The sequence below is a fragment of the Coffea eugenioides genome, chromosome 1, assembly GCF_003713205.1.
Source record: "Coffea eugenioides isolate CCC68of chromosome 1, Ceug_1.0, whole genome shotgun sequence".
Lineage (NCBI taxonomy): Eukaryota > Viridiplantae > Streptophyta > Magnoliopsida > Gentianales > Rubiaceae > Coffea > Coffea eugenioides.
In genome coordinates this window covers 28,698,667-28,770,755 of record NC_040035.1, presented here as the reverse complement: position 1 = coordinate 28,770,755, position 72,089 = coordinate 28,698,667, and the positions used below count along the sequence as shown (strand labels likewise).

The window sequence follows — 72,089 nt, the reverse complement described above, 5'->3', positions numbered from 1 at the left end:
AGTTTCAAAATACGAGCTTTGTCAATTTTAGCGAAAAACTTGGGAGACTTGCTCGGCAAGAAACCCTATTCCAGGAGAAATAGTTTTTAATGATAATTTTTGCAAAAGCCGTAACTTTAGGGAAATATTCAAAGTAACCTCCTAACTATGATTTTGAGAAGTTTGCCGACTTATTTCTAGTAAGTAATACTAGTTACCTTCTCCAAGGATAAAAACAAGGAACATGCCTACTACCTTTGTCAAGCCTCAACCTAAATAGATTTTTGAAATCTCTTGAGAAAGTAAACTAGTATTATATTAAATAAATTCCTATACGAATAAGTTTAAAAACTGAATGGACAACTTATAGTTTCAAAATTTGGTATTCTAGGATTCTGCGAGGACGCGGAATTCGATTCTCAACTTGAAATCTGAACTCCACTCTTGGTGAGTATTCCTGCCTGTTCTTTTCCTATTTGAATTAAGTGCTTTCTAGACTTGATGAGTGATGATTACAAAACTGGTTTTTGATCCATCGAAATGTGCAGTGTGTACTTCATCGCACTGGCCGTTCGAGTGGTGACTTGTGTGAATCATTTTCTTCTGAATCCTTAAATCTAAATGTAGTTGCGTCGTTGGGTGAATCCCTCGACTTCTGTATCCAACTACCGGAAAACTAAATGTAGTTGCGTCGTTGGGTGAATCCCTCGACTTCTGTATCCAACTACCATGACGGGTATATCTCGAGCATACCACGTCCTTAGTCGGTGAGCGGGCCCGGGATCGGGGTATGATTGGTGACGGGGTAGGTATCAAAATAAGGTGGTCTACATGGATTTTAGGTAGTGAGAGTTGACGGAGGGTCAACTACGATAAATGGTGATCCAGCGAGGAAAATGGCTTCTGAGAGCCCCTGTATCCTACCTTGTGCTGTTAAACGCTTTCCTATTTGTTAAACTTGTTTATGTTATTACTCGTTGCTTGATTTGCGTGACTGCATGTTTTGGGGCACCACTGAGCTTTAGCTCACCCCACGTTTGTTTGTTTTCCTTACAGGAGGTGAAGATTGAAAATATTTGCGCAGTTGTATTTCCTATGATTGTATTTGAATGATTTGAATTTGATTCTCGGTTTGTAAAGACTTCTAAGCTAAGCATTGTATTTTCCATTTTGGATTGCCACTTGAAGCTGGAAAAGTGTAATCCCTAATTCTAATACTCGATTTGTATGTTTGTATTGGTGTGGTTTGCCTTAACCTTGCGATAGTCGCGTGAGGAGTTTAAGTGCCGTCGACTGGCTAATTTTTATGCTGTTATCTTTGAAGTTAATGTGTGTTATAAGTCGACTTACTTCGGAAGATCCATTATTGTAATAGCTTGGGTTAATCGTCGGAAGGTTTTAAGTTGGAATGCTTGCGTAAGTCCTGGCGAGAGCTGGGCAGACGGCCCGCCAACCCTTTGGTTCGCCTTAGGGGGAAGTGAGGTCGCCACAAGTTTTAGTAACACTTTTACAAGAAAAGTAATGTTAAGGAAACTTTACAAAGTATTTTACTAGTTTTAATACTACATGGTTTATTGACTTATTTCAAGAAAATAAACTAGCTATACTACGAATAATTTTTCCTACGTAACCCTAGAACTAGTAAAACCAACTTATAGTTTTAAAATTTGGTATTTTTTTAGGGTTTTACGAGGACGCGGAATTCGATTCCCAACTTGGCATTTGAACTTCACTCTTGGTGAGTGTCCCTGCTTGTTCTATTCCTACTTGGTTAAAGTGCTTTCTTGGCTTGAAATGTGATACTTGTAAAACTAGTTTTTGATCCATCGAAGTGAGCAGTGTGTACTTTATCGCACTAGCCGTTCGAGTGGTGACTTGCGTGAATCATTTTTTTTTCGTGAATCCTCGAATCTAAATGTAGTTGCGTCGTTGGGTGAATCTCTCGACTCCTGAATCCAACTGCAGTAACGTCGTTGGGTGAATCTCTCGACCAATTCCTGAGGGTATACTCACGTATACTGCTCCCAATTCTAAGGATATATCTCGAGTATACTGCTTCCTTCATTGGCATTCGGGCCCGGGACAGGGGTAAGAACGGTGACGGGTTAGGAGTAAAATGAGAGGATCTACATGGACTATAAGTAGTGAGAGTTGACGGAGGGTCAACTACGATGAATGGTGATCAAGCGAGGAAAATGGCTCCTGAGAGCCCCTGTATCCTACCTTGTGCTGTTATACGCTTTTCTAATTGCTGAACTTTGATACTTGTTATTTGCCTTATGTGATTGCATGTTTTGGGGCATCACTGAGTTTTAGCTCACCCCACGTTTATTTGTTCTCCTTGACAGGTTCTAGCAATTGAAAGCCTTGACACTTACTTATGTTTCCTTCTGGGGTGTAAATGAACACTGTGACTTCCTGTGTGGATTAAAATGTATTTCAATTTGAATAATGTACTTCTTATTTTGGATTGCCGCTTGAAGCTGGAAAATGTGTAAACCCTAATACGAGCTTTTGACTTGTAGGTTGGTATTTGAGTTGTAAGTAATGGCAAATTTGGGGTTTTACGTTTCCGTACCTTGGTATGTAGCACGTGGGATATTTAAGAGCCGTCGATTGGCTGTAATATATTGCTGCCATCTCTGAAGTTAATGTAGATTTAGTAACTGTCTATTTCGGGAGAACTGTTGTAATAATGGATGAGGTTATTCTTCGAAAGGATTTGGGTTAGTATGCTTGCGTGAGTCCTGGCGAGAGTTGGGCAGACGGCCCGCCAACCCTTTGGTTCGCCTTAGGGGGAAGTGGGGTCGCCACAGCATAAACATGTTTCCTTAAAAGTGAGTGGCACACATATAAGTGGCCTCCGTCTAACATGGCACTTAGTCTAACAGGTTCAGAGGTGGCCTTCATCGAATATGATATAGAAGCATATAACATGGCATGATATAAATCATAAACAAGTGACATGATATAAGTCATTGAAAATTCTTGTAAATCATAAACATATCCATCATGACATTTCAATTCATAAAACATAGCTCATAAACAAGTGCATATAATATCCAACTTCTAAGTACTCAATCTAGAGATTAAACTCCCTGTACGAGGGTGACCAAGAGGTTCCGCATAAATCCCTTGACTACATAACACAATATAAGTCAATTGGTCGTGCTTAATAACTACCATGATTGTTAGTCAGCCAAACATAACGGTTACCATGACAACATAATATGATAGGACTTTAGTCCCTACCGTCTATTTCATGACCATTTAGAGCCTTTCATAACATAAATTTATTTCACACATCACATGTGAGGACCCGAATATTACTTTAAATTTTCTCTTGTTTTTGAAAAACTAATTTATATTTCCTCTAATTTTATTTTACTTGCTTATTTGCTAGCCTTAATTTGATAGTGATTTTAAAGGTTACGTTAAGCTTTTTATCATTCCTCTTTTATATTTTGGTACATGTTAAGTTCCGTGGAGTATTATGGTAGTTCGACCGATTTGTGAAATGTGCGTATTATATTTGGTGGATGAGAATGGGCGTGGTACTAGACGAATTATGCGATTAGAAGTGTTAGGAGTGTATTAGAGGAATACAAGATAGATTAGCTATAAAAAACACAAGAGAGACAAAGAGATAGGAATAGAACCATTTGCCGCCACTTGTCGATAAGCTAACCAAACTTTGACTAAGACTTGGACCAAGAAAGTCTTGTGTTTATCTTCCAAAATTGAACCAAAAACCTCTCATAGGCTCAAGCTTTCTCGTGCCCATCCCTTTGCTCACTCAACTTGATGCAAGGTTGTTAGGATTTGAGTTAGTTAAAGAGTTATACACCAATGACCCAGATTTCTCAGGTATTTATGACTCTTGTGGTTTAGCAACTCAAGGTAAATTCTACATCCTTGATGGATTTCTTTTCTACCTCAATCGATTGTGTATACCTAACTGCTCTATTCGCTCTTTACTTGTTAGGGAAGCACACGGAGGTGGCTTGATGGGACACATTGGCGTGGCTAAAACCTTAGCTATCCTTCAAGAGCACTTCCATTGTCCAAGAACGAAGCTAGATATGGAACGAATGGTGGCTAAATGTATCACTTGCCACAAAGCTAAGTCTAAACTTCAACCCTATGGCCTTTATAGTCCTTTACCTGTACCTAAGGAACCTTGGACCGACATTTTCATGGATTTTGTTTTAGGGTTGCCTAGGTCAAAAAGGAGAAATGATAGCATCTTTGTTGTTGTTGACAGATTTTAAAAAATGGCACATTTTATACCATGTCACAAAACAGATGATGCATCGCACATTGCTGATTTGTTTTTCAAAGAAATCATTAGATTGCATGGCATGCCTAGGACAATTGTCTCTGATAGGGATGTCAAATTTTTGAGTTACTTTTGAAAAACTGTGGGAAAAATTGGGTACCAAATTGTTTTTTTCTACTACTAGTCACCCACAAACTGATGGCCAAAGTGAAGTTGTCAATCGCACACTATCTAAACTCTTGCGTGCCATCATTAGAAAAAACATTAGAACCTGAGAAGAGTGTTTACCCCATGTTGAGTTTGCGTACAATCGCACGGTGCATAGTTCTACTCATTTTTCACCATTTGAAATAGTCTATGGTTTTAACCTTTTAACACCACTAGACTTATCACCTTTACCTTCTTCTGAGCACATTAACATGGATGGTACTAAACGAGCAGATTTTATCAAGAAATTACACGAGCAGGTACTCCTAAACATTAAGCGAAGGATGGACCAAGTTGCTCAACGGGTTAACAAGGGACGCCAACGCGTCGTGTTTGAACCTGGTGATTGGGTGTGGTTACATCTACGCAACGAAAGGTTCCCAGTCCAAAGGCGCAATAAATTATTTCCCCGAGGAGATGGGCCATTTCAAGTCATCAAGCGCATCAATGACAATGCTTACAAACTGGACCTACCCGGTGAGTACAATGTGAGCGCTACATTCAATGTCTCTGATCTATCTCATTTTCTTGCAGACGATGAAGCTGATTTGAGGACAAATCTTTTTCAAGAGGAGGGGGATGATACGAACCAAGAGACACCATTGCGAACTATTTGAGTTCCCCTAGGACCCGTGACTCGAGCACGAGCTAAGAAGATGAGGGAGGAACTCCAAGGGCTTGTTCGTAAGATACAAGAAATTGTCCCCAAGGTCATTGAGGGACTTGAGCATGAAGGAATGAAGGTCATCCATGTGGTGCACGTCAAAGAGAACCATGTGTGACCCTTCTCTGTCACATTTGCTGTTTTAGTTAAGTCATTGTAATAAGGGTTTAATGGTCTATAACCTTGCTTTATTTACCTAAGGGATGACCTCATAAGGTTCGGTCAAGCCCACAATTCTTAGTTTTATGGAAATAGTCAAGCCTACAATTCTTAGTCTTAGTCAAGCCCACAATTCTAGACGAGTTTCACATTATTTAGTTTTTCATCTCTATGTAAGGCTATAAATAGCCCACACTTCCAACGGTTTTAGGCATTCATTCAATAAATCAGATTTTGAGAGTTTTCTTGGTTTCTCCGAGACTTCTTGAATACCTTAGAATTTCTCTAGGTGTTCGTGACTTATCAATCTAGAATCGCACTAGGCTGTGACGTCTTCTACCATTATACCAAGGTTCGTTAACCACGTGATTAAACGGGTTGAGGTCATCCGCTCCAAACTTGGTGTCCTCTTGTCGATCCTGAAGCTAATCTTTTACGGATTTCGTCACAAGGTTGGCGATGTTACGAACCTAGGGCGATGTTACGAACCTAGTGCGATGTTACGGGTTTTTCATCTCTATGTAAGGCTATAATGGTAGAAGACGCCACAACCTAGTGCGATTCTAGATTGATAAGTCACGAACACCTAGAGAAATTCTAAGGTATTCAAGAAGTCTCGGAGAAACCAATAAAACTCTCAAAATCTGATTTATTGAATGAATGCCTAAAATCGTTAGAAGTGTGGGCTATTTATAGCCTTACATAGAGATGAAAAACTAAATAATGTGAAACTCGTCTAGAATTGTGGGCTTGACTAAGACTAAGAATTGTAGGCTTGACTATTTCCATAAAACTAAGAATTGTGGGCTTGACCGAACCTTATGAGGTCATCCCTTAGGTAAATAAAGCAAGGTTATAGACCATTAAACCCTTATTACAATGACTTAACTAAAACAGCAAATGTGACAGAGAAGGGTCACACATGGTTCTCTTTGACGTGCACCACATGGATGACCTTCATTCCTTCATGCTCAAGTCCCTCAATGACCTTGGGGACAATTTCTTGTATCTTACGAACAAGCCCTTGGAGTTCCTCCCTCATCTTCTTAGCTCGTGCTCGAGTCACGGGTCCTAGGGGAACTCAAATAGTTCGCAATGGTGTTTCTTGGTTCGTATCATCCCCCTCCTCTTGAAAAAGATTTGTCCTCAAATCAGCTTCATCGTCTGCAAGAAAATGAGATAGATCAGAGACATTGAATGTAGCGCTCACATTGTACTCACCGGGTAGGTCCAGTTTGTAAGCATTGTCATTGATGCGCTTGATGACTTGAAATGGCCCATCTCCTCGGGGAAATAATTTATTGCGCCTTTGGACTGGGAACCTTTCGTTGCGTAGATGTAACCACACCCAATCACCAGGTTCAAACACGACGCGTTGGCGTCCCTTGTTAACCCGTTGAGCAACTTGGTCCATCCTTCGCTTAATGTTTAGGAGTACCTGCTCGTGTAATTTCTTGATAAAATCTGCTCGTTTAGCACCATCCATGTTAATGTGCTCAGAAGAAGGTAAAGGTGATAAGTCTAGTGGTGTTAAAGGGTTAAAACCATAGACTATTTCAAATGGTGAAAAATGAGTAGAACTATGCACCGTGCGATTGTACGCAAACTCAACATAGGGTAAACACTCTTCTCAGGTTTTAATGTTTTTTCTAATGATGGCAAGCAAGAGTGTAGATAGTGTGCGATTGACAACCTCACTTTGGCCATCAGTTTGTGGGTGACTAGTACTAGAAAATAGCAATTTGGTACCCAATTTTTCCCACAAAATTTTCCAAAAGTAACTCAAAAATTTGACATCCCTATCAGTGACAATTGTCTTAGGCATGCCATGCAATCTAATGATTTCTTTGAAAAACAAATCAGCAATATGCGATGCATCATCTGTTTTGTGACATGGTTTAAAATGTGCCATTTTTGAAAATTTGTCAACAACAACAAAGATGCTATCATTTCCCTTCTTTGACCTAGGCAACCCTAAAACAAAATCTATGGAAATATCGGTCCAAGGTTCCTTAGGTACAGATAAATGACTATAAAGGCCATAGGGTTGAAGTTTAGACTTAGCTTTGTAGCAGGTGATGCATTTAGCCACCATTCGTTCCACATCTCGCTTCATCCTTGGCCAATGGAAGTGCTTTTGAAGGATAGCTAAGGTTTTAGCCACGCCAAAGTGTCCCATCAAGCGACCTCCATGTGCTTCCCTAACAAGTAAAGAGCGAATAGAGCAGTTAGGTATACACAGTCGATTGAGGTAGAAAAGAAATCCATCAAGGATGTAGAATTTACCTTGAGTTGTCGAACCACAAGAGTCATAAATACCTGAGAAATTTGGGTCATTGGTGTACAACTCTTTAACTAACTCAAATCCTAACAACCTTGCATCAAGTTGAGTGAGCAAAGAGTACCAGCGTGATAATGCATCAGTAACAATATTAGTTTTCCCCACTTTGTACTTAATCACATAAGGGAAGGTTTCAATAAATGTAATCCACCTAACATGACGTCTATTCAACTTGTGTTGTGACTTAATGTGCATAAGCGACTCATGGTCAGTGTGTATGACAAATTCCCTTGATCTCAAGTAATATTGCCAAGTTTCTAAAGCACGGGTTAAGGAGTATAACTCCTTATCATAAGTGGAATGGTTCAAAGCTGCCCCATTGAGTTTTTCACTAAAGTATGTAATTGGTTTGCCTTCTTGCATTAGGACAGCTCCAATATCCACCTCAGATGCATCACACTCTATTTCAAACATCTTGTCAAAGCATGGCAATACAAGTAGTGGTGCATGTGTGAGTTGATGTTTAAGCATTTGGAAAGCACGTTCTTGAGTATCACCCCACACAAATGGCTCATTTTTCTTAATTATAGCAGTTAGAGGTACAGCAATGGTACTAAAATATTTAACAAATCGTTTATAAAAACTAGCAAGACCATGGAAGCTGCGTACCTCACCCACCGTACTTGGAGTAGGCCATTCTCGAATTGCTTTAACCTTCTTCTCATCCACTTTAATTTCCTGTTTACTCACAACAAAGCCTAGGAAGACAAGTTGATCAGTACAAAGAAGCACTTCTTAAGGTTAGCATAGAGTTTTTCCCTTCGAAGTACATCAAGAATAAGCTTCACATGTTCAACATGCTCATCTAGACTCCTACTATAAATCAGGATGTCGTCAAAATACACAACTACAAATTTTTCAAGGAATGGACGAAGTACATAATTCATCAATCTCATGAATGTACTAGGTGCATTAATTAGTCCAAATGGCATAACTAACCACTCGTACAAGCCATGTTTGATTTTAAAGGCCATTTTCCAATCATCCCCCTCTTTCATCCTAATTTGATGATAACCATTTTTTAGATCAATTTTAGTGAAAATCACAGCACCATATAGCTCATCTAACATGTCATCAAGTTTAGGAATAGGGTGACGATATTTTATCGTTATTGCATTGACGGCTCTACAGTCAGTGCACATTTGCCGACTTTCATCCTTTTTAGGCACCAAAATGACAGGAACCGCACATGGTCTCAAGCTTTCTTGTGCCCATTCCTTTGTTAGAAGCTCTTCAATTTGGCGTTAGAGCTCCTTTGTCTCATCTGGTCCCATTTTGTAGGCTGGTCTGTTAGGAAGTGGGGCACCTGGAACCAAGTCAATTTGATGCTCAATTTTCCTTATTGGTGGTAGTCCATTTGAAATCTCATGGGGGAAGACATCCTCATAATCCTGCAAGAGAGAGACAATACTAGATGGTAGAGTATTAGTAAGATCACTTATAACAATCAACGCCTCTTTGCACAAAAGTACAAAGATGGGTATATTAACACTCAAAGATTTTCTTACTACATTGACTTTTATCAATAGATTTTGCCTTTTCTCTATCTTTTCAATTTTGACCGACTCACCATATGTCTTTTTCCTCTCAATTTTCTCGGCCTTATCATTTTCTATTGAGCTCTCGACTTTTTCTATTTTTTTCTTCTCATTCTCGAGCTCACTCTCCTTGATCAAGCTTTCTTGATCTTCACGAACTTGGATAGGAATGAGTGGCACAAGCACAATCCTCTTCTCGCCTTGCTTGAAGGAGTATTTATTGGTAATGCCATCGAATGTAACTCTCTTGTCGAATTGCCATGATCTCCCCAATAGTATGTGACATGCTTGCATAGGAACCACGTCGCATAACACCACGTCCTCATACTTTCTAATTCGGAAAGGTACTTGGACTTGCTTGGTCACACGAACATTCCCACTATCGTTCAACCATTGCAAACAATAAGGTGTTGGACGTCGTAAAGTGGGTAGTGCTAGTTTCTCCACCATCAAGGCACTAGTGACGTTAGCACAACTACCTCCATCTATGATCAAACTACATACCTTACCTTTGATATAGCAACAGGTGTAGAAAATGTTCTCTCTTCGTGCATGGTCGGCGGCTTTCACTTGGGTTGCTAAGGGTCGTTTGACAACAAGTCCAACTCGTTCATCGACGGGCAATGCTTCCTCTTCTTCCTCAAGGGATGGCAACTCCTCCTTCTCATCTTCATCATCGGTGAAAAACTCACTATTGGGTAAGATGATCATAGTGCGTTGGTTCGGGCATTGACTAGCAATTTGCCCTTGGCCTTGGCATTTGAAGCATCTAGTATCTCGATTTCGCCCCATGCTCGACTCAATGGCCGTCTTTGGTATTGCCTTAGACTCCCACTTAGTCATATCCGACCTCGGTTTTGAAGGAGTGGAATTACTCGGCCCTTATCCTTCTTCTTTGGTGGTGTAGTTCGGGGATAAGATGGTGAAAAATTGGAATAACTCCGAGTCGAACCCCCCCTCTTAATCCTCCTTTCAATCTTGATGCCTTTCTCCACCAAGTTCCCAAGTTCCACATAGTGGTGTAACTCCACTTGGTCAGCGATTTCGGGCCTTAGTCCGTTCAAGAAGCGTGCCATTGTAGCTTCTCGATCCTCCATGATGTCTGCCCGTAGCATGAGTATTTCCATTTCCTTGTGATAGTGCGCGAAACTTCGTGCTCCTTGGATGAGGTTTTGAAGCGTTTGGTACAAGTCACGGTAGTAGTGACTTGGTACGAAACGCTTCCTCATTAGTCGTCTTAGCTCCATCCAAGTTTGTATGGTAGGTTCACGACTCCTCCTTCAACTAGTGGAGAGTTGATCCCACCACACAACAGCGTAGTAGGTGAATTCGACCACGGTCAACTTGACCTTTTGCTCATCCGAGTAAGTATTACAGTCGAAAACAAGTTCAATCCAGTTCTCCTACTCTAAGTAGGCATCGGGGTTTGATCGTCCTTGAAAGAGCGAAATTTTCATCTTTATGCCCGAAATGTGGTCACTTGAAGGTCTAGCATCTCGCTTGGACCTACCTTGATTATGCTCATTAGTTGCTTTCGGAGTTAGAATCGCTAGATTCATGTGCATAAGCCTTTCCACGGCTGCCTTTGGAGCTCCCATGAGACAACTCTAAGCTGTCAATGCGTTGGTGTATCAGTTCAAGTTTTTAGTCCATCATGCGTCCCAATTCGCCTTTAATTGCGTCTGTGAAAAGTTTACGATCAAAAGTTTGGGAGCTTGCTCCCCCCTCGTTAGCCATGGTGAAGTATAGGGTAAAAATAATAATGAAAAGAAGCAAAGTTTATCTCGCACAGTTCCTCACATGTTAATGGTCTAAAAATAAAGGTCTAAACCCCTCAATTAATCGCGCGCGCGAAAACGCGTACTTCCGATTTATGCACGATAAAGTGGAATTTCCAAGAAATTCTTATAACGATAGTATCACTAACTAATAATTAAACATTTAAACATAAAAATACCTATTTCAAGACTAACGTACAAGTCTCCAATTTTCCAAACTTATTGTATTCTCGAATCGATTATTGTCCCCAAACGCGCATCCACTATTCACTCTAAACGAGCTTTCAGAAATAAATTTTCGAATCAAGACACTTTTAAAATACTTGTAGGTCATAGTTCCATGTAATTGAGAATAAATAGGTTGGAATAAAATATTCAGAGAAAACGGGTGAGTAAATAATTAATTAAGCCAGTAAAATAAAATAAAATAAGAAAAATTCGGGTCCTCACACTTATGAGGTAAGATAAAGTAGAAATAAGGTCTATTTTTGTTTTATCCACCTCTATTCTCTTAATTGACACTACATGTCCTAAAACGATACCATACTCCACCATAAAATGACATTTTTTTCAGTTAAGAATCAAGTTTATCTTTATGCACATTTTTAAAATTAAAGCTAGATTGTCAAGGCAGTCATCAAAACTATCCCCATATACACTAAAATCATCCATAAATATCTCAATAATCTTTTCTACATATTCGGAGAAAATACTTACCATGCGTCTTTGAAAAGTCATTGGAGTATTACAGAGGTCGAAAGGCATCCTACAATAAGCGAAAGTACCAAATGAGCAGGTGAATGTGATTTTTTCCGGGTCTTCCGGTACTATTACGATTTGAAAGTACCCTGAAAAATCATTCAAGAAACAATAATAAACACGACCAACTAACCTCTCTATCATTTGGTCAAATAAAAGGGAGAGGTAAATTGTCCATTTTCATCACGGCATTTAATTTCCGGTAGTCGATACACTGGCGCCATCCTATGGGTTTTCTGACTGGAACCATCTCGCTTTCCTGGTTCTCTTCTACAGTTACTGCCGCATTTTTGGGGACTACTTGAACAGGGCTCACCCATGGACTGTCCGAGATAGCAAAAATAATTCCTATCTCTGAGAGTTTAAGTATCTCCTTTTTAACTACTTCCATCATCAGCGGGTTCAATCTTCATTGCGCCTGTCTTACCGACTTCGCATCATTTTCGAGTCGTATTCGGTGCATGCATAAGGATCGACTGATTCCTTTGATGTCTGCTACATTTCACCCAATTGCCTCTTTATGAGCCCGAAGAAGTCGCACCAGTTTGTCCTCTTGACTCGGCATAAGTGTGCAGAAATGATCACCGGTAGCGTTTCCTTGTCCCCGAGAAATGCATACTTCAAATGTTTCAGGAGAGGCTTGAGCGCCAATTCTGGTGCCTGCACAATAGAAGGCAACAACTTTTTATGAGTTTCTGGTACAAAAAGAGAAGTAAGCTCATACCTTAAAGAAATGGGTAGGAGTGAATGCAGCGCTTCAACCGCACCGCACGGTACAACTCATCACTTATTTCCACATTAAGAGTTGCTCCCAACTCAAGATGTTTGGCCAAAACCACTCCCAGTGCATTCTTCTCATCTAATTTGAAAGTTTCCTGTACAAGAGGTTTAATAACATTCAAAGCAAAAACTGGGTTAGATTTCTCCTGGTATTTCATCGTATCAAAAATATTAAAATTTATAGTTTTTTCATCAAACTCCATTGACAAAGTATCCTCATTCACATATATTTTTGTCCTAACAGTGCTTAAAAACAGTCTACCTAACAAAATAGGTGACGAATTTGATGACTTTTCATCTCCCATATCTAGGACATAAAAATCTGTTGGAAATATTAACTCATTTACTTGCACCAAAACATCTTCAACTAACCCCTCTGAATAAGCAGTGGTACGGTCCGCTAGTTGGATTATAATGTCTGTTCCTTTTAGTAACCCAAGATTTAGAGAAGTATAAATAGTTTTAGGTATTACGTTAATCGATGCCCCTAAATCTAACATTGCTTTTCTAATTGGCATATTTTCTATTTTACATGGGATTGTGAACATACTTGGATCTCCACACTTGGATGGGAGTTTCCTTTGAAGTATAGCCTATACATTTTCTCCCACCGCCACTCTTTTGTCACCCCTTAACTTCCTTTTATGGGTGCATATATCCTTCAGAAATTTTGCGTATTTTGGTACCTGTTTAATTGCATCCAACAAAGGGATGTTGATTTTCACTTTCGGGAACATGTTCAGGATTTCTTTTTTCTTCTCTGCCTTCTTTGTTTTTTTCAACCTGCAAGAAAAAGGAGATAAATTAGATTTAATAGGAGTTAAAGGAGTAAATGTTACCTTAGGGCCTTCGCGAATATGCCCTTTTTTTCAATCTCCTTTTCAATCTCCTCTTCGCTTCTACTTTTTGGATTCGTTAACTTAGACCCCTCCATTTCTTTGCCACTTCTCAGTGTCATAGCAATTACATTCTTGAGATTTGTCTCGAGTTGTGATGACAATTTCCCAAAAATTTGAGACTTCAGGCGATTAATTGCAGTTGTCATGTGACTTATTTGAGTCTCCAGATTTTTCAATGCCTGATCTAATTTCCTGTTGAAATTGAGTAGTACTCGTGGCCAGATTCTTAACAATGTCTTCCAAAGAGCCTCCTGAATCTGTAGATGAAGGCTGAGGCTTTGGTTGCCATGGTTGCTGAAATCCTGGAGGACAATTCACAAATGAATTCTGCGGCCTGTTCCCCTAGTTGAAGTTGGAATGGTCTCTCCAACCCGGATTATACGTGCTTGAGTACGGGTCATACTGCTTATGAGGTGCGGGCACGCCTCCATCCATGTTTACTTGTTCAACTCCATCTTCTTACAAAATAGGACATGCGTCTGTGGAGTGGTCCACGTTTGTACAAATTTCACAGACCTTCGCTCGATGCGCATTCCCCACGGTTAGTTGCCGAACAAAAGTCGTCAACTCCAACAGCTATTGCTGAATGGATGACGATTCTACCTCGTTGACCCTACGGGTAAGATTACTCTCACGGAAGCCAAATTGTTGAGAATTTTCTGTCATTGCTTCAATAAGCTCACATGCTTCTCTTGGTGTCTTATTTGCCAGTACTTCTCCACTCACAGCGTCAATAATACTTCTGTCAGATGACTGCAGCCTCTCACAGAAGTATTGGATCAATAGTTATTCACTAAATTGATGTTGCAGGTATCTAGTGCACAACTTATTGAATCTTTCCCAATAGTCATATAAAGACTCCCCGAGGTACTGTTTGATGCTACATATCTCTTTTCTCAGACTCGCAGCCCGGGATGCAGGGAAGAATTTTTCTAAAAATTTCTTTTTTAACTGTGCCCATGTTGTGATACTACCTGCGAGTAGATAGTATAGCCAATCTTTCGCTGCATCCTTGAGAGAGAAAGGGAATGCTCTAAGTTTGATCTGCTCTTTAGTAATACCAGGAGGCTTCATGGTAGAACATACCACATCAAACTCTTGGATGTATTTATGGGGTTTCTCACCGGAAAGACCATGGAACAAGGGTAAGAGGTGAATTAACCCTGATTTTAATAAGAAGGAAGTATTCTCAACTAGAGTTGGGAATGTAATGCACAAAGGCTGCTGGGTCAACTCCAGAATAGCCAACTCCCTTAGTGTTCGGTTGTTGGCCATGCTAATTTCTTCTTCTTCTTAATCGTTTGCAGTAGATGACTGTCCTTCTTTACGTTTCTTGGTCTCTTGTCTTCGCCTGCGTGCTGCCTTCTCAACCTCAGTGTCGTATACTAATTCACCTGTGCGGGAAGAACGAGGCATACACCATAAAAAATAAAAATAAAATAAAATAAACTCAAAAAGGAACGAAAAAAATAAGGCACCAGTCCTTGGCAACGGCGCCAAAAATTGACAAGTATCGAGCCTGTACAATAATATTAATAATCCTAATTGCCAACGGAAACAGTTTTGTGTCAATTCTAGTACTGGAGTAGGGATTCTAGACGTGCAATGGATTACTAGATTCACCCTGATTCCGAAAAATTTCTTAAATCCGATATACCAGAATTTATTCATAAAAAATCTTTAATTTGTATATAGAGCAAGTAGGATCGTATCCTCAGGGATTGGGGTACATTCGTTCCTTTTCAAATCAAGGTGAAACGGGGTTTTGAGAACTAAACGTTGATGAATTGTTAACTAAATTAATCAACTGCGAAAAATAATTAAGAGAGAGAAATAATGGGAAAACTCTAACCAATGATACACTTTAGAGATGGTTTAAGTAACTGATCATTGATGCAATTATAATTCTAACATTCATTAATAAGTAGGTTTTTAACTGCCGATACATCTGACAATCAGTCTCTCCTTACTGTTTCGATAGTCAAGGTACGACCATTGTCTATTTCCTTAATTTATGAAGAACCCTAGGTATGACCATAGTATTTAATTCTCCAATTGCATTAGAAACTAGAGAAACCCTACTCTGATCAATAAACACGCTACGAGGGTTTATTTAAATTAGATTGTATGTTTTCCTGCCTCAAACTCAATTATGTCAGTTGCTATCGGGATTAGGTAGTCAAACAATTATGAATCCAACTACTCCAATTAGGAAATAGATTACGTGAATAATTAAATATTGCGCACCTATCCAATCACACACAATAATCATAGCCACGAAAAGCAGAAAACATACAAATACCGATGAATGAAAGAAACAATTAAAATAATTTAGATCTCACAGTTATTGTTGAACCAAATCTTCAGTTGTCCCATTGACTAGAAGTATGAAATTAGTTCTCTATTAATGGAGAACAAACCATGCAAAAATCTGTTCGAAACTTTCAAATTGTTTCTTTCCCAAAATCAGCCAAAAGAGAAAAGTCAAAACAAAAATACTATCCTATTTCGTTTCATAGCAAAAAGATGATGAATGCCCTCTACCCAATTTTCACTACTTTCACCTCTAATTGATTGGTATCCTAATACCTATCAACTTCCTAAAAGAAAGTCCTATTACAAGTCAATTTCTTCAACTTTCCTTTTTCTTGAGAGTGTCCCCACTAGATTCCTAATTTGTAGCCAACTAATTGATTCCCAATTGAAGGAGTTAGTCCCAACATTTCAGGAAGTCAGCCTTGGTACATTTTTGAAAGCTTCTCTCGTGCACTAAATCCTAAAAATCAGGACTTGAAGGCTGGAATTAGGCGCGCCCACGTCTAACAGGTAAAAATCTTCAAAAATTATCCCTGTAAACCTTTTTTTGTCTTTAAACCCCAAGGTAGCCGCCAATTATCAAAATTCCTGCAAAAATAATGAATTATTGAAATATCTAATCCGGAGAAAGAGAAAATATTAATAAAATTAACATTTATTTTAAACCCAATCAAAAGGACAAAAGGACAAATGAAAACAATTTAGGCAAGATATAAAAGATTGACAATGGCTTGACTAAATTTGCTAGGTTCTAGAGATAAACCTAACAAAACTGATGGTACATACTATAAGTTTAATCAATAAATTTGAGTAAGATGAAATCTTTTGCTACAAATTCTGGCAGTTATACTCTTATGATCCCTTTGAAATTCACACAATAGTCCAAAAATAATTAGACAAACAACATGAAATAGTTGGAATGCCTATGAGGAAAACAAACCGTAGAGCCAAGAAAAATCCCCACTTCAAAGATGATCTTGACAAGCTTCCTATTTATGGTCCACATTGACTTCATTTTTCTCTATTTTATACCTTTTGATTGCACAAAAATAGTTTTTGCTTCACACTGCAAGAAGAAGAAACTGTCAAAAATAAATAAAAAAGTAAAAGTCACTATACTCTTACTCAAGGAAAAGTCTGGAACACATACATAAAGGGGATGGGAAAAAAATATGCAGATTGCCTCCATCAACAAGTAACTTTCTTTCCTAATTAAAGAAATATTTAGTTTTGGTGCCCTAATCAGAAATTTAAAATAAAAACTTACGAGATTTATTTGGGTCTCTACGTGGACCACACACAAGAAAGAAGCATTTTGCAATGAGCATCAAAGGTAAAAATAAAATATGCATGATACAAATATGCATTTGAGCAATTAATATGTTCTTCTTAACCAATAAACCAATTCTTCTCAAGCCTTAGAAGTTGCACTATTTCTTTAAAAAGATCTTCATTAAAAGCCAAAACAACTTCTAAGTTCTTTACAAGAATATCAATAGCTTTAGCACGGTACTTCTTGAATCCTAGATGAAGAGCTCATCAATCCAAAATTTCAACAGTCTCAATAGTCACTTAAGATAAAAATTACAACGTAAGCAAAAGAATGTAATATTAAAAATGTATTAAGAAGAAAATAAACTCATCCAATGCTTCAGAGCACTTTTGCTTTCGCCTCTCAAAAGAGATTTTATGGAGTATATGTTATCATAAACCTCAGTAAACCAAATAAATAATTATCCACCTTATTCCAATCACCATTTCTTCAAAATGTCTCATAGTAATGGAAAAGCCAAAGTCTTGCTCGAATCGTTGTCACATCAATCAACCAAAAATTAACAAAAGACCAACAAAATAGAAATACACCAAATTTTAATTGAGCCACCTCATTTACAAAACAATTGAACATCACAAGAATGTAGATCATTTCTAAGAAAAACAGGTAAACCAATTTATTCTCAAATTTGATGACAATAATTTCTTTCTAGGTCCAACTTTACAGGATATTTGAGCATTTGCTGATACTTAAAAATGACAAATTTCTGCAGACTCAAAGGAAAAGAAGCTGACAAACATTTAGGAGAAAATAAGAACAAGCAATACAAGAAGTGAAACAAAAAATTAACATGAACTCAGAACCATAAGCCAAAAGAAAAGAAGAAAACATCAGAATAAGCATCACAGTAGGAGAAGCACCGAAAGTTTTTCAAAAAGGCAAAATCAACCAAACTAAAATAGAGGGACAAGAGAGGAAAATAGGCGTTCAAGAAATAGACTCCGAGGAATACAAACTAAAAAACATGCAAGCGAAAAGTAAGTTCTCTCACATAAAAACATAGGAAAAATCAATAATTGACCAAGCTAAGAATAGGGAAAAAAACATAAGCCCAAGGAATGGACAAACCTAGAAAACAATAAAGAACAATTACAAAACAAATAGTGCAATCTTGCAAAGTAAAAACAACTTGCAAACTCAAACATTAGGGCACAAATTTTTGATCCAAAAAAAAGCAGTCATAATCAAGAACAAGTCATGAAAATCTAGCAAAAATGAATTTATCAAACAAATGGCAATAGTTACAAACCAGCGAAAACATACAGTGAATAGTGGCTACAAACAAAAAGGGGATAAAATCGAAGAGGGATAATATAATGGGTTTAGGGTTTCTCTATCATAATAGTTTCTCCAATTGGCACACCTAGTACAATTTCTTGATGATTTTGTTAAGATTCCAAGTGTGTGAAAGGGGAGGCCATGGAGAGTAGAAAAGCTTCATAATTTTGATAGAATGAAAGCAAGAAGGGCGAAGCGCAGAGAGAAGTGGTGGATGGCTTACCCTAGAGGAAAAAAGAAAGCAAGAAAGAGAAAAAGGATAGGTTTTTGACGAGGTTTACCATGCACTAAATTTTAACAAAACCTAAACACCCCATTTTCAGCAATTATACAAATCGTTTATCGAATACAGGAATATTAGGTGTCAATCTCATAGGAAAGATTATCATTTCTCAATGATTTTCAAACTCCTTTATTATTTAGATTATCAAAGTGTAAGAAATTAAATCTACACTATAAATATGAGATAAAAGAAATAAAAATAACAATAGAAAACTCTAAGAGTTATGGAATCCCTCATTACTCTTGTAAGTGAAATTACCGATTAATTGAATGTTGTTATCCTGGCTGGTTATTTCCTAATATATGTGAAACCTATTTTCGTAGTAGATCAATTATACTTGTAGTTAAACCATACCTACTCTCGCGGTTATGAAATTAACTACAATCTCATTTCCTCTATGAAATTACATGGAACAAGCCACTAAAGCCGTCAAGGTGCTCATCTACTCTCGTGAGTGTACTATCTAGATTTAACACTTTTTTGAACTAGTATCAAATCCCAATTCTCATTGTAAATTTAACACCTTAAAATTATCATAATTAATGGCCAGTTAATCATGATTAGATAAGCAAAAGTGCTAAATCACTTGCTCAAAATAATATTATCAAATAATCAAGTAAATATCACAAACAAAATATAGAAAGTCCATCCATAACTCTAGGTATAAACTTTAGCTAAACATCAAAATAAACACCAAACTTGTATTATAGCCAAACATAAGAATTAATACAAGAAACAAAGTGGTAAAAGAGAAGTCACCCTTGTCACACAAATTCCAAGCATCTCCATCTTCATTCTCCATTTCATCCAAGTTTAGCTAGTACAAGAATGGATGCGAACCATACTACTTTACACTAAACTAATGAACTAAGAAAAATTGGTGAAAACTACATTTTTTATAGTGTTTTTAGCCTTCCCAAGTTATCAAACAATCTCAACAAAGGCCCTATTTATAGATGAATTTAAATTCTAAATGAGTTGTTAAAGTTGATGTAAAATACTTCATGAGATTTCCAAAATATTCTTCTACAAGTCTCCATGCTCTTCTTTACAACTGCAGCCGATATTCTTGCTGGAAGTGAGCTGTAAAAAGTTGTAACAATAGAGCAAGTGACTATGCAAGTTGAACAACTTCCTTAAGAATGCATAGGGTCAATACACAGGTGTAAGGTTGCGTATTGCCTCCCCTATAGGTTTGCATTTTTCTAATCAGTCTTCAATTTTGCTCTGTTTTTGTATCAAATTCAACTGATATTTTCTCGATGATGGAGGTTGAACTATCTCTTGTACAAAACATGAAAATTGTAGCTATGAGTTGGCTTTTCAATGCATCAAGAATTATACAATTCTGTAGACTGAGAAATGACTAAAATACTCCTCACTGGTCAATCCCCTATTTTAGCTTTTGATAGCAAAAATAATGAACAATATTTTGACTTTTTGACCAGGAAAACTCATGAACTGGATTTCAAAGTTTCCATAAGAAATATAGAGTTATGTCTTAACTTCAAAATGGCTCAAGAATCACCTCAATCTAATACTATTCGCTCAAAATGTAGTCAAAATGCCAACTTTGCAATACTATTTCTTCTTTTATACTTGATTGCATTTTATCTTTTGAACATTTTGCACTTTATATTCTCTTTAAATCACTTCAAATCAATAACAATCATCCAAATATCTTCTCAATTCACTCCATTTGATGATTGAATCATTAAAACTGATAAAAACATGAAGTTTTCACCCCTTAAATCCATAAAAATGCAATGTTTCACACTTAAACCATAAAATGCAAACTTTCACTAGAAACCTAGTTAATTAGATACAAAATTGACAAAAACATACCAAAACTAAATAATAAAACACAAAAAATACACACTTATTAGTTTTGTTTAAGAACTACAAATTGAATTTTGTTTAGGAACTACAAGCCAAAACAACATCACATCAATTGTTCAAGGCACGTGAGCAGCACGAGAGCCGATGAAAAAGTGATTCAAAGCTGAAGAGCCCTTAGCTCTTATACTATTTATGTTGATTAGGGTTTCTCTGTCATAACAGTTCCTCTGATTGGGACACCTGGTACAATTTTTTGATGATTTTGATAAGATTCCAAGTCTATGAGATGGGAGGCCATGGAGAGCGGAAAAAGCTTCACAATTTTTGAGAGAACGAAAGAATGGAGGGGGAAGTGCAGAGAGAAGTAGTGGAGAGGCTTACCCTAGAGGAAAAAAGAAAGAAAGAAAGAGAAAATGATAGGTTTTGTTTAAGAACTATGAACTAAGTTTTGTTTATGAACTAAAAGCCAAAATGACATCGCATCAATTGTTCAAGGCACGTGAGCAGCACGTGGGACGATGAAAAAGTGGTTCAAAACTAAAGAGCTCCTCGGCTTTTAGACTGTTTATATTGATAACGATTAGTCAATAAACTTTAAAAATCCCTCTAAGATTAATATTTTTAATGTCACCAAACTAATTTTTCTTCTAATGATTCATAGTAAGTTGAATGGCGAATTGAAAGACTTTGACCTCAGTTGTTCTAGTTGATAACCTTGATCTTACACTATGATTGGGATTACCATTTCAGGACACCCAAAAGCAAGAGGATGTAAGTGCTATCATACTTTACATATGTTTTGATATTGAAAAATCCTCCATATCATTTTTTTCCATTTTTGTTTTTGGATTTTTTGATCTATGTACTTGAGAATTATTGAAAACCAAAAGAACTTTGACTAGATAATTATTTGTATGTTTTGTAGATATTTTTAGGCAAAAAATGACTAAACTCTTTTCATTTCCATAGATCATTATATTTTTTAGATTTCTAGGTAAACTTTCACAAAATTATAACACTTCTATACATGAAAAAAAAAGACTAGATGCCTGGACAAAACTGTTTAATTACCATTCACATTCATACACTAGTAATACTTCATGTGTTTTACATGTGATTTTATCATCATAAAATATAGTCTCATTAGATACTAATTTTTTTTATATAATTTGATTGTCCAATGCATACTATAGTATTATGATAATTTGCATTGTCGTTAATAATTTCTTTTGAATGTATTAAGTCATAAACTAACTTTTTTTTTTGAGGTTTTAGCGAATTTTTATCTTTTAACTCTAGCAAACAAATATCAATTCAATCATGTTTTATCAAAGTTACTGTACATTTTTAATATCATTACACTTAGATCATAAAGGTTAAAATGTAACATCAATTTTAAAAAGGAATAAGAGTAAATGAGTTACTTTATATTCATTATATAATTCTAACTTAACTGTCATAATTTGCATTTATGCTATCCCTCTGTTCCTCCTATTCATAGGGAACTCACTTTCTAGCCAAAGTGTGAATTGGAACGATCAAAGCGTAACACTTTAAAAAAGTAAGATTTGACTAAAATACTAAATGATTTAACATAAGCATTAATATTTCAAACATTATGGCAATATATATAAATTTGCTTATGTACCTTTTTTTGTTAAGATAAACATATTGTAATAGTAGATTTAGAATATAGTGATTAATTTGTAGACTTTGACATGCTTATGTACCTTTTTTTTGTTAAGATAAACATATTGTAATAGTAGAGTTAGAATATAGTGATTAATTTGTAGACTTTGACATAGTGTCAATATTTGAAACAATATGCACAATGTGAATACCTTTACTTACCTATTTTTTTGGGGATTAAATCAAACAGATTGTTGTAGGAGAGATTATAGAGTTAGAATAGGTTGATCAATTTATATGTGAAATATATGAATAGATTTATTTTTTCTTTTGACTTTGGTGCCTCAATTCTCATAGTAAAACTTAGGTCTTGCATAAATATTTCCATGTTCTACCATTGTTATTTTCAAGTAATATGAGTTGAATTTGTAAGTGATTTAATGAAATGGTTCAATTTGAAATTAGATGCATGTTTCTTAATTTGAATCGACGTAAATTCTGTGCATATGACTCTTTATATTTTTTGAGTGTTGTTATTGTTAATAATGGAATATAACTTACCCACCACATCCAATTGTTTCTCTGTTCATTTTTGTTAATTGAAATTTTATTGGGATAAATAGTTGCGCATACTTTTCTTTCACTTTTTTGTTGATTTTACTTCACTTGTATTTTATTTTATTTTTTGTAGACTCCATTAGAAAAGCACACATGAAGTATGAGCTAGGACTCCTATGTCTTAAGAGTAAATATTTATTAGTAAAGATAATGATATTTGTATTAAATAAAACATAAATACACAATAAAGTTTGAGGTGGACTACAATAGTAGTCAAAGAGTTTTATATTTAGATATTTTATCTTAATAACCATCATTATTTATCATCACTCAAATTTAATGTGATGCTTTTATAAATATTATCGCAATTTAAATACTATGAATGTGATTAATTGTTGACCTTGGTTCCTAACTTTTGATGATTACAAAACAAATGGATGTTGCTAACATCTCCTCAAAGGCTTTTTCAGAAATGAAACAAATCCGATTCAAAGATTTAGCACATTTGAAAAAGACAGAGTATGCTAAACCTGTCAGACGCTCAAGAAGACAGTACCGGACGTCCGATAATCATTGCACAACTTCGGACGAATGCTTCGGACGTCCAATAGGATCCTTCGAAGTCGACGAATCTATCGGACGTTGAATATGTCTCTACCGGACGTCCGATAGAAACAAGATAATTTCTCAAATCTCTTTGTTTGCTGTCGGACGCACAAAAAGCTTGCATCGGACGTCCGAAAGAATTGAAGAAAATCTCTTAAACTCATTGCCTGCTGTCGGACGCATAAAACAGGGCTATCGGACGTCCAACACTCCAACGGCTAGTTGACTCTTCAGCTACTTTCTATCCGTTTGAAGCACTAATGAGGCACTTTCTTGATCTTATATAAATAGTGGTTGGTCAGATACTTAAAACAACTTTTGCACACTGAAGATACAAAAGATCTAGAGTGATTTTAGTGAGAAAATACTCTTCAAGGAAGATTTGTAGTTTTAGTGGTGTGAGATTCATTGTAAACTTTTCATTTGTGAGTGAATCTTTCATGAGTGTAGCTCTGTGAGAGTTGTCCTGAGGGATAGTAAAACGTCCTGACTTGACCGAGTGGAGTTCGGCGCAAGGAGGAGGTGAACCTTCCTTTGTACACAAGAGTGATTGTAATTCATCAACTTGAAATAGTTTATTTGAATTAATCTACAAGCTCAAGAGGAGTTGGGTAGTTAATTAGTTTGCAAATTCTTTCCCTTTTATTTACTTATTGTTACGTTTGTGTTCTTTAAATTGATTATCTCTTATACTCCCAAACAGTTTTGCTTTCTTGTTAATTGTCTCATTGGTTGTCTTCGGGCCTTACAATTGGTATCAGAGCTTGGTCTCCTAGAGATTAAGCTCAATCGATTTTGGAGTAAAGATGACAACCAACAATGCTATATTTTTTGAAGGACATTCTGTCATTAGACCACCTATGTTTAATGGGTCAAATTATGTGAGTTGAAAAGAAAGAATGATTATTTTTTTGCAATCTATTGATATTGAATTGTGGTTTATTATTAGTGAAGGTCCATATGATGTCTCTCTTATAGATGAAAATACTCATAGATCTAGACCAAAAATAAGAAATGAACTGACTGCTATGGATAGAGCTCATTTCGCCTTAAATGCAAAAGTCATGAATGTGTTACATTGTGCTTTAAACTCAAATGAATCTATTAAAGTCAAAGGCTGCAAGTCAGTCAAGAAAATTTGGGATAAATTGAGAGAAATTCATGAAGGTAGTGAGAATGTTAGAGAACAAAAGAAATCCATTCTGGTTACCAAGTATGAATCGTTCAAGATAGAACCCCATGAAAACATTGATGAGATGTACTGTAGATTCAATGACCTCATTAAGGACTTAGAGGTGCTGGAAAAAGAATATTCTCTAGGTGAGAAAAATAGAAAAATCCTGAATGCCTTGTCCAATGATTGGGAAAATAAAGTGACTGCTATTGAGGAGGCTAAAGATTTGAATACTATGCCTATTGAATCTCTTATTAATTCTCTAACCTCTTATGAGCTGAAATTTAAATCCAAAGTGCAAGAGGAAGAGGATGCGAAAGCAAGAAGGAGCATTGCTCTAAAGGCATCACAAGATGAAGATGATTCTGCCTCCCTAGATGAAGAAGATGTGAAAGTTGATGACAGTGATCTTGCTCTCATCACAAGAAGTTTCAAGAGGATTCTCAACAAAAAAAGATTTAGAAGAGGAGGACCTAGCAATTCAGATTCTAATCAATTCAACAATGCAAGAAACAAAGGAAGATATGAAGCCAACAAAAAGCAAGGTGACAAGTGCTTTGAATGCGGCCAACCTGGACACTATGCAAGTGAGTGTCCAGTGAAGAAGAGAAAAAGTGAAAGAAAACCCAGATTCAATAACTTCCAATTCACATGCAATGAATGCAACTCCGATGGTGAAATTGAAGAGGAAGAAGAATCTGCTCAATTGGCTTTCATGGCCATTGGAGATGATGAGGTAACAACTTGTAACTCTCAATTTGAAAGTGATGATGAAACTGATGATGATCTTGAATCTTTCATTATAAAATTGCATGATAGTTTGAAAGAATCTTATGCTAGAAACAAGGAGTTAAAATAGAAAATTAGTTTTTTGCTTCGAGATAATGCAAATCTTTTTCAACAAAATAAAAAGTTGAATGTTGAAAATGATTTCTTCAAAAAGAGTGAGACTGCTTTACACTTTGAGCTTGATAGAAAAATAAAGTTTTGTGAATTGTTCAAAAAGGAACAAGGTGATTTGAAAAAAAGAATGGATGGTTTAAATGAGTTGCTCTAATATAAAAAACAAGACTGTTTTCAAAGTAATAAATCAAAACCTCATTTTGGCACTCATCAGATAAGACTGAATCAATATGCAAATGAGTTTACTATTCATAGGAAAAGGCAAGTCAGATTTATTAAACCCGTTCATGTGAATAACTCTTTGGTTATGTGTAATTTTTGTTGTCAAAAAGGTCACATGAAAAGTGATTGTTATGTGAGAAAAAATGTGAGAAGAGGCATGAAATGCATGTGGATAGTTAAATATGATACTAACTCTAACAAGTAGGGGATATTGGTAAAATTGATGAGATTCTTGTTCATAATGCTTTTCTGTAATTCTTTTTTGAAGTTTCTGATGCTTAGAACTGTTTTTTTTCTTGATGTTTTTGAATATTACTGAATTTATATGATGTCAAAAAGAGAGAAAAAAGAATAATGCTGATCTCATGATGATTTGCTGTGATTGCTGTCATTTCTCTGTTTTTTATTTGGATTATTGGATTCTCTGTTATTGTTACTGATTTTTGGTAGCTGATTTTTACTCTCATCTTATGATGATAAAAAGGGGGAGAAATGGATGCTATGTGTAAGGGGGAGTTATTCTGAATTCATAAGTTTAGATGCATTGTGTGAAGGGGAGTTTATGCTTATATGCTCAATTTTTTTTTCTTCCATCCATTGTTTTGTCATCATCAAAAAGGGGGAGAATGTTGACCTTGGTTCCTAACTTTTGATGATTACAAAACAAATGGATGTTGCTAACATCTCCTCAAAGGCTTTTTCAGAAATGAAACAAATCAGATTCAAAGATTTAGCACATTTGAAAAAGACAGAGTATGCTAAACCGGTCGGACGCTCAAGAAGACAGTACCGGATGTCCGATAATCATTGCACAACTTCGGACGAATGCTTCGGACGTCCAATAGGATCCTTCGAAGTCGACGAATCTATCGGACGTTGAATATGTCTCTACCGGACGTCCGATAGAAACAAGATAATTTCTCAAATCTCTTTGTTTGCTGTCGGACGCACAAAAAGTTTGCATCGGACGTCCGAAAGAATTGAAGAAAATCTCTTAAACTCACTGCCTGCTGTCGGACGCATAAAATAGGGCTATCGGACGTCCGACACTCCAACGGCTAGTTGACTCTTCAGCTACTTTCTATCCGTTTAAAGCACTAATGAGGCACTTTCTTGATCTTATATAAATAGTGGTTGGTCAGATACTTAAAACAACTTTTGCACACTGAAGATACAAATGATCTAGAGTGATTTTAGTGAGAAAATACTCTTCAAGGAAGATTTGTAGTTTTAGTGGTGTGAGGTTCATTGTAAGCTTTTCATTTGTGAGTGAATCTTTCATGAGTGTAGCTTTGTGAGGGTTGTCCTGAGGGATAGTAAAACGTCCTGGCTTGACCGAGTGGAATTCGGGGCAAGGAGGAGGTGAACCTTCCTTTGTACACAAGAATGATTGTAATTCATCAACTTTCAATAGCTTATTTGAATTAATCTACAAGCTCAAGAGGAGTTGAGTAGTTAATTGGTTTGCAAATTCTTCCCCTTTTATTTACTTATTGTTACGTTTGTATTCTTTAAATTGATTATCTCTTCTATTCCCAAACAGTTTTGCTTTCTTGTTAATTGTCTCATTGGTTGTCTTCGGGCCTTACATTAATGGATGAAAGGTAGTTTGGATATAATGAAAACTAAGACAACCTTTTGCTTACACTCCAAAATACCATGACTCATGGTATTTTTTTATAGAGTACTAGTAATACTACAAGTGCCTTCGACGTTAGTATATTTTCTAATTTTTTATATTTTTCTACTAAATTGATTTATTAAATGTTGATTATTAACACTATAATATTTTTCTTTCTACTAATCATAGAGTATATGTCATCTCTGTATACAAAGAAAGTATGGTAACTTGTGATATAGTATTCTTGTCAACATATGCGAAAGTTTGGATTCGGGGAACGGTTTATTGACATGGTGTGGCGCCTGGTGTCCAATGTTTGGTTTTCAGTCCTTATCAATGGCTCGTCCTATGGCTTCTTTAAATCCAGTAGGGGTTTGCGTCAAGGAGACACCCTATCTCCTGTGCTGTTTGTAATTGGGGCTGAGGTGCTGTCACGGGGCCTTAATAGCCTAGTTACACAGCCTAGATTTCGGGGTTTCACAGTTCCAAGGAGGTGTGTGCAGGTTACTCATCTAGCGTTCGCAGATGATGTGATAATCTTTGCCAATGGATCCTCGGAAGCTTTAAAGCTAATTATGCGTATTTTAGCCGGATATCAAGGAGCTTCCGGGCAGCTAATTAATGCCCAGAAGTGTGGATATCTCATGCATCCATCCACGTCACCAGCTCGCCGAAGGGTGGTTAAGCGTTTGACTGGCTTTTCGAGACAGTACTTCCCCATTCTATATCTAGGGTTCCCTTTGTATTTTGGCAGAGGCAAGGCCACGCATTATGGGGAAGTGTGTCAGGCCATACTGGGACGAGTCCTATCCTGGAAGTCAAAGTTCATCCCCCCCAGGGGGGAGGATAGTCCTCATCAAGCACGTGTTGTCATCGATCCCAATCCATCTCTTGTCTGCCGCTGTGATGCCAAAATCAATATCCAAAGTCATCGAGAAGGCCTGTTCGGATTTTTTATGGGGAGCGAATGGCGGGGAATCCAAACGGCATTGGATCCGTTGGTCTCAATTGTGCTATCCTGTCGAAGAATGAGGAGTTGGCTTCCGAAGGCTTAGGGACGTATATATGGCATTTTCATGCAAGCTGTGGTGGGCTTTCCGTACGGGATCGTCCCTACAGGCTAAGTTTATGCATGCAAAATATTGCAATGGGATTCATCCATGTCAAGCGGAAATTAGGGCTTTTGCGTCGGCGGTTTGGTGACGAATGGTCAATGTTTGTGGACAGGTGGAGCTGTCTATGTAATGGTTGACTCACAGGGGGCCATGCAACTTTTAGTATGATAATTGGTTGGGAAATAGGCGTTGTATTTAAAGGCGAATGTACGGCCGACCTTGTCCTTTGAGGATTTCACCGTGCATGGACAATGGGATACCCAAAGGTTGGGGGAGGTATTGTCCCCGAAATCATCTCCTCCATCTCGAAGCTGGTGGTCCCAAGCGGGGAAAGGCGGGCAGAGCCAGTCTGGATGCCGACAACAACTGGGAAGTTCACCTTATCCTCAGCATATCAAGAGGTCCAACAAGCTCAGAATAGGTCATTTATTTTCTCTCACCTTTGGCTACCGAATCTTCCTGTTAAAGTCTCTTTTCTGATGTTGCGCTTGATGAGGGGAAGGTTACCTCTGGATAAGGTGTTATGTAACATAGGGTTTCATCTGCCATCCAAGTGTTTCTGTTGTGCAGCAGCTGCAGTGGAGACTATTGAGCATGTCTTCTTCACTGAAGGTCTAGCGTTGGAGGTCTAGGGTTTTTTCAATGGCACTTGTGGTATATCTCCCCAACCCCACAATTTAAGAGCATGTTTGTTGGGTTGGTGGCAGCTTGCAGCTACATCAGCACAGCGGCGGTTTCTGTATGCCACATTGCCCAGCTGGGTATGTTGGCACATTTGGAAGGTGAGAAATAAAGCAGTGTTCGAGGGAGTTCTGTTACAGGGCTACGAGGTTTGCCAGGCGATCTTCAGGGATGTAAAGGCAGTATTTGAGATTCAGTTCCACCAGCTGATGGATGTGCGCACGTTTCCTGAGCTGTATGACACCATTGCCGTAGCTGCTCCGCTAAGGTATGGCATCCTCATTGTGGGATGGAAGCCTAGTGAAGCTGGCCAGTTGACGTTGAATACAGATGGGTGCTCCAAAGGGAATCTGGGGATGAGTGGTGGAGGCGGAGTGCTTAGAAATTCCAACGGTGAACTAGTGGTCGCATTTTCAGCTTTCCTAGGCAAACAGTCGAGCTTACGGGCAAAGGTTTTGGCTTTGTTGGCAGGTCTCCGGCTGTGCGAAGCAAGGAGAATGGCCACACCCTTTGTTCAGTCGGATTTTGGGATCTTAGTGGGCATCCTTCAACGCCGTTTTCATTGTCCTTGGTATGTGCGGATGGAGGTCGAATAGATATGGCAAAGGGTGGCGGGGGAGAACGAGATCTCACATTGTGTTCGAGAGGCGAACAAAGTGGCGGTTACCTTTGCCAACGTGGGGGTCACGCACATCCAGGACTCGCTTTGAATCTATGACAGTCTTCAGGCGATTCCTGTGTTGGCAAGAGGGAACTTCGACTTGATCAATGGGGAGTACCAGCTATTAGGAGGGTGAAAAGAAACATGAGAGGACAAAATTTGTCAGGTGCTTAGAAGATTGTGTTTCCTTTTTTTTTTCTTGTACTTGGGTTTTTTTCCTTATGAATAAAATTGAAACTTAATAAAAAAAAAACATATACGAAGCAAAATTTGTTAAGTTACAATTTCTCGATTTAGCTTTCAAGAACAATAATCAAAGGTGCAACTCTTGGGTAGAGATTGCATATCTTGTGTGCCAAATATAAAGCACAATTTGTTGAATTATAATTTATAAATCTAGCCTTCAGGAGTGGTACCAAGATGATTAACTTTTGGCTAGAGATGTTATCTTGCACTTCTCTTTAGCAAATTTATACACTAATAAAGGGTCTGCCACTTTTTTTGCCATTTTTTTTTGTTAATTGCACTCTTTACATCGTAAATATTCACAACTAATGATTGTACTCAGTTGGTTCATTCTTGATTTGGCTATATAAGGGCATATGTGGGATAGTAATATTGCATACATGATGATGAAACCAGAGAAAAAGATAACATTGGGACAATGAAACCACTATTATATCAGGACAATAGTCATATGGGTAAGTGTATAGTTTACTGCTACATTAGAACAATAGAGATAGTAATACGGGATATTTTAAAGTGAGGAAAAGTCTGATAAATTTCGAGAGAACCACAGTCAGCAAATTTTGTATCATAAGCATATGGGGTTATTGTCATATAGTTTACACCACTCTTCATATGCTTACATTTAACAAACTTTCTAGTTATGATTTTGGCCCATTATTTTTGAATGCATTTTGATCTAGCAATTCTACATCTAAATGACTTCTTAAAAATTTCTTAGTTTAACAAGAATCACATTGTGGATAATTCTTAGATGCTAAATTAACCACAAATTGACACCACTAAAATTTACACACAAGAGAGTTTAGATAGTTAAATGTTGGAGTATATTTTATTCTAACCCATTTTTTATTCCTTTTTCTTTTCCTACTCCATTGGAGATGGCTTCTATATTGCCTATAGGATGGACTTGATCTAATCTCACCAACCAAATTAAACACAAGCAACTGAGCCTCTTTTATATTAAGGGCACTCTAATGTTCTTTTTGGTGTCATTTAAGTCGTCCTTTTCATTTTTTTTGATTCATTTGTTTTTCACTTTATGTCATTTGATTATTGGTTATCAGTTTAGGGAGTTTTTTTTTCCTGAGTTTGTTTGCTTGCTCTTAATGATGGATTTTAATTGTTTTATTGTGCAATGTTTGTTATAGATAAATTTTCTAACGATCAATTGATAGGATTGGTATTCATTCGTTGATCATTATTAAAATGCATTACAATTATTCTGTGGAGCATAGTTATTAAACTCGACCCGGCTCGGTGGTCAAACCGGTTGAGCCGGGCTGGGTTGTAAATCAGATCGTTTGAGCAAGCAAACCGTTGACTAGTGAACGACCCGACGGTTCGATCGGATGAAACCGGAAACCTGACCGATTTTGTCCACGAACCGGGTTTTGTGGAAAAAGTTTGTTGCCTTTGCTGGAATTCAAACCTTGGACCTTTGGCAAATGAAAAAACACGCTCACCACTAAACTACTTCGCCATATGTTGAAAGAATAGCTTTCTTATAATATATAAATGTTTTGCCAATTCTATCCTTTTTTTTATTTCTCTAAAACAAATTTATGACCCCCAAACTCTATAAGTTATAAAATGGATTTCAAAAATAACATTGTGAGAACCTTGAAATATATATAAATATCGATGCACATTTCATTTGCATTTTTAATTCTTTAATAAACTCTAGCATTATAACTACTTGTTTTTAAATAAGAGTGTAAAGATAATTTTTATGTAATAAATAATATAATTGTGCCAAATATTAAATTATTCGGTTTTGTTATACTAAATTAATATTTCTCGAGTTAGATTAATTCTATTGCTTTAAAATAAATTCTTTGAATTCCGATAGCTAATTTAATTGTTAAATGTTAGATAAACATAACACAAGTATACTAAGTATAAACTTTGGATGTAGAAATTTCGATAATTGAACCCTTGCGAGATTGGTATATTGGTAGGCGTTTAAATCTCATTTGGAATAATTTTTGGAATTAAGTTAGAATTGAGGACTCGAGTAGAAATTAGGAGAAAATGTGAAAAGACCGAAATACCCTTCACTACTTCGAAAATATCCATGCAACCACCAAACACTTTCTCGGACAAACTCTATATAACATAGCCATTTCCTTCAGCCGGATGCAATCTTCACCATTTCCACACTCAACCTTCTCCCTACCTCGCACCATTTCACTCTCCACCCTCTCACCTCGCACCATCATCCACCTCACCTCGTGATCATCGAAGGAAAGGAGAGAGAGAGCCGTAGCCTTAGTATCATCGACGAGAGAGCGAGCTGCAACCCGCGAGCTGCAACATTCCAGTTCTGACCGAGGGAGTGAGCTGCACCATTACCCCCATCCCAACCACGAGCTGACCATTTTCTTCTGTTTCTTCAACCCCACCAGCGGCAACCAGTTCACCAGTTCCAACCACCAACTCCACCGCCTGCAACAGCCGCAACTACTGCAACCAGAACCAGCACTTCAGGCCTTGCGCGTGAGCCGAGAGGAAAGAAAGAAAATTCAGCGTACTGTCGAGGGAGCTGGGAGTCTAGCTGAGGTAATTTCTGAGCTAGACTAAGTTAATTAGAGGTAGATGATAGTGTTTAAGAGCTTGCATGTGGGATTTGTGCGTTTGGATGAGAGATTTAGGAACAGAAAATTCTGATGCGCGAGGGAATGGGTTTTGCCGAGAGCTGAAATGATAATGTAGCATTAACCTTGTTTATTTCTTGACAATCTGAGCTTGCATTGGTGATTAACCAACTAACCACTAGATGATTAAACTGGTTACAGACTTGCATGTTGGATTTGTGCATTCGGACGAGTAGTTTAGGAAAAAGAAAATCTGATGTGCGCAAGAATAGGTTTGCCGAGAACTGATTAGGAATAATGCAGCTTTATTTGGCTTAATCGCGATGTTCTGAGATTATAGCTGTGATTGGCTAGTTAATAACAAGATAATTAAGTCCTGCATGAGGCTAATTAGCTCGGCTAAACAACCAAAATAAAAATGAAATGAAATCAGCTTGCATGCAAGATCATCCGAGGCTAGCTGGAAAAATTTCTGAAAAATTTGATGATTATGGCTGTTATTCGAATCTAATTTTGAACTAGAAATGTTAATTAGCTAGCTAAGTGTTTGCATGTCGAATTTGAGTACCTAATACCATGTTTTAAACGAGAAAAGTTTGGATTTAGGACCATTTGGCTGCTGGAAAATTTGTTAGTAGCCGAGAGGTTGAGCTGGAAATTTTGCAGTTTGTTTCTGGAAATTTTCTTGGAGTATAATGGATGGAAATGCCTGGAAAATGTTGTTTTAAGTCTTGTATGACATTCAGTAGTGAACCATTTGAACTGTTGGCAAATTTGGCCAAAATTGTTGACACATAGCTGCTGGAAAACTTGCTAGTAGCCGAGAGACTTGAGTTGGAAATTTTAACTTGTTTCTGGAATTTTTCCTTGGAAGAAAATGGTTTAGAAATGCATGAAAAATGTGTATTTAAGCCGTGTAAGTGGTTTAGCTATGAAACATTTGATATGTTGGAAGATTGGACCAAAAATGTTGAAGTGTAGATGCTGTAAAATTTCCAGTTTGGCTATTTGAGTAATTTTTACAAACATTAAAGTTTTGATGAAATTAACTGTTGGAATTGCTTGTTATTATTTATACTTGGTTGACAAAATCCTTGCGGTTTAGTCGATGGAACTGCTTGAAAGCCTTGCATTTATTTTGTTTAATTGTGATCTGATATGAGTCTGTTGGATACCAAGAGCTAATGATTGACGAAACCTTGGTCATTTGTTTAAATTTTGATCAGAAATGAATCCGTTGAAACCTAGGGCTAATGATTGACGAAGCCCTAGTGAGATTTCTATTTGAAATGTGAGTTTGCTATATTGACAAATCTGAAATATCATGTGCTTGTGAATCGGAATCGTAAGAAATCCGTTTTGGTCCTGTGAACTTGAGAAAGTTTTAAGCAAGCTATTTAAATATATCTTCGCCCTAGTATCGAACGATAAAACTTGGTATTGTACATTAACGTTAGAAAATCTTGTGTAGAAATTTTCTAAACTTCGCCGACTCGATATTTCTTCCTTTAGCTTAAACTAACCTTATTACTTTTAGAAAACGACGTCACTAGTCTCTAAAACCCTAAGTCTTGTTTTACTTCCTTTTCTTTCCTTAAAATTTGTCCCTGGCTAGATGTCTAGAGGAAAATTGACAAAATACGAGATTTTAATAATTTTAACTAAAAAGCGTAGAAAACCTGTTCGGCAAGAAAACTTACTTTAAATAAAAAAAAAAGTACTAGTGGCACTTTGAGAAAGAAAAGTATTATAAAGAAAGCCATATGAAACAATTTACTACTTTTACTAAGTTTAATCCTAAGTGGATTGTCGAATTATTTCGAGGAAATAAACTAGTAATATACCAGATAACCTTTTATATTTATATACCTAGAATTTGAATAGAAAACTTATAGTTCTTAAAACTTGGTTTTCTAGGATTTAGCGAAGACGCGGATTTCGATTCCCAACTTGACATCTGAGCTTCACTCTTGGTGAGTATCCCTGCTTGTTTTATGACTATTTGGTTACAGTGCTTTCTTGACTCAATATATGATAATTGCAAAGTGGTTTTTGATCCATCGAAGTGAGCAGTGTGTACTTTATCACACTAGTCGTTCGAGTGGTGACTTGTGTGAAATGTTTTCGTGAATATCTCAAGTGTTGTGACGTCGTTGGGTAAATCCCTCGACTAGTCTGTGACGTCGTTAGGTGAATCCCTCGACTAGTTTATAAAAGGGTGTACTCGAGTATTACCACTACCATTTTTGGTGTGCGGGCCCGGGACAGAGGTATGAATGGAGGTAGGAACTGGTGTGAAGTGGCGTTTTACATGGACTGTAGGTAGTGAAAGTTGACGGAGGGTCAACTACGAAAAATTTTGATCAAGTTCGTGGAGAATGGCTCCTGAGAGCCCCTGTATCCTACCTTGTGTTGTTATACACTTTCCTAATCGTTTACTTTAGTTGAAATCAATATTTGCTACTTGCCTTATGTAATTGCATGTTTTGGGGCACCACTGAGATTTAGCTCACCCCACGATATTTTGTTTTCCTTGACAGGTTCTGGCATATGAGAAAGGCCTGAAATCTACTTTACTTGTTATTAATGTATTTCGGATTAAACAATGTAGTTTTGTTTCGGGTTGCCACTTGAAGCTGGAAAAGTGTAAACCCTAGATTGGTTATGTGGCTTGTGTAAATTTGTTACTTAGCTTGTAAGAATGTATTTGGCTTGTATGAATTTGTTAAATGGGATTGTTTGACTTTATTCCGTGGTTTGTAACGCTTAAGGTATTTAAGAATCGACGAGTCGCTATCTTAAAGTGCTGTTATCTCTGAAGTTAATGTGGTCTTAGTTATTGGTCTATTTTGGAGGATCAATACTGTAATAATTTAGGCTATACTTCGGAAGGATTTGGGCTAGATTTCTTGCGTGAGTCCTGGCGAAAACTAGGCAGACGGCCCGCCAACCCTCTGGTTCGCCTTAAGGGGAAGTGGGGTCGCCACAAACATATTACATAATTCATTTTAAAGACAAATATTATTTTGGGTTAAACACAAAAAATCCCCCTATGGTATACCTAATACACAGAAAAGCTCCTCGTGGTTTCAAAACATACAAAACGACACATCATGTTTTGAATTAAATTATAAACTAACAGAATTCATTAAACTTAACGGAATCCGGTAAATTTAACAGAAAACTTAACGAAATCCGTTAAATTTAACGGTAAATTTAACGGAATCTGGTAAGTTTAACAGCCGAAATTGTCATTTTCATTAAATTTAACGAATTCTGTTAGTTTACAATTTAGTTCAAAATATGAGGTGTCGTTTTGTATGTTTTGAAACCATAAGGGACTTTTCTGTATATTAAGTATACCACATGAGGCTCTTTTGTTTTTAACCCATTATTTTACTATCAAAACTAACATTACATCTTCATCCCACAACTACCCTTGAATGATGCTTTAAATGTGGAGACCTGGAAATTTAGTAATGGTCTGCTTTTGAATCATGGTAAATGCACCAAAAATTTGGCCATAAATAGCAACTCAAATTCATTTGCTTTTGGAAAAAAAAGTTACAAACTTTAGTCACCACAAAATTACGAAACTCCAGCTGCAAGGGTGAAGCCATAATGCAATGAGACTGGGCACCTCCTCCCCTCCCAAACTTTACAAAAGTTAAGAATAGGCTTGAAACTTTCACATAATGTCTAGTTGGTGCTCAAAATTGCCCCCCATCCCCCTGAATTTTGGAAAATATTCTTCTGCTTTGACATTGTGCTCTACAAATTTAAAGTCCTGTCTTCTTCTCACATTGCCCCCCTAAATAATTTATTCCTCTCCTATACATGTTAAGCTACGAAATTTGATACTATATTGAATAAGAAATGCATATTAAGCCCTTGAGCTGACCGAAATGGTAGACTTGGTTTCGTGTCTTCATACCAATCCGAGTTAGAATCTCCTCTGGGACATCTGTCCATCGCATAGGGCTTGCATAGTGTGTCTTACATTTCCGTGTGGTTGGCGAACTATTGCAAGGGGCGGGATTTATCCAGTGCGCATTCTCGGATAGTGGTTGTGGGTTCTCTTGTCAAAAAAAAAAAAAAAAGAAATGCATATTAATCATACCAATTTAGGGGAAAAATAAAATAATTAAGAAATTCATAATAGTAATATCAATTTAAGGTACATTACTAGTTCAATTGACAATTAGTCTCAACTCCACTACTGTTATTAGTAAAAAAGAAACTTCAAAAGCTTGAAAACTAGAAGAAACTTCAGCAACCAAATAAAAATGCACATAGGCTCGTGAACATCTCATCGCTTGCTTGTTACAGTGCTCAATTAAGAAGAATGAAAATTATTCGACAATTTGCAAATATGGTCAAAGGCACTAATTCTTACGCTGGAATTTGGGATCTTGTACAAAAAAAAAAAAAAAAACTCAATTTCTTCCTCTAAAACTTTTTTCATTAGCAAATCTTGCAGGATCCACCCTAGATTCCACAAGTTTCACTGTATATTAGAGCCGAATTGAAAACAAGAGGAGCTGTGCAAGAATTGAGTTGTGGTTGTGGGAGTTTCTTTTTGGGTTGCCTTACAATTATAACTTGATTCTGCTTTTTATGTAGTTATTATTAATTTTTATAATTTATATAACATGAGTTGATTGTGCCATTTTCTCACCTGATAGGCACCCAATATTCTAGCTGATTATTCACATAGTTATTGTACCTGTGCATTAATGTCATTTTGTTGAATTTTCGAACCAACACCTTTTGTCTAACAATCACAGCAGGTCGTGAAGAGTGTCTGTGTCTTAACTTCAAGCGGACAGTGTTACTTACTCTCAAGCTCAGGGGAAGCAAAATGTAGTTTATCCTATTATTAATAACAGGAGGGAAAATTACATATAATTCTCTTGTGACTTTGCATAATATCATATGATCCTTCTAAAGTTTTAAAATAGCTATATAATCCTCCTGTGATTTTATATAAATCAAAAAATGAACAGAATGCATAATTAGTTACGGCGATCAAACCACAAGTGCTCTAAAAATACGTGTGATGAAATCATAATATCCATTAAACCTCCTATAGTTTGCATAAATATCCACTTTATCCCCCTGTAATTTTTGCATTTATGCACATGATCCCTACAATTATGTGCAAGGTAGTTAAGTTCTCATTTGATTTAACATTTAAATAAGGGCACCTTGGTATTCCAACAAATGATGTTACATAGCCTATTTACCATTAAATTTCACATTTCATGAAACTATGGGGGTGGTGAAGTAGATATTTTGAAATGTTAGAAGAATTATGTGACAATAGAACACACTTTAGAATGGCTTCAATTGTTAATTTAGTCTCAATTTTTTGGAAAAATTGCAGAAACCTCCCCTGAGGTTTCTGACACTTGCGCTCACCTCCCCTGTGGTTTGAGAAATAGCACTGACCTCCCTTGAACTTACTGATTCTAGGTATATTTAGTTCAGGCGATTAAAATATTGTTTTAGGGAGTCAAATGAAAATTTTGTGCTAGATTTGCCCCTTGTGCTACATGCCAAGTAGTATTAGCAAAGGAATGACAAAGTACTACAAATTAATTAATAATTAATAAACTTTAAGGGGTGTAATTTATAGGCAAATAGGCATTTCCTATTCAAAGTACTAGCTCTTTATGGGCATTTTACTCTCAAATATTTAATTTATGATAAATACATCAATATTTGTAAGTAAAATTCAAAAAGTGTTACAATAATATTCTTACAAAAAGGAAACCAGTAGGTTATCTATTTAATATAAATTAAATATTTTAAAAAAAGAAATGGCCCATAAAGTATTAATTCTTTATGGCTTTCCTCCATTACATGAACAAAGTATCGGCTCTTTATGAACATTTTATTTTGAATCATTTAACTTATGTTAAATGCATAAATGTTTGTAACTAAAATTAAAAAAGTGTTACACTAATATTTTTACGAAATGGAAACTAGTAGGTTTTGTATTTAACAAAAATTAAATATGTGAAAGTAAATACAAATTTAAATTTGATACCTCTATCAGACAATTTAAATTTAAAAAAAAGATTTGTATTTTACCTCTATTCACGTGATATGGCCTCAAAATCTCTATTAGGCAATTTAACTTTAAAAAAAGATTTGTATTTTACCTCTATTCACGTGATAAGGCCTCAAAATCTAAAACCTCTATTTAAATTTGTATTTACTTTCACATATTTAATTTTTGTTAAATACAAAACCTATCAATTTCCCTTTCGTAAAAATACTAGTGTAACATTTTTTCAATTTTAATTACAAATATTTATGTACTTAACATAAATTAAATGATTCAAAATAAAATGCCCATAAAGAACAGATACTTTGTTCATATAATAGAGGAAAGCCATAAAGAATTAATACTTTATGGGCCATTTCTTTTTTTAAAATATTTAATTTATATTAAATATATAATCTACCGGTTTCCTTTTTATAATGGAATTTTACTTACAAACATTGATGTATTTTTCATAAATTAAATGTTTGAGAGTAAAATACCCATAAATAGTTGGTATTTTGAATAGGTAATGCCTATTTATCCATAAACTATACCCCTTAAAGTTTATCAATTGTTAATTGATTTGTAGTACTTTGTCATTCCTTTGCTAGTACTACTTGGCATGTAGTACAAAGGGCAAATCTAGTACAAATTTCTCATTTCACTCCCTAAAACAATATTTTAATTGCCTGGACTGAATATGCAAAGAATCAGTAAGTTCAAGGAAGGTCAGTGCTATTTCTCAAAGGGTTAACTGCACTTTATCCCCTTTACGTATGGGCCATTTCTCAATTTGCCCCCTAATGTTTGTTTTTTCACAGTTTATCCCAAAGACTAACGGTCAACCCTAATGGTGATAAAATAGAATAATGAAAAGACAGTAATATCCTTAAGAAAATAATGAACAACCCAAAATATCCATATCTCTAAATTTATGAAAGGGATAAAGAAAAGTTTTCAAAATTATCCTAGAATAATGGAGGAGGGAAATTTCCCTCCATTTGGCACATGGGACAAAAAAAAAAATTCGGAAGACAAAAGATAGGGAACCTTTTGTCATTGTCGGTCATCTTTTCTCTCTCATCTATCTACCCATGAAAAGTGCCCACATGCATGCTGTTTCTGAATAAAAAGAAAATATAGTTGTCTAAAACTCTTTTTAACTTATTCATGTATAGAGCAAAATTAAAGACAGTAATAACAGATTATTAATGACAAATTCACATTGTAATTTGAGCAACGGTAAAATTTTCTTCCCGGATTTTCAAGTGTCCAAGAGGTGCACAATGGTACCTCTTTACCACATTCACACATTTTTTGGGGCGATCTTTCAACGTTATTTGAAGCACTTTGTGACATTTTTATGATACTTTTGGTTGACAAAAAAAATTTTAGGAACTGTTAGATCTGTTGAAATGAAAGAGAAAAAATAGGTTATAACTGGATGAAAGCATGAAAGAGAAAAAATAGGTTAAAAAGTATTAGACACCCCTTTTTATAACTCATTGAGGGACATTTTAGTCAGTCAAAACAAACGGCTCTCTTCCAATGGCAATTTCGGCATCTTGAAGTTTTTAACGATGCAATTGCTTAGATGGATTGACAGAAGGGGTAAACTGTGGAAAAACAAATATTGGGGGGTAAATTGAGAAATGACCAATACTTAAAGGGGATAAAGTGTGATTAACCCTTTCTCAAACTGCAGGGGAGGTGAGTGTAAGTGTCAGAAACCTTAGGGAGGTTTCTGCAATTTTCCCCAATTTTTTTTGGCAAGAATGGAACTCATTTGTGAAGATATCCGGATGCAGGGCAGTATCTGCATTCACATGCTAAATTAGGTAAATTTTAAATATCTTAATGACGGACTCCAAAACACCCATTAGAATGTATCTTATTTAGTTATTTAGTAACCCACCCATTAAAAGTTAAACGCCCACTAAATTAGTCACCCACTACAACTAACAAACTAATTGGTTACCCATTAAATCAATAATACTTAAATTACCCACTCCATAAAAATTAATAAATAAAAGAATGTATACAGCCACCCTACCATTGTAAATGTATCACACAAGATATAGTACCTCCCATCTTCTTTTTTTTTTTAATTTATTTATCTAAAAGAATTCTTGATTCACGTTAATGGATTTTCTTAACAAGTGTACTAATACACCTAAATTCCACCTAACTTAATATGTATACATTCATTAACAATTATTATCTCCCTCTTATATTTATACACTTTTCCTAATTAATTTAGCTTTGTAAAACTCTAACACTTTAATACATCTTAACAAAGTGCCCAATAAGCACAATCCATTAGACCAACCGTTACATTTATACACTTTTCTTAATTAATTTACCTTTGTAAAACTCAAACACTTGAATACATTTTAACAAACTGTGTTGGACCAATCATGCATTAATAACTATCACATAACTTTACATTAGTAACTACCAGATAATTATCCATCTTTGGAAGAGGATGGATCAGGTGATTTGACGAAGGGATTGTAAATTTGAGCAATCCCACTTATACTTAAAACAAAAGTAATAATTATCCATCTACAAATTCTTAGTAAAATCCCTACACATTTGTGCCTTCATAACTAGTGGAAAGAATCAAAGAATTCCCATAGCAGAGAACCTCCTGAGTTGTCTCCAAATAAAACCTAAATCAAAGCAAAAACCTTATTTTATTTTAGTAACAGAACCATCAAAGCCATATTCTCTGCAAGAAATTTGCCAAGGATCAAGAAATGTTAAGAGCATCTTCTTCGCTACTACCACCAGTTTCCTCTGCTCCATCTCTCTTAACTCTCATCCCTTCTCTCAACTTCTCTTCATCACCATTATCGGAACCATTTTTTACTTCTTCCCCTGTTAAATTTTCTCTGCTGCATCATCAGACAATGCTCTCCAAGAAAGCCCTTTTAGGTACACCCGATTTGCCTCGTCGTTTTTACTCTTCCAGTTTCAAAGGGATACCTCCTATGGCGGGCATTCATCAGTTTTGTCCTAGAGGCCTCACAGGTTTGTCATTCTATCAAACTCCATCTTCCCTCTACTATTTTGTGTTTCCCCTTTTTTCCAAAATTTTTAGGGGAAAGTGGCAATTTTTTTTTTGGAGTAGTTCGTAAATTAGTTACTTTCTTGATATTTGTGAATGTGGTTTACCATGAGGTGAATGGGTCCAATATACAGTTTAAGCTACTTGTGAGAGCTTAATTGATTGGTAAATGTTCTTTTGTCTGTTAATGTGAAAGGTCTGTTGTGTACCTTATTTGGGGAATGTAAGATATTAATTTATATCACTGAAGCTTGATTGAGCTTGACCTCAAACTCACAGAATTGAGCTCAACTCAGATGAGTTGAACTTGATCTTATCATACCATGTGAGCTGAGTTTGAGCTTGTCTCGAGGGATTAGCTTGAAATCAAGTTCGAGCTTTTTACATTTTTCTGGAGCTGGAACTGGAATATAGCAGTTTGAGTACACCCCTGGTCTAGATGTGACAAAATTGGGAAAAAAAATTAAAATCGGTTCAATGGTTAGAGACGTTGGTTGGTCGTATATTTACAATGTACTCGTTCATTGTCATATTTGTGTGCTCATGTTTTGTGTTGTTGCGTACATTTCACCAGACTAAGACTAATGGCACTGGCAATTTGAGTTGATCATAGTATAACATTCTTTTTAAGTTTTACTGCTTCATTTGCAGCAGAAAGCAACTATAAGTAGCTTCTTCCATAAACTTAGCTTGCAACTTATCACTGTGTTCGTTCTTTTTTTTCCCTTTTTATTTTCATTTTCTACTTAAAACTGTAATTACCTTGAAAGAAAACAAATCAAGCATCGAGGCATTTTCATCTAAAATCAGGTGCAACTAGATGCAGTACTGCCAACTAGATCATGATATATAATGAATTGAACAATTGGAACTTAAGAACCAACTGCCAAGTGAAAACTTTACTGTTCAATTTTGACTTTACGTTTGTTGTTTAGCTTCAGTTACTGAATAGAAGGCTGAGGACAAATTTTAGCTGGAAAGCACAAAGGAACTAACCAGTATATGTAGGACACTTGAAGCACATGCTTGATGTACTATTAGTGGTTTAAAATTGAAAAGAACTAAATAGTAATCCATTATTTTAATTATTTTTTTCTCATACAGACACCCATGACATCAATGATTTTTACATCCCTAATATTACATATTTCTTTTCTCATTCAGCTTCATGATTACTTCTTGTTGTTATTATTTTAATAATTGGAGTGTTCAGCCTCGTTTAGTGCTGGGAGTGGTGGCTCTGAGAGCTCGAGTGGTTCCACTGCTGGCAGGGAAATATTAGTTCAGCATCTGCTTGTGAGAGAAGATGATCTTAAGCTTCTGCTGGAGCTACAGAAAAGAATCACGCAAGGTCTTTTTTTAGTTCTTGTGTACTTTTTGTTTGACGATCATCATCTATTAGCCCTTTTATCTGGCATTTTCAAGAAAGCAACAGCAAGTTGGTTTTGATCATGGCTTTTGTATTCAATATCTTCCATTGAATATCAGTTATTTCTAAAAGCAAGATTTTTATGTTTGTCTGATTAAGTTGTTCCGATAATGAAATCTACGTTGTATTCAGGAGAGGATATAAGCGACTTGGCTGTTGAATATTCAATTTGTCCATCAAAAGAGGAAGGGGGAATGCTTGGTTGGGTGAGGAAGGGACAAATGGTATTCCTTTGTGCTTATTTCTGTTCCAGACAGATATGTGCAATATAATACCCATATTAGTCTATATTATTTTCATTTGCTTCATTATTTTGCTTCCAGTGAATGATATAAATGCATTACTTGCTCAATGAGCATAACTTATAAGATATCATGAGCTTGGGGAGGCAATAATGTCAGGATCTAACTCAAGGCGGTCAAGATAATAAACCTATGAGGCTCTGTGTGTATGCTAAAGTGATGATTAAAGACATACACAGGGGGCTTCATTTGGAAGCTTAAGCTTTTGTACCAAGTATAGAGTTAATAGTAAACAGCTCATAAACATTTATTTGCACGTGCTGGAGCAGTTAATGTAAAGGTTCTCGGAATACCTATCTTTATTCTACATTTATGGTTTAGGTATTTCCTGCAGTGACATTTTGTTACCAATGTGCTACATGAATGAGTTCTGTCCAGGGATTGTTTTAGGAACTCTAAACAGAACTCAAAACTCTTTTGAATATGGAAAACTTGTTCATATTACAATGGACAGATATACATCGAATGGCTATTTTGGTTAGTAATTAGTGCTCATGCAGTTTCTTTGTGCTTCACAATCTGTGAAATAACTAGTCAAACTTCAAGGAAAAGCAATATGGAGACTTCAGAAATTCGAAATGTTTGTTCAAAGAACACGGCATATCATGCTAGAGTGATCATGCAGAATGGCCGGGCAACATTATATTGTCTATTGGACCTTAGTACTTAATCATAGACCAAGCACATATACTACAATTTGGTATTAGTTACAAGCTCTTCTGGGGGCAATAGATTCATCAAACGATTTCACTTGGCATTGTGATGCAATGAAAACTAATATACAAAAGAAGAATAGGAACAGATTTGCTGCCCCACATGCACACTTGCCCTATGATTTCAAAATTAGAATCTGACATTGAAGATCTTAATTTTCATGGTTATTAACAAGGCATGCTTTTACTCCAGAGACAAATTGAACAGTTACATTGAAGCTCTTGCATTTTGTTGTGAATACATGGCTGTTTGTTCAGCCTTTTGGTCAATATAGCAAGATGATCTTGTCCGTCCCTAGATTTAGACTTTTGATTTGAGTTTTGACTTGAAGCAAAGAATTTTTAGGAGCTTTTTAAGTGTTTCAAATGTCCTACAGATATGGACTGGGGCCGAAAAGAGAATAGAAAAAGCAAAATAGACATCTGTTCAGAATGCTAACAATAGCTCATATTGCTAGATCGATAAACAATTCTATATGCTGAAAAAATTCTTGATGACCTGTTAATTTGTTGACTTGTTTCAATGCGGATCCTGGTACTAGAGTTTGAAAAATTTCTCTCAAGTTCATCAGTTAGCAACAAAAAGAATTTGAGTGTAAGAAAAGATTTGCTAAGCATAATTGTTACTCGAAGCAATTAACCAACAATTACATATCGTGTACGCTTTTCAGTCTGGAAGCTCAATTTTCTTTGGTCAACTATCCTTTTCATTTCAGGTGGGATTGGTAAAATGCTGTTCTGTGCCTGTTAAAGAGAATTTCGGGACCTTAGTTCGATTTTTTTTTAATAACTTAACTCGGTTACATCCTTTTTTTCCCTTTTCAATCTTCTAGAAATTTTACAATTATTTGAGTGCATTGAAGTACACAGTGGTGGTGGTAATGATAAGACATTTTTCATTCAGCAACAAGCTGCAAAGACAGCAGATTTTGTGCACATGATTTGGTTTTCTATTTAGCATCAAATAAAGCTCCTTGGCTTCCGTTGGTTGTTTTGCTTTCACTTCTTGAATGTAGTATCTGAATCTCATGTCAATGCTTTATCAGGTATTTCACATTCTGGTGCATTATTTCCTTTTCCACAAGGAAAGAAAAAACAATCCGAAGTATTGAATATCTGTACTTATTTCTGTGTTTTGGCTGCCAGATAAACAAATTAGTTGAATCAACTGGGTAGAATCTTATCTGATATTATCTGGATAAAGCTAATAATTTATTTCAGTACTAATGGCTGTTTCACTAATACAGTAGTTCCCCGTGTTAGAATGTCTACTGAGGAACAGTTACCTGTTAAGGGGCATATGGTGGTATTAGAATTTTGATTGCCAGTGCTACATGTTACACATCAATGGGAGTGGCTGCAGTTTATTATGCTCAGTTTTTTCCTAACAGAATCAAGATAGTAAATTTAACTCAATTGAAGACCTATGTCCGCGTCCTCATAATGCAGTTATCATCTCTGCCATTTGAGTTATTTTTCTGCATCTTGGAACTTATTAGGTGCCAGAATTTGAGGAGGCTGCATTTTCTGCTCCATTGAACAACGTTGTAAAGTGTAAAACTAAATTCGGTTGGCATCTATTGCAAGTTCTTTCTGAAAGGTAAGCTCACAAAATTTGGTATTATGATGCAAACAATGCTGGTCTTTTACCGTGTCCATGCTTTCATTTGAAGGGAAGAATCAATACTTGAAGAAATTGCACCTACAGAGCTTCATGAAAAGATGCAAGATCCCTCTTTCTTAGAAGAGGCTCAACTGATTGATGTTCGAGAACCAGAAGAAGTGTATGATCTTATCCCATGTGACTGCATGTTTTAACTTGCACTTGAAACATTTTATCCATCTTGTTCTTCTTGAATATTTCAAAGTATTCTACCTAAAAGGTATTGTAGTCTTAAGGTGGAATAAAAGGATGGCATACACTCTGTTGATATGTTGTTGAGTGCCATATTTGTTTTTCGTCTGTGTATATTGCTTTCTGAACAAGAATGTTGAGTATTCAAGATTGTTACGGGAACTGAAGAACCAACCCTGTAAATTCTTGCAAACAGAAAATGTTTGTCACATGTCAGATAGGATGCATTCTATATATGATGCTTTTCATTATGGGCTTCATATTGCTAATGCTATGTGTTTAAAACATAGTCATATTCAATGACAACTTGAGGACTTATGGCATCAGGAAGTTGGGGGAACCTTTTCATTTTATTCATACATCTTATTGCTAATGTCTCAATTGTTGATGGAACTTTGGCAAGAAGGTTCTAGTAATTTATAAGAACTTGATTTCCTGACAAATATGTCCAGCTTTTCATGAATAAGTTGCAGGTAATCATAATTTTTTTTTGCAAGACTAATGATAAATAAGAGGAATGATTGAAGTTACCCGTGGCAGCTGCAGCTGCAGTAATACCCACCAACCCGGCCCCTACATACTCATAACAATGACAAAGCAAAACACCAATAGAGAGAACTTTCTTTTTTAGGATTTGGAATCGAACACATTCCTCATACTGTTTATTCTCTGAAACAGGGCCAAAGCTTCTTTACCCAGTTTTCAGGTTCTTCCACTTCGCCAGTTTGGAAACTGGGGTCCTGAAATTGCAACGAGATTTGATCCTCAAAAAGACACATATGTCATGGTGTGTACATATTTTCTCCTCTTTACTTTAAGTAGTATATTCTGATATGCAGAAACTAGCAAGTCATGTCTTGTTACTTTTGGTCTTCACATGCAAGGTGCTATAGCCTAAACTTTGTTAGTTGTTGCTATTTTATTTAAGTTTTTAAATCCTTAAATGGTTACCTATTTAAGCTGCTTCTTGTGTTTACTTTGCAAGTCTATTCTACTCTGACGATGTTCCATTCATTTGCCTGCCAAAATGTTTTTATGTAATCAACTTCAGTTAATCATAATTTTTCTTGCATGTGCATGTCTAGCCATATGACTTTTATGCTTTTTCATGCAACGGATTGATAAAAAAGTCTGTTCTTGGATGGGCATTTTGTCAGATTATAAGATTTTCTTGCGCAGGTGCCAAAGGCTTGCTAGTGTGCAATATTTATTGTTAGAACCTCTCAGCAGTTTGGGTATTATTTGTCATCCTCTCATTGCCTGTTTGCTGTTCTACCATGGTTAGAATATGTTATGTTAATACATACCTTATTTGTTGAACCATATTTGGCAGGAATTTATATTATGATGTCAAATGTAATCATTGATTTCTATTCTTTTTCTTTTTTAAGGGATTTACTTTTATCTTAAGCCAGTACTCATATATGCTGATATATACTTAGTGTTATCTGCATTATGTTTAATGAGCTTGACTTCTTTTTCATGTTTTCTACCTTTAACTTTTACCATCTTGGATTCTCCACTTAGTGATATCTGCTCTGACTGGTTGCTTTTGGGCCATGATGCAGTGTCACCATGGCGTGAGGTCTTTACAAGTTGCCAAGTGGTTGCAAACACAGGTAAAGTCTTCCCATTACTCGCGTGAATTTATGAGTGGAGTGAGTTTTTAATGTCGTCTAAAACTAACGTGTGCTTGACTCAAGTGATTTCCTAGTTTCCAGTTAAGTTATATGTTTCAGATTTATATTATGATCAAGTCTGTCTATATGGACATCTTGTTAAACCTGCATAGTGTGTGGCAGATATCAGAAAAAAGTCAATTAGCTTGAAGCATTTAGGGACATATTCACAACTGGGGTCTCCTAAACCTAGTGAATCTAATATTTCGAGGTGAAATCGTGAGTTTGAAATGATAATATGTTTTCCCCCATATTCAAAGTAATGTAAACTTTGCATTTTGGATGAATTAGATATGATAGCAAATTTGGATCATTAGCGAACAACTCCAAGAGATCGATAATTGGGAATGGGAATGTGAAGGTATTGGAGACAATGTGATTAGCAAATTTTATTTTTTGGATTAATCTAAGGCCTATTTGACAGTTTAGATTCTTCAAAAATTCTTTCGAAGTTTTAGAATCTTATTATTGTATGTGATTCCAAAATATTTAGGCTTTGCCTTTTGTTACAAACCCCATTTCTTGATAATTGAAATTTGAAAATGTTGAAATGGCCTGTTTTTCTGAATCTTACAGTGTAGATTTTTGGTTGGATTATCCTTTGTGATATTCCTGTGTTATCTATGTATCATCGAATTGATTTGTCTTGCGAAGTAGAAGGCTTTCAATCTCCATATTTTGGCAGATAATGATTGAGTTTTTATTATCTTAGTGCTTAATGTTCATTTGTTTGGACCAATTCTTGTTTTTCCTTGGAATTGGCTTCAGCCTCATTTTTCTTCAGTTAATAGTCCTGCCCAGCTTTCTTTGATAGACTATTAAATTTAAAAAAGAGAAACATAAGAAGCTTGCAGTCTGAATAAGTTCCTCGATGAGTGTCACTTCAGTATGGCATCTCTTCTCAATCTTAGAAGGCACTGCTTGGGTAATGATCATGTATGTGGAATTTTGAAAACTTTTACTTTTCTTTTTTGAGTATATAACATTTTATCTTTCTTGTTTTTCTTATTTTCAAAACCATAGTTTTGAAAGGCAAGAATCCCTACAAAATTGTGTGCAAGAGTTCCTTCAAGGCAAAATGGTGGGAGATAGAATAAAGTTCTTGGTTGCAATAACTTCTTATTTGTGTTTTGGAACTTTTCTTCATTTTGCTGCCTTGGTCCTCCCATGAGTTACCACCAACTCTTGCTACAAGACTAAGACTCCTTTCAAGTCTTTAAATAAATCTATTCTTAGAAAGAGCTTGATAAAACTTTTGGATCCAGAAGGAGACTGTTAAGATAAATTGTTCTATGGTCAATAAAACCAGGCTTCGGATCAGTATGTCTTGATGCTAGATAGAAGTGCAGTGTAGAAAAGAACCTGATACTCCCTTTGTCCTATTAAGATAGTCACGTTTGGGAGAGTTTATTTTATCAGCAGCGTAGATCTGTAGACTTAAATGCACAAATTTCACCTTTAACCCAATTAATTTTGGTATGCCCCTTGCACCTTCAAGTTTGGGCTGCATCTTAGACACTCAGCAAAGTGAAGCTAATCTGATCTTCCATAGTACATAGTGGGCCACTATAAGCAAATCAGCTGTCTCTTCGCTGGACAAGTCGGTAGATTTAAAAACTAAATAAACTTCCTTAGCTATTTTGACAAATATTTGGGGATGACTAAAAGGTGTGCAGGATATAATTGAGGGAACAGAGGGAGTGTATTTTATAGTTATTTTTTAAGACATGGCTTCCAAGATTTCAAGGCAATCAAGAAATGCCGCTTGGCTATATTGCAGTGGAATCGAAAGAATTTGACTCACTCTGTAGAAGAAACTGTATAGATTATAGGGGAGATGAGTATGCTGAAGTGTAGTTGTTTTGCCAGAGACTGACAAAAGATTTAAAGCAAACACTCACCAGAGAATGTAACAAAAATGATCTGTGTTGGTCTAGGAAGGCTAGACAAGCATATCTTAAAGGAAGAAGATTCCAGCGCAACTTATTTTCTTGGCATTGCAGTGCTGAAAGGGCGAAGACTTGTGCACATTGAATTTTTTTTTTATTTTTTTGCATGCTCTCTGTCAGAATTTGATCAATTAGGGAAAGACTTCATAGATTCCTGCTTGCAATGAATTTGAAGCTATAAAACTTGTCAGCAAAGTTACAATAAAGTGTTTGGAACGTATCACTAATTTTTAATGAGGCCTATTCCAGAGTTTACTTTGCGTCCTGAAAGCGTGTGTGTCTGATCCACATAAGAGCTTTCTGATATACACTGTAGTAGCCCCTGTAGTTAGTGGCAAAGTCATCAACAAAACACACGTGAATAGCATTCAGCTTTTGATGGGAGAGACTTTAAAGTAGAATACTTGTTTGTTTCTGTTCCTAAAGGTGCAGTTAAACCTCCATAAATTATTGCTTGCATGCTCCATGTGCTTCGTAGCAGTAAAACCCTCTGAAACACTATCATTATAAATTAAATAAAAGCTGCAGTAGCACATATAACAAAACTCTGGATTTCTCTTGAGGTAATGCAAGTTTAGACATATATAAGGAAAAGTTCAACAGGCTTCATTAGAAGCTTCCCTAATATCTTCGTGCAAAGCACATTAATACTTTGTGATTTTCCTTATTTAGCTATGTCTCTGATTGAGCTCTGACAAAGGGATTGTGCTATCAGATGATGGATCTGCCTTTTACAAAACATATTCTTAAGGGGACACGGGGTCAAATTCACTATTTAGTAGATTGATCTGAACAAAAGAAGTCTACTTACACAGTTTGCAACAAGCTATTGGTCTTAAATATTTCATAAAACCAGGATGAAGAATTTGAGGAACTAAAGAAATTGGTTGGTTTGGAGATGTCTTCCTAACTTGAGTTAAAAAACTAGGTAGCTGGTATGACATCTTGCGCCAATGTCAGTAACTTGTATTCCATTGTGTATTCACCTGGTCTTAGAACCTTTGACACTAATGACTGGAATGATGGCTTCTTTAATCTCCCGATCATCAATGCCCTATTAACTGTTTAGTCTGGTCACTAGTCACAGAGACCTTGAATTCAGCTCGTTATCATTATGATGTGCTTGATTCACTTAAAACAGGTCTGCATGAAGGTTCAGCGGATATCCTTCATCTAATCATAATTCTGCTGTACTGATCTGCACTGGAACTGTGTAAATTTGAGTCCTGAAGTGGTGAGGCTTCAATTGCCTCAAAAAAACTCAGCAACATTTCCATCACCAAGGGGTGATCATCTTCATCTATACTTCACTTTATCTTGAGTATCTTCTGCTGTGATAAAGTCAGCATACTTGAGGAATATTTCTTTCCTGTTGTTTCAACGAGGAACTGATAGGCTGCAACTGAATCTGTTATGTGTCTTCTCTTTAGTATATGTCTCTATGTTCAGATTATGAGATATAGTGATGCAATATATATGCGCATAAAGAAATATTAAAGTCAATTCAAAAGCAAGGTAGCTCAATCAATTTAATGCTTCTTTTTCTTGAATAATTACTGAGGATCTTAAGATCTTTCAAATTGTTCTCCTTTCTGATACTGTGAGTGTCTATTTTCTTCAACTGCATGTCAGATGTGAATTATGTACCTGCTAAAAATCTTATGGTTCTAAGAATTCGTTAGTTTCATCTGTAATTTTTTGAATAGCCTGAGAGATGGCCGTTCAACCTTATAATACTATCATCATACCAATTAAGGCATTCTTGTGTTTGTTCCCAAGATCATTTATAGCATGTCATTCATTGCAATTGAAATCGCTGAAGGTCATCTCCATGCACAAATTGATTCATTAGATTTCTTGTAAGGCTCCATGTGGATGGTTTTCTCAGAAGTTTTTTAAGAAAAGTACTACTCTAGCATATTGTAGATTAAGGGGGTATATGGTTGAACAAGGTGGCTGGTTCAGAAAACTTTTGAGAAAAGTCTATCAAAACAGAGCCTGGCAATTTTGCTGCTCTTTCGACTTCGTGAATGGAATGTTGAAAACTTCATCTCTAAGTGGTCACATCATTTAAGTGTTCAAACAATCAAATGTTACCCTGCATTATGTCTGTTTAAGCAGGCTGAGCAGTACAGGGAGACAATGCTACCATGTATCCTCTAATGTTTCTCATTGTTGGTAGTTATGTTGGTTTTTGTTTGATTTCCGATACTTCCAACAGAAGAGCATTAGTGGTAATAGCCATTTGACTCCATTATACTGATTGTTGATATTTGGCCTGGTCACCATTTTCTTGTGTTACTAATTCATGATGGCTCTTTTGCATTTTGCATGAGAAATAGAACCTAGTTGGGATTTCTTGTTCATCCTAATGTGTGCTTCACTGTCCTATATACTTGGAATGGCATGCATTATTACTTGGTTTTTGATGAAAGAACGTTATAGGACTTAAATAAGTGTAATTTACTACCTTTCTCCCTACAATATCTCAATTTTAGGAACTGTTGTTTCATACCACCTGAAGCTTTAACTTGCTTTACGTTTAATGCTCAGGGGTTTAGGAGAGTTTTCAACGTGTCTGGAGGAATTCATCAATATGCACTGAAGGCTGATCAGTCAGTCCCTACCTATTGAATAGAATTCTTTATTTTCTTGAATGAAATTTTGCTTTTATTTTTTTTTTGTTAGTTTCACATTTGTTATTGGCTTCAATGGTTCATAGGGAAACAAAAGTGAACAACCTGTTGAACTTTTTGCTCTGAATCAAACTTTTGGCTGAATTTTTAGCATATTTTTGCAAGCACCTACATCTGTTGTTCAAGGTTTAATGTTGTATGAGTTCGATACTGAATGGTTAAAATGGTGTTCCCTTGATGATTTCTATGCTCTTATTAGCCAGGTTTTTGTGGGATTTGGTTATGTGGAAACCAAATAGAGTAATTGCATTGCACTCACTTAGGACCAAAGGAGAAGAGAGAGAGTTTCTTGTTGTGCACTTTTATTTTATTTTATTTACAGAAACTGTTTGGGATCAAAGAAAGGACAGGAAGGGAAAGGAAACCTTCCTGTGGAAAGGGATACAAGGGGACTGAAGCAAAATGGTATCTTGTTAAAGAGCAGCTTGTTCGAGTTAATGAGGAGATATAAACAAGGGAGATATTGGAAAATATTGTTTGGTAAAAGTAGATAAAAATGAGAGGATGGGAAACAATTATTAGAATCTTCATCATAACGTTATGGCATTTTTGCGCATTGAAAGTTTGATGGACTTTGACACCAAAAAGAAAATGGTAGTTGAAAGGACAGAAACATGTTCACTTCTTCAATTAGTGTCCTAAGGCGTAAGTGAAACCCAGTCACTAAACCAAAGCAATTTATTGAATCGAAAAACAAGAAATGAACACTTCAATTTGAAAGGGTGAGAAGAGGATGAAAAGCCTTTGACAGACAGCTCAGCTGCTCAGGTGCTCCATAGCATTAGTTATCCAATCTGAAACCCTGAATATTCTTTATTACTTCTTTCTCATCAGTAGAATTTTGGGCTGGCCTAAGTAACACACTTATTGTCTTTTAAATGGAGAAATTATGTAAAAGGTAAAAAAAAAAAAAAAAAAAACTCTTTTGTGATAAATCTAATGTACAGAAAAGCTCCATGTGATTTCAAAACATACAAAACGACACTTTATGTTTTGAACTAAATTGTAAAGGTGACGAAATCCGTTAAAATTAACAGAAATGACTTACTGGAATTTAAAAATAAATTTTTTATACCTAATTTTTAACAAATATACCTATTATACGCCTTAGTTCCCAATTCCTCTCTCTCTCTCTTTCTCTAGAGAATGAAATAAATGATTTTGTTGAGTTGCCTTTTGTTTAGTTATATCAGGGCATTTTTGTCATTTCGTCCGTCTCCGTTAATTTTAATAAATTCCGTCACCTTTACAATTTAATTCAAAGTATGAAGTGTCGTATTGTATGTTTTGAAACCATAGGGGATTTTTTTGTATATTATGTTTAGAACAGGGATTTGTTTTTGTTTTTACCCTTATTTAAAGAACTCGTATTGTTTAGGTTTTTTTTTTTGAATAATCCCAGATAGAATCTTTTTGGAATATAATTAACCGTAAAAACCACAATTTTTGTCCATTTTATTACAGTTAACTCCAATAAAAAAAATTTACTTAATCAGAAAATTGAAAATGACGGAAATTTGCCACCTTCAACACAAACAAAGTTAAAAAAAAAAGGGAAATAATGATGCTTAGATTTTCAAACTAACAAAAGATGCTACAACACTACATCCAAGGTAGCAAAGCAAACTGTCTTTACAACCCCAAAGGCTCATTCAGATAAGCTGATGTAGCACTATTGTAAACTGATACGACTTTCACAACTATTGACATGTCAAAATAAGCTTGACTTGAAATTGAAACTACCAGCAGTTCTGTCATCCGTACAATATGCCTACAACTGGTCGTTAAATCTGGACCAAAAATCACTAGCACGTTTTTAGGCTTAAAATTCTCTCTACCATTCTTGTATGAAATGTAATTTTTCCTCAACGATCTGTCTTTACACCCCAGAGACTCATTCAAAGGATGTAGGCAAACATTATTAACAAAAGTTCTCTAATTTGTCCTACAATTCCTCACCATCAATTCCAGCTGCAATGACCAGCTCATTGCAGTGTTTCCCATATTCCTTCATGCACCTCTAACTTCATTTTTGTACGTGCTGTGCATGGATCCCTCTCTTTGATCAAAATTTTTAATTTCTTTTTTCTTTTCAAGGTTCCTCAAAACCCCATTTTTTTCCTTTGCTCTCTCTCCGGGCCTTGGTGTCCGCCACCCCACTCTCCCTCCCACTTAATCGTGATCTGATATTTTTATCTCTTACCCCTTCTTCTCGTCCTCGTCCTCATTTGGTGATCTACAGCTCCCCTGATCATTGAATGGGGAACTGTTGCTCCCAGAGCAGCACAGACGATGCTGCTGCTCCTGAAAATAATGCCGAAAATGGAGAATCTGAGCCTAAAACTGGAGAGAGTGCTACCACACCCCCTAGGACTACCCCTCCTTCAGCCTCTCCTAATCATTCCACCAAGCCCTCAAAGCAGGCTCCAGTTGGGCCGGTTTTAGGCCGTCCAATGGAGGATGTTAGGTCATTGTATACCATTGGAAAAGAACTTGGAAGAGGGCAATTTGGCGTTACACATTTGTGCACCAACAAACAAACAGGTGAGCAATTTGCATGCAAAACCATTGCCAAGAGGAAGCTTGTAAACAAGGAGGATATCGAGGATGTTAGAAGGGAAGTCCAGATCATGCATCACTTGACAGGCCAGCCTAATATTGTGGAACTTAAGGGAGCATACGAGGATAAACATTCAGTTCATCTGGTGATGGAGTTGTGTGCTGGAGGAGAGCTGTTTGATCGGATTATTGCCAAGGGACATTATACCGAGCGAGCTGCTGCATCTTTGCTCAGAACTATTGTTCAGATTGTGCATACATGCCATTCTATGGGTGTCATTCATAGGGATCTCAAGCCTGAGAACTTCCTTCTCTTGAACAAGGATGAGAATGCTCCTCTCAAGGCCACAGATTTTGGTCTCTCTGTTTTTTACAAGCAAGGTTAGAAGGTCATTGTGTTTTTTTATCTTATTTATTTTTTTAATTGCTGAATTTTGTTGAAAACTTTTTTTTATCATGTAAAATTTTTTTAATCAGCCCTTAGTAATTCCCTCCAATGATGTAGAAAAGAGAAAAGGTGTACTGTGAATAGGGTATGTATAGAATGATGGAGGCTCAAGATAGACTTTTTCAATTCTTTGTTTCATGATGAAGAGAAGTCCTTGAGCCATGCAGAAAGAAATCTATATCATCTAAGATTTTGTTTAATTAAATGGATATGTATGAGGCCTCTGAATAATGTTTAAGTAATCAAATATTTGTACCTCATTAAGAAGATCATGGGTAAAGGAATTATTTCAAAATAGTTGAGAAAATAAGAAAATTTGTACTACCTAAGTAATGAGTTATAGGCATACTCCGACCTTGCTAATGGCAATTAGTCAGCTTATTTATTTATTTTTTTTAGTCAGCTTATCTTGATGATTCAAGTTACCTTTTTTTTTCTAGTCTCGTACAGAAAATAAGAGAAAACATCAAACTAAAAGAAAATCAATAGAATTCACATTATGGACTAGTGTCTTGCCTAGTTGAATAAATGTGGAGTTCTATTTTTCTTTGTTGTGTTTGTTTTCAAGTGATAATTCTTGTTGATCCAAAGGACTTCTATATTATATTATACGGATGATTAGATGAAAACTATTTAATTGAACCCCAAATTTGATATCTCTATATGATTCTTTGACTTGATACATGTAGTTTTAATTGAGTATGAACAACTTATCAATGTGCATTTGCAAGATAGAACAAGTGGATGTTATACCAAGACACTTGTGCCCCTAAAGAATTAGGTCTACAGACTCGAAAATGTTAATAAACCAAGAGATCATAAATCTGACAACGAAGGTTGCAGAGACACAAAGTATCACTTACATGAGAAACATTTTTACCTCAAGATAGTTATAAGCTTAAGAGTACGATAAATTTCTTGAAGTTTAGACTCAGAATACCAAGTAATTTCTTCAAAATTGTCAAACAGAGTTAATCTTCAAATTTGTTAATTAGACTTGTGAAATAGGGAATTATTAGACTATAAAATTAAGTATCATATCTCAATCATAAGATGCTACGATTGCAGTCCCAAATCTTAGAAATCAATAGGGCCATTAGCTAATTAATCTAATATGGTCCTTTCTTGCATTTTTGTTTTGGTTAGTTTCCTTTTTTTTCTTGGATTCTATAATCAATCCTTTTGCATTATCCACGGCAGGAGATATGTTCAAAGACATCGTGGGAAGTGCCTACTACATTGCACCGGAAGTCTTGAAGAGAAGATATGGACCTGAAGTGGATATCTGGAGTGTTGGGGTTATGTTATACATTCTTCTTTGTGGAGTCCCTCCTTTCTGGGCTGGTATTATCTTTATAAATCCTTATTTCTTGAACGCTTAAGTCCTCTTCATGGTCATTCTTTTGTTAATAACAAAAGCAAAATATGGCTTTTCATTTGTTTTTTTTCCTTTCCGATAAAGGATCTTCTGTTATGATTTTTCCTATTAAACTCTTGTTACATTGCTTATCAAATTGACACATGTTTCATGAAACAATGGATAATAATCGAAGTTTTAAAACATCCACTTGGTTTAACCGGAGATGTGTTAGAGAAAACTTCCCAATGTGTTGCGGTTCCTCCTTTATTTCCATTGTTAATCTTATAAACATTTACTTTTTGAATGTCATTAGATAAAGAGTTATATTTTTAAAGTCAGCGTAGACTATTGCTACACTAACCACCCTTTCTTATTGAAAAAGTACTTTTAAATATGGATTAATCTTCCATACACTGACAGTATATATACTTTTATCATTAAATACATGACACATAATTCAAATTTAAATTTGAATTCAAATTTTACATATATGTCGTGCATTCAACCGTGATAATGTATACACTATCAGTATATATAAGATTTGCTCTTAAATATACCAATGCACTCAAAACAATTTGAAGTAGAAGATTATGCTAAAAATTCACCTAAAGCCGCCTCCTTTGAACATATTGATTACCTATTACTAAAATGTTAGATTCCAGAAATCCACTAGAATTTTCGGATGAAGGGATTAATTAACTTTAGGAGTGGTTAATGCATTTCACACTAACGCTAAACGACATAATAAATTGTGTTGCAGAGTCTGAGAATGGCATATTCAATGCAATTTTACGTGGCCACGTGGATTTTACAAGTGATCCATGGCCTTCAATTTCATCCGGAGCAAAGGATCTTGTAAAGAAAATGTTGACTTCTGATCCCAAGCAGAGACTTACAGCAGTTCAGGTCCTAAGTAAGTATGAAAAATATATTATTGGCACAAATTTAATCACATTAGCTTCTGATCTATACCAGGGCTCTTTTTTCTGTAGCATGGTATCTGGATTTTGTACCATTTTAAATCCTACAAGATAAGAGTATTTCTTTTATGGAGTTATGTTAAACTAATGTTTTGCTATTTGTTTCAGATCATCCATGGATCAAGGAAGATGGAGAAGCACCTGATACGCCTCTTGATAATGCTGTTTTGGCCAGGCTCAAGCAGTTCCGAGCCATGAACAAATTCAAAAAAGTTGCTCTTCGGGTAAAGATCTGTGTGTTTGGATAGGAGATTATTTGAAATAATTTTTTGAAAAGAAAATTATAGCACTTTTTATGATATAATATATGTGAGATAAAAAAAGTGATGGGCAGATAAAAGAATTGTTGAAAAATGTGTTTATTATACAATCAAATAGTTTTTTGCAAATAAGAAGTTATCCAAAGGCATTTTCATAAAATATACTATTGTCATGGTGTAAAAATTCATATTGTTCTAATGTTTTCATATTAGACAAGTCAATTAGAACTTCCATCATTCATCTTCTTCCTCCACATGCATCTACAACTTTCTTGACACAAATCAGGACTAATCTCACACGCAACTCGCAAAATTCAAGGATTTAAATGTTGACAAATAAAAGTTTAGAATTTAATAAAAAAAAATCTAAAACCATATGCATAATCTCTTTAACTGCACAGTTGACTTAGTCCTTATAATTGCTTCAATTGGATATGCCAATTAATGTAACAACTACCCTGATGCTTTACTTTCTTGGAATGAGCAGGTTATTGCAGGTTGCCTATCGGAGGAAGAGATCATGGGACTAAAGCAAATGTTCAAGGGCATGGATACTGATAATAGTGGTACAATTACACTCGAGGAACTGAAGCAAGGATTGGCTGAGCAAGGGACTAAGCTATCAGAATATGAAGTTAAACAATTGATGGAAGCAGTAAGTTCCGATGCATCATATGTTGCTATGTATCCAATTCCCATGCATGACATTTTGAAGTAAAGAAACAAGTAAAAATTACAGACTCTGATTCATTTTGGAAGTTCCAAACACTTTTAATCATATGTTATATTTTAATATGATTAAACTAACTGTTTAGATTCTTCTATCCTTATTTTTATAAATACTTACATAGTTCTTTTGAAATCATAGGGTAACCTTATCGTTGAATTACCTGTTTAGGTACATATTATACCCTATTCTTTTGTCAACGCTTTTTATTTGAAAATACAGGCTGATGCAGATGGGAATGGGACCATAGATTACGAGGAGTTCATTACCGCGACAATGCACCTGAATAGAATGGACAGAGAAGAGCACCTTTACACTGCCTTCCAATACTTTGATAAGGACAATAGCGGGTAATGATGATGATATGATATTTAATTATCTTTAAGAAAAAAAAAATCTATTTCAAGATTTCTATGTTTGGTATAAATAATAGCTCGTTGTATATTTATTTTTTTCAAAAAAAAATTATATTTGTTATCAATTCTTTCTTTTATATAACAATTGTTCAGGAGCTTTGTTTCACCTTGAGTGGAAATGTGATATTGTCTATCTAATCAGGTACATTACAATAGAAGAATTAGAGCAAGCTCTCCGGGATTTTGGAATGAGTGATGGGAAGGATATAAAGGAAATCATTTCTGAAGTTGATGCTGATAATGTAAGTACAAAGAAACATTTTAATCATTTTTCTAATATTTATGTTGAATTTCTGTTGCTAGAAAAAATCTTGATGCCAAAATCATGTGCGATTTTAATCCAGAGTGATGCTCTTAAAGAAAGAGAAATAATAAGTTAGGAAAAAAGAAAGAAAAGAATTTTAACACTTGGCAGGTTCTCATTATGTTCTATGCTGAAGAAAAATTTGAATAATTTCATAATAATTTTCAATGCATTTTCATCAATAACATTTTGTGGAGAAAACTTGTTAATGCTAAGAATTTCATTAGCATTCTCTTTTTTCTTCTTCCAAATTTTTTTCCCACTCAAACAACTGCTTGTAACATTTGCAGGATGGCCGAATAAACTATGATGAATTTGTGGCCATGATGAAGAAAGGCCAACCAGATGCACCAACCAACATAAAGAAGAGGCGGGATGTATTTGTTTCATAAACTTGGATAATAATCTGCAATATATTGTAGGTGAAAGATGGGAATTGTTGCTTATAATCATCATTTTAGATTCTGCAGTCAGGTTTATGATCCATGTATATTTAGTAAGTCTGGGATAATATCACTCATGTATATATATTGGCCATGACATAAATTGCTGAAAGTATTGGAAGGAAAATCAGGTTTGAAGGTTGAGTCGTGAGTGATTGATGTGGTTCTATCCCATTTGTAAACTCTGAAAATCAGGTTAATGGTAAGGCTTGTTCTTTATTTAGGATTACTGGGATTCTAATTGTAACTTTAATTGCATTTTTTTCTTTCTGACATTTTCTTACGAAAGTAAGAATTTTTGGCAAATAAACCTAACTCCCCACAGTAACTCCAAAAGCCGGTAACTTTGGGAGTCCTGTGAGGGACTTATAAACCTAAACCCCAACCCCCCCATTACCGATGTGGGATAGAAAACCCCACAGGGGTGCCCCGCTGCTAAGAGATAAAGACCCCCCAAGCCCCCTGAGAATGAGTTTTCTTTCTGACATTTTCTTACGAAAGTAAGAATTTTTGGCAAATAAACCTAACTCCCCACAGTAACTCCAAAAGCCGGTAACTTTAATTGCATGTTGACACCAAAAGTAGACATAACTTGTGTGTCTCATCTTCTCAGACAAAAATAAAATAAAATTATTGGTAATAATTTTAGTCAAGGTGTCAAATTTGGTGTATGTTTTGATGCTGATAAGTCTAAGAAGTCACTGGTATTAAAGATCAATAATGGTGCCAAACCTGTTATGGGCTTTACATTCATATACTATAAAAGATGCATAAAATTAGTGGATGGCTTACAATTTTGTATCCATGACTTCCATTCAACTTGTTGGAATGTATTTTTAATCATCATTGTTAAATTGACATATAATGCAATTAATTAGTCTGAGGACAATGATTTTGGCATTTCACTAAAAACTATAAGCACTCCACTTCTCTTATCCTTGACCAATATAATGAATATTTCTAGGCTAAATTATTACTTTAATGTCAAAAAATGTCCCCAACAAAATAGAAACAAGGAACATCTATATCTTTATGATTAGATTTTTATAAATAAAATGCGATACGGCTTCCAAGTTCACAACAATATCGAAATACTGGTAAAATGCAAACTCAATTGCCTATCATTAACATTTGACAACAAAAATAAAAACTGGGGAAATCATTCAAAACATCTTTCACATTTCGCCAAACGAATTTTTTCATCCATCACTTTTAAAATAGTAACATTATATTTCTTTCAAAATTAAGTTAGTAAAATTTGGTTCCAATCTAAATTTTTTACCATATTTTACTTTAAATACATCACATAACTTGCCCATGATCATTTTTAAGAGACAAAAAGGCTAGATCCCATTTATAGTTAAATAAACTAGTGTGTGGGGCACACACTACATGTGTGCATATTTTAGAAAAAAGCAAATAATAAAAAAGATATGGAATAAAAAATTGGTTAGAGACATTTTTGGGAGGTGATGCAATGTTCATTAGTGGATTAGTTAATCAGTTAATCGTAGAGTGTAGTGACAGTTATGTAATGGTAGTTACATGGGAGTGGGAGGTTTTTCAAATAAAATGTGGATAGACAGTAAATTTTGGAAAGGTATTTTTGGAAGGGTAAATATTAACATTTTTTGTTAACACTAAACTCCTACTCACACTTTATTATATAGTAAGATGACCCAATCCATATTCATTTTTGTCCCAAAAAAAATAGGATCTAACTCGAACTATATTTATTTTTTCCAAGAAAATGAGATCTAATCTAATCCAATTCTTTTTTACCACTAAAAAAGTGGAATTTGACTATCTTGCACATAAAAATAACTATATGTTGACCACGTAGTGATTTTCAAGTAAAAAAGTGATCAAAAAATTAGGTTGGAATCAAATTTTACTAATTTAAATTTGTAAGGGACGTAAAGTTAACATTTAAAATAAAGGATGAAAAAATTTATTTAATAAAATGTAAAGGACGTTTTGAATAATTTTTCCAAAAAAGATATAAATTGCCTATCATTAACCTCAATACACACACGCTTATGGATGTGCATGTTTGTACCTACACACACATATATACATGTATATTTCATCTCAAGTGTGAGGTCCAAATGCAACTTAAGAGGGGGGGTGAATTAGGTTGTATAAGACTAAAAAAGTTATGGCAAAATTCACCCAATTTTAACTAACCAAATTTATCTAAGTGATCATACACTTAAGCAACCAAAATAACAAGGAAGATAGGGCAATTTAACTACACAATCAAGTAGCAAAAGAGAGAATAATAAAAATAAAGGGAATTGCAAACCAAACAATTTCCCAAATTTTTTTCAGACTTAGGTTCCGTTTGATAAAACTGAAACTGAATTCTGAAGTTTGAATTCTGAAATCTGAATACTGAAACAATTAATTTGCTGAATTTTAAGCACTGAATAAAAATATATGAATGTCTGAATTTTAATGCTAAATCTATTTATATTGTTTGATAAATATTTATAGCTGAATGCTTAATAAATTTAATTTGAAAATTTTGTCCTTATATCCTTTCATTCAAAAAAGAAATAGAATCTATGATTTAATTAGTTTAAAATTGTAAGGTATGAAAATGAAAATATTTATTTTTAAATCAAATTAATATAAAAGATGAAATATATTATATGAGGAGTATGGAGAAGATGTGAAAGTCATTAAAAAGGAAAAAAAAGAGAAACTAAAAATCATTAGATAGAGAATATTAGATTGTTTGATTAAATAAGAATTTTGAACACAATTAACAAATAAGGGTAGATTTGGTAGATAAGATAAGGTAGTTGAAGTAATTCTATTGATTCTTATCAGAATTAAACATTCAGTTAGGATTCTTGTGCTGAAAAAAATACACACAGGTTCAGCACTGCTTAACAAGTTCAGCAAATAGATTTTCATTTATCAAACACTCAAAACATCTGAATGTCTGAAAAAATTCAGATTCAGCACTTTTTTATGTTATCAAACAGACCCTTAAAATTGAATTCACTAGTAGCTTCTTCAATTGTTAGTGAAGCAAGCAACCTTGTATATATGAAGATTCACTCTGTGCTCATCATAAACACACTTTAATTGAGTCAAAAAATTATACAACTTCACTCAAGTTAACCTTCACTACACTACAATTAAATGCCCCAACCAATTAAGAAATATACTTTGCTTTACAACCTTACAAAGAATAGAATTGCACAAAGTGGAGTATTTTCTAACCAATATCACTCTTAGAAACTTGTAATCAATGTAAGCAAAAGTCCTCAATAAGTTCAGATTTTAAGGTATTTATAAGATCCCAAAATTTAGTCCAAAATGCTCTCCAATGGTCAAGCATTTAATGTAGAAAAAACTAGCTATTGGAACTATCATTGACAAAAATGTTCATTAGTATCTTAAGATGGCTAAATAAATATTTAGTTAACATCACAAACAAAAAAAAATAAAAACTACATATAGAAAGTCATGACAACTGAAGAATGGAAAATTGTGTCAATACATTCATAAGGTTACCAAAGTATGAAAGAAAATGTATATTTTTAAAATATTAATTTTGAGAAATTCAAAACAAATATAAGCCTTTTTTAAATCTGAAAGTAGACTATTAGGATTAACTAGCCAAAAAAGTGAAAAAATGCTGCATTAAACCATTGATAAATAAAAATTACAAAAAATTTTTTTTTTATCCTTTTTGGCTTTGCAGAGTTGTCTGTAAGCAATTTAGATCAAAAAATCAAGGAGCAATGTGTACTTAAATTATAAATAGTTTCATGTCAACTATCTCTACATGAAGATTAAAATGGAAACAATGGTTTTAAGACTTATTCATAAGTTTATCTAAGTTAAGTATCTTTGTATTCCATCTTATTGAGGCTTTGTAAGCTACTCCCGTTAGATAATAAGAATCATAAATTGGCCTGTTAGAACTAACTATTATCTATATTTCACCAATTATATTCAACTATGTTCCTAGTGCAATAACTATTATATATAGTTGATTGATTCAATAATTTGTAAGCTATTTGAGTTTGTATTTCATTTTGTGATATAAAGTGAAAGTTCATAATGGTACTATCAAAGCTCTCTATATAATAGTATATTAAATATTCTTAGAAAAGAGAAAGAGATTTTCGTTCTTTTTGAGGACAATAATAATTCATGTATCAACATGATAAAATAAACAACGAACTTGAAAATAGACATAAGAAATGATGAAATAAAGAATCTGTAAAATGAGAAAACAATACAAAGATTGAATTGAGAACAACTGAAGATGCCTTGATGAAAAAAGAAAAATATTAAGTTTGTATACCATATAACTTTCTATTATATTTACCACCTGGAATAAAATTTCGTAGAATTTTGTTTGATCTAGAAGTTTCATGGTGCAATATATATAGTACCACTTATTAACTTGTATCCTTTCTCCATAAGCCATGACCATAGTTGGCAAGGGTTTTTCTTCTTCTTTTGATTTGTTTGTACAATTATACAATGGGACTAATTTAACTCTAAGAACCCATTGATTGCTTTACTTTTTCTTTTTGTTTCTTCCAATGACATCAGTTTTTTATTTAATAATTCATAAATTTAACAAATTATGTGTAAGAAAGAATACTCTGTTTCATATATGTGTCACGCACTTATTTTCCAAAACTTGCCCTAAAAAAAATAAAACCAGTGTTCCATATAGATGACTGTATTCTCCATGTATATGACATTCGAGAAATCCCTAGCGTAACAAGTTTCTAATTATCTGAAAAACGCATCTAAAATTTTTGTGTATCCATGTACTAAGCTTCTTATTAGCCTAAATAAGTAACTAAAATTTATGTCTATGGACTTAAACTATTGACTTTTGCTTCCTAATATGTTTAATTTATATGGAGCGGAGAGGATTCAAAAAATTAAATAAAGAATAAAGGAGATAGAACTAAATATCAACAACTTGCTTCTCTAACTGACTTATAGGAAAATGCTCCAATAGCAATAGTTATGGTAATGGTTTTTACCTGATACAATGGCTTATCACACTTTTAATGACCATTTGATGACCTGTTGGACCTATCTATCTAAATAAAATAATACTTAAAAGTTTGATAATAAGTTTTGCATTTAAAATAGTAAGTTAACATAATAAATTACTAGGTTTATGTTTCAAAAAGTAAATTGGAATATATATGAAACTTACTTTTTTTAGAAAATAAATTACTGCTTTATATTCTAGACTTACTTTTTAGAGAGTAAGTTTAGTTCAAATAATAGTAAGTTTTTATAAATAAATGGTAAATTTTATTGATAACATAGTAAAGATGATTAATGATCAAAACTTACTAGTTTGTGGCACAAATTTACTATTTTACTTAAAATACTTATATCAAACTAGTATTAGGAAGTTTATTTGAAATAAGGCTAAGATTTTTTTTATTAATGATTGAAACATAGTATTATAGTTAGTAAGTACTCGTAAAATATCAATATTAAAAATCTACTGTGTTTTATACATTTTAAATATACTATGAAAAATATTTTTACTTTTGACATAACCTTATAAAATATAGTATAACCTCTATAAATTAATATCCTTGTGACCTACAAATTCTATTAATTAAAAGAGGTATTAATTAATCAATAAATTTATAATTTATCAATTTATTGAGTGTACTTACAACTCAATCTAAGGAATATAAACCAATCCATATCTATTTAATTTGTAATTATAATTTAATTTTATTAATATCTTTGATTACATAGTAATTCATATCATTTTCCTATTATCAAGATGTCAAAAAGATTTAGGAATACAATATAATAGATGTCAAAAAGATAGATGTCCACATGTATGTGGGATGCTCTCTAGTCATTCAGATAATGCTTTACGCATTTGATCAATCATGGTTGATTTTGAATGAGATTCAGTTAGATTTAAGTTTTAAGGAAAAAAAAAATATTTTAGGAAAATATAATATGTACTTTTAGTGAATTTTTAGTTTATGATATGAATGGGACCAAAGGTTTATATAAGGTTTTCAAAAAATTTTATTAGCTTATTATTTTATTGAAATTATTAGCTTGTTACCCTAAGTCGAGACTATAAAAAATTATTATTTAATAGAAGTTATTAATTTATCAAGTATTATTTTATGGAGGTTTTACTATATGTAATAAAATTTTGTCATATTATAAAATTTGAATTATTTTTCAATTCTTGAAAACTTTAAAAGTTTGGATAACAATAACAACAAATCTTCCTAGTTATATATACCATAGCACTTATCTATATATCATACTTTCTATGATTTAATACCTATGAATTCAATAAGATGATAAAGTTTTAATAAATTTATTATTTGGGACACAAGAATAAAAGTTAAACTTGTATTAATGTCACAAAATCATTGAAAATTATTGTAATTTTACCTATATATTAAATTCTGTAACTTTCAAATATATTTTGTATTATTTATGTATGGATTTGTATCCATTTTTATCATATTCATATTTTTTGTGTTGACTTTTAATCATATGTAATATAGACACATTTTATATTTTGTATTTTATTTGTCCTAGATTTTAGTAACTACACTATTAATTTATTGTAGAAACTTAACATTATTCTTGTGAAGCTTACATAGCCAGAATTAGTAAGATTTATGAGAATAGCCTTAAGTTTTCATGGATAAAATGATACGTAAACTGCTAAAAATTTCAATGTATAATAATCTTAAATTTTTATGGATGAATGGTATTAAACTGCCAAAATTGTTGTCTCACAGATGACTAAAACTTAATGCTTTATGGCATACATTTATTATATTAGCCTAATTGACCTAAAAGGTTAATTGTTAATTGACCATAATCATGTGTACATTAATTGTTGTTTTGAAATTTGCACCAATCTCACTATTCCCATTATTACTGGTAAAAGTACTCCTAATTAAAGCACAATAAAATCAAGTCTTTTTGCCATTTTGATGTAGTGGTTATATTTACTAGAAAATTATTAAACCATTCTTACAATATATAGTTTCCCCTAAAAGTAATAATATTTTGTAAATAAATTGAAATAATTTTATAAAAGATTTTTTGCTTTTTCACTAATATAATCAAAAGAATTTTGCACCTTTAAACAATAAATAGAAAAAATTGGCAATGGCATGAGTATAAAGGTGGAAAATGTAATACGTATCACATCATGAGTTTAGATATAATTTGTTTAAACAATCAGTAATTTATCCTTGGTCGATAAACAATGCATATTGATTTTAGACAAATGAAAATATTATTTAGCATATGCCAATTATCCATTACCAAAATTTTGCAGTTTGAACACAATTAATTGAGCATATATTTCCTTTTATTAAGTAGCTATCATTTATTTTGTTAATTAGGCTAAATATTTATATTTGGATAAAGCAATGCTAATGGAAATTCAATTATTGTTAATAATACTAATTTTACCTCAATTATTGTTAATAATACTCATCTTACCTTGGTTTGGACAATGAAGTGTCAATAACAACAATTGCTAAAATAGAGCATTTTTTAAAATTTTGAGAAAATTGAAAACTAAGTTCCAAAATATTTCACTTTTATTTGTTTAAAAAATCTCAACTTGTTAATTAAATTCAAAATAATTCTACTATAAAAATTTTTCCTTCTCAAATTAACATCAATGAGTAGATGTGAGCTACAATATGATAACATATCTCTCATACACATGTTATAGATATTTGAGAATTTTGGTAGAAAAATTTTGTTGTTAATATAAGATGGTATTATAGTGTGCTAATTATTTTATGATTGTTTTGTATATAAAATGAATCTCATTCAAATTATACAATAGATTATATGTGTGCATGTGATTTTTCGTTCAGCAATGGATCTCATTTTTATGAATATTTTCCTGGGAAAAAATTCAAGATCTTTTTCAAATTATTTTTATACTAATTGTTATTTGAGGTCATTAATGTCATTTATTAAACCGTTAGTGCTGACTGTTAATTAAGAGAAGAAACTGCATCAAAAAATAACATTAGGGGAAAAATGCAAATTCATTAGAAAAAATTAGTCAAGATAATTGTTAGAGTGAAATAGGAGGAAGATAATTGAGGAAAGTAATAAGCCCTGTATGCTTCATAATGTAAGGAAATACGTGACTTTTTACTTAAAGCTGAAATTTTTTTTATTTTAATTTTTAGTAAGTTTAATTTACAGAAAAATAAATTTTGTCAAATAATAAGTAAATTTGATTACTCGAAACATAAATTTCTATTTGCGACTAAAAGTTATTGTTTATGAGATATAGTTATCAATTTTATTAAAAAGCTTGCTGACACTAATATTAATCATTCTAATACAACATTAAAAAAGACACTAAAAATCCCAATGTGTCGTTAAAATTAATAGAAACTTATAACAATAGGTTGCTCTAATATCGTTACCATAACTATTAGCATTATAGCATCACCCCTAACTTATAAACTAGCTATCCAACTAGTGGTGTGCTACAATTGAACTAGCATGACAATACCTATTTCTTCCTTAGTTGTAGTCAGAGTGAAGTTGGCACTGGCTTCTTCTTGAATCGACACAGGTTGTATGCTTTTTTACTTATTCTTTCGTATTTTTTTGTTCTCTTCCTTCGTCATTTACACTTCAATTTTTTATTGTTTCCACTGTTTCAACGTGTTCAATAGCTCCAAATCTTCATTAAAAAGAGGCATGGCTTCTTTGGCACCTATAGGACATAGGATTCAAACAATTAAATCAGTAGAATTGTCATTTTCTTTACTCAAATAGTTACATGCAAAACTAATTAAACCTTGGTATATTCAAACTAATATACTTAAAAGCACACCAAAACAATTCCAAAAATTCACACAAACACACGCAAAATAAAACATTAAACACCACTTGTCACCTTATTCTACGAATGTCCCAATTTTCAGATCATCAAGATGTCATTTGCTATTTCTTGTCCCTTGCCAAAACCTATCACGTCTGATGAGATAATTGACATTAAAATGTTTTTCAAACGATTTGCAAAAATGTTTGTGAAGATCTTGATCACAAAGGAGAACAAACAAATTGACTTGAAATCTGCAAAAGATATGTGATTATCCTTCTTGAGAATAAGAATGAACCTGTACCAAGAAATCTAATTGCATTAAAAATATCTGTTTGTATAATATCTCAACATCTTTATCAAGTTTAAACGTTGTGGACAAATCAGCTTGAAATTTGCCAAAGAAATATGATTAGCCTTCTTGGCTTTAAGAACATTTAGGGCACCAGCAATATCTTATGAATGGAAACCCTACCCAAGAAGTCTAACTTTGTTAAAAGCATCAATCCGTATCATATCCCCGCATCTTTATCAAGTTGAAGCATTTCCGATTTAACTTCATCCATTTGGAAAAATTTTAAAAGAAAGATATTCATCACCTTAGTGAGATTGGTAGTTATGTTATAGACCAAATCTTAAAAATGTAAGATGTACTTAGTCGACAAGAGTTTAAGAAAATAGTACACTCTTTATTGCTATCCTTAATCCAGTTGTTTTGATTATCTTGAATATTTAGAAATCCATAACTTGCTTCTCTTATCTACCACTGAAGAATGGAAAATATATGGGAGTATTTGTATCATCTATATTATACCATAAGATCCTTGTCTCTACTCTCTAATAAACCTCCTCATGGTGTAAGCATTAAAACAAGGATTAATTTTTCCTACACTGACAGCGTATATACTATCAGGATCGGATGAATGACAACTATGTAAAATTTAATTTGAAATTTAACTTTTGCATACATGTCATAAATTAAACGGTGATAGTGCATATACTATCTGTGTATATAAGATTTACTCTTTAAACAATTTACTTTAAGTTTTAAGTAAAGTTGCACTTCATAAGGTTCTTTGATTTTAAAATTTTATATTTCATCCCTTCGAGTTTCATCACTTGCCTTGGGGCAACTCTTATTTCATGCCCAAATCCTTTTTTCATTGGACCCAATACTCATTCCGTCTAAATTATAGATGGAAATACATAGTTGAAAGGTACTTGGGACTTCTTGTTAATAGTAGGAGGAAAGGGAGAATGGCTCTACCACTTAAGACCCTTTGTAGAAAAATTCTGTTTGAATGATTAGACTATCAAAAAAATTTTCCTTATAGTTTATTCATCTTCTTAGCTAAACTTAGTATAAGATATGTAGAGAAACAACAAAAGTTTTTCAATGAAAATTAGATTTTGTGGCTTTAAATGCTTACTTACCATCGTCTGTACTTCTTTGTTACATCTAGTATAGTTCATACACTTACTATGAAGTTTTCATTTTCTGGATGAAGGTATAAGATTCATGCATAGTTATTTACGTTGGCCTTATAATTTATAAGGAACTTGGTAAAAGTTCCAAGTAGATGGTCACTAGTTCAACCAATGTGTAAGTGATTGAACTATATTACTTATCTCAAAATATCTAAACTTGATAAATAAAGTGCTTTTAGATACGTGCCATTATATTTAGCAAAATAGATTATTACTATATAAGCATTAATTGAAAACTTAATTTCATTTTATCATGCTTTTATGAACATAGATCATGTAGCCAAAGGTAAAATAAAATTATTTTGTTTAATAGAGCAACATGCTTATAAGAAAATAGCATTACTTGTTTTATTATTTTATTTTTGTCTAAAAATAAAATAGTTCTTTAAATACTCAACTATTATATCATGATGATAACAATTATAGTTTGAAATAGCATGATGAATCGATAACAATTATAGTGTGAAAGTTAAGGTGATTTATTGTCTTTATTTATTGTACAATAAGAAAGGAAACAAATATATTTAATGGGATATTTGGCCAATAAGTGAAGACTTGGCAAAGTCTCTAATGTATTTTGGTACAAAAATAAAAAATTCCTAGATCATCTGAAACTCGATCATCGTCAGCTTGAACCGATGGGTTAAACAGATTTGACAGGGTATACACTTTAGTAGAAATCCAGCAAGAATTAGGGGTCAGTTATGGGTTGAATGGTATAACTGTCAAATTAGCCAGGCCGCTTTTTTTTTTTTTGGATTAATTGCAAAATACACCATTAAATTATTATTGATTTATAACTTGCACAACAAACTATGAATTGTAGTATTTTACTATCTTCATTTATAAACTTCTTTGCACACTAAACAATTATTGTGAATTTGGTGGACTGAACATAAGTGAAAAGACATCAACAACCATGCAAAATATATGTTCTCAAATTTAATTTTAACCTTCTAGCACCACAACCGCCACTACTCTTGCAAAGAGCTGAAGACCATCACAGTAATATCATTACCACAAAAACATTTTAAAAATTGGCATAAAAGGATTAGTCTTCTCGTCTTCTCCATTAGTTTAACATTCTTCCACAATCTACCTCTTTACTTTTGTAAAATGATGAGCATGTTTAGTCTCTTGTTTAACAATCCAAAACTAGTTTCCACCACAATGTCAACTTTAGGTTCCTTATTACCAACCATAGACTACAACTCACCTACACCAAGGTCATAATGAGCAAACACTATATCAAACTAGAATACCAAATTAACCAACCAATATAAACCCTACAAAATTGGAACCAAAACTAAAAATACGAATACAAATCCTATTATAATTCATCTTGAGTGGATTTAATCAAGATGGTAGATTAGCATTGTCTTAGAGGTTAGGGTAGAAAGAAGAAGGTGATTCAAAGTTTAAATAAAATTAGGGTTAATTACAGTTCGTCCCCTCGAACTTGACCCTTTACAAGACTTTGCTCCCCTGAACTTTAAATATATACACTTTGCCCCCTTCATTGACTAGTCAGACATTAATGATGAATTCTCCATTCAAAATTTTAAGAAAACGACATTAATGCTCTTACATAATAGTTCTAGAAAAATGCTATACTTTTAATTGAAATATGAAACATTTTACTAGTAAAAACACAGAGTCACATGATTTAAAAATTTTAAAAAATAAAAGATGGTGTAATATAAAAGAATTTAAAATTGTATCATGAAGAAAAAAAGAATTAAAAAATCCTAAAACATTTGCACAAGATTTCCATCCCTTATCTTTCTTCCTTTAAATGTAAACAAATTGGTTTTGATAATTTTCATTTATCTTGCAGCTTTTACGAGATTTTCATGAGTCAATCAGATGCTATTTGGTAATTTTATACCACATTCATATTTTACTTTGTATTTTGTTTGAATACTATATTTTTTAAAAATTGAAAATTTTTGAAATACATTTTTCAATATATTTTTATTTTTAATCATGTTTTTATCTCATATAAAACACATTAAAAAGTGCTACAATAAAAAATATAAGCAAATAACTTT

At 34.4% G+C, this 72,089-nt stretch overlaps 4 protein-coding genes and 1 non-coding gene across 5 annotated transcripts; 4 read left to right on the top strand and 1 right to left on the bottom strand.

Annotated features, from left to right (window-relative positions):
* Positions 1-7,466: 7,466 nt before the first annotated feature.
* On the bottom strand, positions 7,467-10,294 carry LOC113769852. Its single transcript, XM_027314159.1, has 5 exons — positions 10,018-10,294; positions 9,200-9,652; positions 8,936-9,085; positions 7,575-8,327; positions 7,467-7,489 (listed from the first exon to the last, which is right to left on the bottom strand). The coding sequence occupies exons 1-5, from the start codon at positions 10,292-10,294 to the stop codon at positions 7,467-7,469; spliced, it is 1,656 nt and encodes a 551-aa protein (XP_027169960.1).
* Positions 10,295-14,179: 3,885 nt separating this feature from the next.
* On the top strand, positions 14,180-14,286 carry LOC113752825. The gene has a single exon (XR_003464914.1). It is a non-coding gene; the product is annotated as a small nucleolar RNA R71 (small nucleolar RNA).
* Positions 14,287-27,399: 13,113 nt separating this feature from the next.
* On the top strand, positions 27,400-28,200 carry LOC113769843. Its single transcript, XM_027314147.1, has one exon. The coding sequence runs from the start codon at positions 27,400-27,402 to the stop codon at positions 28,198-28,200; it is 801 nt and encodes a 266-aa protein (XP_027169948.1).
* A 12,906-nt stretch (positions 28,201-41,106) lies between these two features.
* Positions 41,107-52,385, top strand: LOC113765135 (rhodanese-like/PpiC domain-containing protein 12, chloroplastic). The gene is made up of 8 exons (XM_027309215.1): positions 41,107-41,530; positions 42,781-42,918; positions 43,129-43,220; positions 45,511-45,611; positions 45,685-45,795; positions 46,545-46,653; positions 47,435-47,485; positions 52,048-52,385. The coding sequence occupies exons 1-8, from the start codon at positions 41,257-41,259 to the stop codon at positions 52,126-52,128; spliced, it is 957 nt and encodes a 318-aa protein (XP_027165016.1). The 5' UTR covers positions 41,107-41,256; the 3' UTR covers positions 52,129-52,385.
* Positions 52,386-54,448: 2,063 nt separating this feature from the next.
* Positions 54,449-59,636, top strand: LOC113779371 (calcium-dependent protein kinase 17-like). The gene is made up of 8 exons (XM_027324941.1): positions 54,449-55,130; positions 56,398-56,541; positions 57,318-57,470; positions 57,646-57,761; positions 58,285-58,452; positions 58,747-58,874; positions 59,083-59,182; positions 59,535-59,636. The coding sequence occupies exons 1-8, from the start codon at positions 54,449-54,451 to the stop codon at positions 59,634-59,636; spliced, it is 1,593 nt and encodes a 530-aa protein (XP_027180742.1).
* The last annotated feature ends 12,453 nt before the right edge of the window (positions 59,637-72,089 follow it).

Excerpts from the sequence above, each read along its gene's own strand:
- LOC113769852 (XM_027314159.1), bottom strand. The coding sequence starts at position 10,294 with ATGGAAATACTCATGCTACGGGCAGACATCATGGAGGATCGAGAAGCT. Across the intron at positions 9,086-9,199 it reads TGAGAGGAAAAAGACATATG|AGGCGTTGATTGTTATAAGT; the intron begins GTGAGTCGGTCA and ends TTTTGTGCAAAG. Across the intron at positions 8,328-8,935 it reads TCAAATTGACTTGGTTCCAG|GCTTTGTTGTGAGTAAACAG; the intron begins GTGCCCCACTTC and ends TTGTCTTCCTAG.
- LOC113769843 (XM_027314147.1), top strand. The coding sequence starts at position 27,400 with ATGCGAAAGTTTGGATTCGGGGAACGGTTTATTGACATGGTGTGGCGC.
- LOC113765135 (XM_027309215.1), top strand. The coding sequence starts at position 41,257 with ATGTTAAGAGCATCTTCTTCGCTACTACCACCAGTTTCCTCTGCTCCA. Across the intron at positions 45,612-45,684 it reads TTGCAAGTTCTTTCTGAAAG|GGAAGAATCAATACTTGAAG; the intron begins GTAAGCTCACAA and ends TTTCATTTGAAG. Across the intron at positions 46,654-47,434 it reads AAAAAGACACATATGTCATG|TGTCACCATGGCGTGAGGTC; the intron begins GTGTGTACATAT and ends GCCATGATGCAG.
- LOC113779371 (XM_027324941.1), top strand. The coding sequence starts at position 54,449 with ATGGGGAACTGTTGCTCCCAGAGCAGCACAGACGATGCTGCTGCTCCT. Across the intron at positions 55,131-56,397 it reads CTCTGTTTTTTACAAGCAAG|GAGATATGTTCAAAGACATC; the intron begins GTTAGAAGGTCA and ends TATCCACGGCAG. Across the intron at positions 57,471-57,645 it reads TACAGCAGTTCAGGTCCTAA|ATCATCCATGGATCAAGGAA; the intron begins GTAAGTATGAAA and ends TATTTGTTTCAG.